This window comes from Schistocerca americana, chromosome X, assembly GCF_021461395.2.
Source record: "Schistocerca americana isolate TAMUIC-IGC-003095 chromosome X, iqSchAmer2.1, whole genome shotgun sequence".
NCBI classification, from domain to species: domain Eukaryota; kingdom Metazoa; phylum Arthropoda; class Insecta; order Orthoptera; family Acrididae; genus Schistocerca; species Schistocerca americana.
Genome location: NC_060130.1, coordinates 767,204,024 through 767,276,112, shown reverse-complemented (window position 1 = coordinate 767,276,112; position 72,089 = coordinate 767,204,024). Strand labels below are relative to the sequence as shown.

The window sequence follows — 72,089 nt, the reverse complement described above, 5'->3', positions numbered from 1 at the left end:
ATTCCAAATTCAGCATTGTATTCATTACAAGTTCAAACTGGAGCACAGAGTTCATGAACTGTTGAGCCTGTTTATAACTACAGACTATAGGATACAAGCAATAGGAATCAACTACAAATCCAAACTGCACTGTGGTGGACTCCAAACTCTGATATGTATGACAGCCTCAATACAATAATTAGGCTTTCTGTAGGAAGTAAACAATGATTTATAATTTACTTAGCACTGAGGTGCTAACAAAAAGGCACATACAGCAATAAATAATTTATATGAGATAGATCAATATAATGGAACCGATCACCTTTGCTACAAAGGAAACTTTCCATATCACTTGAGGTAAAATCTTCAGGCACAATTGATTCCTCCCCATACATTATTCTACTTAGATGGTGTGCCATTTTTATGGTGTTGTAATTGACAAATTGGTTACAGTCTTTTTCCACCTCTTCCAAAACTATGACTAAGGAGTGCTTTGATGGTTCCACTAGAAGAATACATCCCTTGAAAATTTGGTGTCCTGTTCCAAACTCCAGTGTAACATGTAGTTTTAATTTATAATGAGTGTTGTACACAATGAATACAATGGTATGGTGGCAGATTCCACAACTTCTGACCTGAATAATATACTCAGGGTGAAAAGATGGAGATTCGTTCAGCGACCACTAGCTCAGCTGCAGGAAAGGTAATGGGATTTGTGTGGCAATTGTGGTATTACCTACAGAAATTGAAGGAAGAAGGAAGGAAAACAGGTCATATATGAACCAAGAGTGCAAGACAATGATGCAGTTTGTCATTACTACCATTTAACCCACTGAAGAAGTCATCATGGAAGTAAATGAAAATTACATAACAAGTAACTGACTTTTACAGATAACATCATAAATCTGATGACACAGAGGCAACAGCTTTTTGATTCCGTTACTGTAGAAGAGGGAATCAATAACCCTATGGTTGTTATAGAATCAATGACTGCATACATTAAAGGAGATGTTGCAACTTTAAATGTGTTGAGAACTATATTAGGAATTAACTGACCAGCTAACATTAAATGTTCACTTCTGGTACAGAAAAAGTGTAGTATTAATGGCATAAATTCAAAAGGAATATTACACATTCTTTACCTAGCTGTGTGTAAAGTAAAGCTGTATGGGAATGTGAAAAACCTGCTGTTGCTCAGTAAACAAGTTAGAGTAGAGAGAGATTTAATCACAGACTTGGAATCTCAATGCAAAATCTTATTTACTGAACTGGTGAAAAACTATAAGAAGTTTTAGTCTTATGTGAAATGAAAGAAATGTCCAAAGACATCTGACTAGTCATTATATGATTTTAAAAGCAATGAAATGGAGGATGGCAAAGATATGGCAAAAATACTGTATCCTGTCTTCCAAACTGTTTCACTGAACATCATACTCAAGGTCTTCCTCTCAATCAGTGTACAACACAGGGATAAGGTATAGCAAAAATCGTAATCAACTACAACTGATAAATGGATGGAAGGTTACCGAAGATGATAAGATAACTGTTTGATTCTATATAGACAACACAAAATATTTTGTTCCGCTTTGAGTAGTTTGTCAGAGGACAAACACAGAATTCTACACAAATGGAAAAAATGCACAGATCAATTCCATTTCATGATGGACCATTTCACAGATTTGCAAAATGGTAGGAGGGCTTCATTAGGTTGTAGAATTATGAAACACATTTTATGCAAATTTATTATGAACTTTTTGCACACATAGCCACACCTAGGTGATGCTGAGTTCTTTGAATTCTAGAATGCATGCAATACAGTTCCACACTGTCACATTTTAAACAAAACACGAGCTTATGGAGTATTCGATTATCTTTGTGTGTGGATTCCTTAGAAAATACAATAGAGTAAATTGCTCTCAATAGGGATTCTAAAATGCGAAAGTAGCTTCAGTAACATCCCAGGGAAGTGTTAGAGGGCCATTACTGTTGATTAAACAAATTAAATTGATCTGGTGGTTACAGTTGGCAGTTCCATGGCTGTGTTTGTAAATGATTTTGTGTATGCTGTAAAACCACAAAGCCAGAAAACCGATGTGAGCTGCACGAAGAAATGCATGTGATCTACATTTGGTGCAGGCACAAACAGCTGACACTTGACATAAACACAAATTTAACATATTCTCCACAAATAGGTGGAAGAACCCATCATTACAGCAATGGCAATAAATCACTGGACTCAGTGACAGTCATGAATTATCTTGGAGTATACATCCAGAGCAGTTTAAGGTAGAACGACCACACAGAGCTACTTACAAGAAAGGCTGACAGACAAATCCATTGGTAGAATTGTGAGAATATGCATTTCATCCACAAAGGAGGTAGGCAGTAAAACTCTAATTTAACTAATTCCTGAGTATTGTTCATCAGTCTGGAACTCTTTAACAGACAGGAACATAGGATTAATAGAGGAGTTTGAAGAAGGCTGCAACTTCATCGGGAGTTTGTTTAGTTAGCATAAGTGTTGTACTGTTAAACTCCAGTAGCAGATGCTACAAGTACACAATGTGCATAGAGGGGAGACCTATTGTTAAAATTCTAAGAGTACACATTACAAGCAGAATATAACTAAATATTAATTCCTCCACATGCATCTCAGGAGATGTGCATGATAAAAAATTTATATAGAAGTTTTCTGACTGTCATTCTGCATGTGCATGTTTCACAAGTACAAGGAGGGTGGGTGGGGGCAATGATAGTAGTATGTGATGTACTCTCCACCACACATTGTATTGTGGTTTTCAGAGTATAAATCTAGATACATTCATGAAGGGTATCAAGAAGGGTATAGTTGTTATGGCTCACAGAAAGCATTAATTTTCTACTTAAAAGTAGACAGTATAGCCAAGAAAAGGACAATATGTAAAGCACGAAAACTTCTGTGAACAAATGAACTACTGAAACTTTCTGGAAGATTAAAGGTTTGTGACAGATCAGGACTCGAACTTTGTACCTTTGGAAAGGCCCCACATTCAAGTCTCAGTCTGGCACACAGTTTTAATCTGCCAGGAAGTTTCAAATCAGTACACACACTGGTGCAGAGTGAAAATTCATTCTAGAAATGAAGTACTCTTCTCTCAAAGATTAATATAAAATAAAGAAAAGAGTTTCTGAATAACATTAAGTTTATTGCAAAAACAGATGATAGAATCTAAATCCAACAGAATGGAATAGTGTACATAAATTTTCTATGGAGTATAATTTTACCTGCTACAGGAGAAGCCCACACATACCACCTTCAAAGAAGTGCAGACTGCCATAGGAATAATACGAGTTTCGTAGATGTGGATGAGGTCAAACATTGTGACATTTATACAAATGACAATGGTGGCCACCACTTTTATAACAGAAGCTGAGTAGAAGGACATAAATGTAATGAAATTCATAATTAAGTTCTGCAAGCACACATAAAACACCAGCAGTAAGAATAAATGAGGAAACCATTGGCAGTGGACATTAGAGTTAACAGAAAATTGCACAGAATTAACTATTACTGAGTATACCCAAAATTTTATTTTAAGTTTTATGACACAATCATACAAAACATGTTTCTTCTTTCCTAATTTCAGGAATGCTCCATCACTTGGGGAAGGTTTATATACTGTGCAGCACTGGCACTGGCACTCATCATGTTATCAACAGCAAATAAAATAAAACTGACATTCTTCAAATTTAAAAGAGTTTGCAAATAATGGGTACTTCAAAATTGGTATAGTGAAGTACTTACTGTGACTATATTCGTGGGTCTTGTGCACGAAAATAAAAAAAATATGGTTACTGATGACCAAAACTCACTGTATCACTGGAGACTTCAGAAACAGACTGTACCTCTCTCAAACAATGTTGAGTTAAACTGCTGGACTTGTACAAACTGAGTAACTGTGGATTTCTGTACAGCTACAAACATGACAAACAAATTGTGTAATACAGTAAAATTGTTGTTATTTTAACACCACAAATTCTTTTACAATAGGTAAATAAGAATTACCATAATAGAGTTTCAAAATAAAAAATGATGTATCACTAAGATAACTGGAGACAGAGTACTATCTCAGTCAGACAGTGACTGGCAAAGAAAAGAAATCTTCCATGATCTTAATCATCAGAACTTGTGTGAAGTACTCACAGATGAGAAGAGGAGGCTCTGAGACACATTTTCAGTGGCATAGTCCTTGTTGAATTACAACATTGTAAGCATGTTACAACAAAGTTGCAGTAACTATGAAATGGATCAACATAATAGTTTTTCATATGCAAGACACATATGTACGAAAGAAACATTGGTAAGGGCCATTTGTAACACTGTATAAGTCCAGCTGACTCTCGTTCATGAAAATTAATAGAAGGAAATTAGAAACATTGAGAGCTGAAGAGGAAAATAGCTGAAGACTATATGAAAGGTACAGTCTGTTCCAGATACTGTTCTTTTGCCTAAAAAATAAAATCATTCTGTAAGTAGATGCACTGCATTCACTAAGAAAAATAAGTAAAACTAAATGGGCAGCTATTGTAAACAATGTGATACCACACTGAGTGAGGTACTTTGTTTTGGATTATAGCAAACAAAAAATAATTTTGGAAATATTCACCTTATGCTTCATTGCAAAGGTCATGTCATGGCAATAAAGAGGTACAGTAGTAATGGCTGCTTATGGCAGGAATGGCAAGTGAAGTGATGAATGGGGCCACAACTATGAAGCACACCAAACACCACACAGCTGGGTATGTTGCTTTCAGAAAGTCAACACAAGAAGGGTAAAAATAAAAGAATTCCCAATAATTAAGAATATTCAAAAGTTGAAAAGGTTTGTCATCAAACACATAAGTATATTTATGGCCAGCATGATACAGAAAATGTATAGTTGTAGATGGTCAAGGTGAATTGCTTTGAAAATCATGCAATTTATAATCATGAGAACATTCTGAACTATTACCATTTTCTATGACGTTAAAACACAAACAGCATATGTTATTCTACATACAACAGTAAGCAGCAGTTAACACAATTTGTATCTGTTATTGAAATAAAATTAAAACAGTGAAATGCACAAGGTGTTGAGATGCAGCAGTAAAGACAACTCATTTGAAAGTAAAAGTTTACAAAATTTTTCAGTCACTCTTCTACAACAGTGAAATACGGAATATGTAGTGGGTTGTGAAGAGTGTCTTCCAGTATTAAAAAAAATACTGATATATTGAAGTTGTGAGTACAAAACAAATTCACAGTTTATCTATCACTTTAACACATTTTGAACAGTACTTTAAAATGTTACTACTTCCATGATGCTTGCTGTAAATTTAATATTTTCTCAGCTGTCTGTACTAAACAGTGCATTAAATTATGATCTTTGTATAAAAAATTTATTTTGATGTCACTGATACTTATTTACTGTATATTTTTTTCAAATTTATAAAATGTTCTAGTTGCTGGCTATGGAAAAAAAACCTATGCTGCCTGTGGAATCTAGGTGTATCTCGTCAAGTGGAACTTTGTAAGAGAATTGTGTGGTGGAATGGCAATGAAAAGGCACATCCAACTGGACCACGGCTCGTAAAACACTGTAGTGCCCAAAACCAAACTTTAGGCTGATGACAACTTTACAAGAATGAAAGTTAGAAAATAACTGTTTGTGAGATGTCTTTATATTTGTTAAAGCATGTAGTATAAACTGAACACAGTATAATGAGTTTCCTGCCAATTACATACAAAACAAAGAAAATTCAAAATCCAACATTTAAAAAAAAAATTACAGAAATAGTCAAATTTCTTGAAGCTTTTCTGACATTATTCCATTGAATAAAACTAGTTGATCACAAGCTATGTATATATCCTGAGTTCTTCATTCAATAAGGGCTAACAAGCAAACGATACTTTAGAAATTACATAATTTTGTATGTGGCTTTATCCCGTTCCTTCCCCCAATTCCAATTCTCACCATCCAGCATAAACATGTTGTGTCTTCTTACTTCCTTCTATGTATAAATTTTGCCTGAAGTTATGTCTATTAGTACTAACGGTGTGATATGTCATACTCAAACAAAACAAGTTCTAAGCATAAGAAAAATGGCAACTCACCCAAAACCATGACATTGTTCTATTCATGCATAGTCAGTTTGTTATGGAACATCAGGCAGAAACCAAAACTTTTTACACAGCAACAGACATGGCACATATCTTTTATACATGGACTCAACTGCTATGTGAGTAGTGTGTGGACTGTGTTTATGTAATCAATAACTTACCTTTGCCATTTACAATACAAGTTAACAGCTTGAAAATAGAGGTTCTCGTATGTTATGGCAGAACAAATATTTGAATTTCACTAAAAGTATCTAAAGGTGCACCTGTCAATACATGAGGGCAACAGAGAACCTAAGAACAAGTTTCCATCCACATGTCCAATTCATCCTAACTACCTTCCACCCCCCCCCCCCCCCCCCCCTACCAGCAAATCATTCAAAGAAGAGTATTCACACTGAAAGGAATGTCAGCTTGACAACAATGAAGGATGCCAGATACCACAAAGTCAAAATGCCTTGACATACGTGTTTTAAAGGGAAAAGTATCTAAAAATTGTAGTGACTGATGTACTGAAGCAAATGTAGGCTCACATATTGAAGAGTTCTGCGGTATACAATGGATAACATTCTAAAAGTGAGCAACAATTACATTTAGAAAATTAGCTTACTTTGCATGCTTCCATTCACTGATATCATATGGATTAATCCTAGGAGGCAATGTTACATACAAACACAGAGTATCCATTACACAGAAACATGCAGTAAGGATAGCATCTGGTGTCCACCATCGAACTACATGTAGGCAACTGTCTTAAAGATTAGGCATAGTAATAACAGCCTCACAATATAGTTACACTCTTACGTAGTTTGTTATGAAGAATCAGGTACACTTTGAAAATAATTGCCACATTCATAAATATAACACTGGGGACAAAAATAGCCTCCTCTATCCACAACTTAACCTACTCTTGCACAAAAAGAAGCGAAGTATGAAGTTATAAAAATACTGACCACCTTATGAACTAAAGGTGCAACAGACAATGGACGTTTAATAAACCAACTGAAATCATTTCTGTCTGACAACCATTCTTACTGATACATGATGTTCTGAGTAGATCATATCTGTATGTATGTGGATGGGATACACATATCAAATTTTTCTGTAGGTTAGGAAAAAAATCCAGTTATGTAAATGGCCAACCTGTAGCCACGTCTTCAAAAACAAAATGTATCTTATTCATAAACCTAATGACCTGTTCTACATCATAACAAGTAGTCACAAATATGATCCACAGAACATGCAAAACACTAAAAACCAAACTGTGAATAGGTATTCCTCATGACAGAGTGACTTCAGTCAGAGAGGACTTCAGTCCTCCCCATCCAATCTGGTGGATAAGCGCAGTAATATTTCACTAAAGTTCTTAACAGATTTTATGCTTTGACTTCTGGTGAAGCAAAAGGACACATTTATGACTATCTCATTCATATCCCATATTGCTCATCAGGCTTAATGAATGTAATACAACTTCTGCAAGCCACTGGGATGTATCATTATTCTGACGTACATTCAGTGTAACTACTTCTCTCTCACACAGTGTGATAATGATCTTACACATCTGCCTTTCTATAAGTAATGCTACTCGTTTCATGCATGAATTCAAGCGGGCACAGAAACTGACCAAATGTTAGAGTGGTTTTCTGCAGAACTATTAGCACGTAGCTCTGGTGTTGAACTATGACGCTTAACACTGAAAATATCAGAAACATTTTTTCTTATTACACGATGACCATTGTAGAATAGTCATAAATAAATAACACTTCTTAATAAAATTACTCAGGGTCGCAGTGACTTTGATTCAAATGAGATTACTTCTCATGGCAAAGACAGATTCCAGGAAAATGATTTTTTTTCATGCATACAAAATAATAAATTTTCTTGTCCAGTTTTCATGAGAATTCATACAACCTACCAAAGCAGGACGCTGGAGTTTTGCCCTGTTTGGTCTCTTGTAAAAGGTCATAAATAAAATGTCAATAATTATCAAGAACTGGATGAAACAAACCTTAAAATCAATACTAAAACATAAAAAAATAATATAGTCACATGTTACAAAGTTGTAAGCAAGAAATAAATCCCTCTTCTGGTGCAACATTAAAGAACAGGCATAACAAACTTTACACATACAACAAAGAAAAAAATGTACTACAAAAGTGAGATGATAATTTAATGTAAAATCTCTTCTTTGATTCCACAACCATATTTAGAATGGCTGGGAGCTAAATAAAATTATATATATCACAACAGAATATTTCAGTGATGTTATTTTATTAAATATTCACTATAAAATTATTTGGAAACTATTCACAGTTTGCTTAATTGTTTCACAAACACAGAATACTAACACAGCATTACAAGGAAGAACATATATGGATGGAAGTGAAATGGTAAAACATTTACCATGGGATGGCAGAAAACAGATATACTGAATTTTTAGAATTGCTATATACAAATAGAACACCATTTAATTTCCTGCATCATGCAGCCACACCAATGTCAGTCTTGTAGACAAATAATACCATATACTAAATATACTTTCACACTCTAAGTAATTCTTTTACTCAGAATCCAAAGCAAAAATCAGTAATTTCCCGTCTGTATATCAGTTATGAAAATCACAGAAGCTGTTAAACAATACAATTGCCTGATCACCTCCTTAACGTTATGTATCAATGTAAAATGTTGGCACAGTATTTGAGTTCAGTAAATTGAAAACAAACTACAAATGACTGTAAAATGTGTTCCACATCATAAATAAGGTTTCAACACATAAGCTTTTCACAGTGTAACAAATAAAGTGGGCTTAGTAATCATCCACATAATGATGTTACATAGTGGTAAAACACTGAATGTTTTGAAAGCATTCAGTACAAGCATTTGATTACAGTTTTTTATACTTTTTTCAGATCACATTTAGTATTTGTTACTTCAATAATACCACATCTAATTATCAACCTGGGATAATAATCTATTCGTAACCACCTATTTGCAACAAAAATACAAGAAACTCTCTCTCCTACCTCAATAAAAAGAAAAATATAAACAGAAGAGTGTCTGCAAATGTGCTGACAGCAGTAGAGTTTGTCACTGAAATCAAATTTCTAACATATTTCTTTAATATTCTTTCTTGTACTTCAATCTCTAGATCACAATATCAAGTGAACCCACACTTTCCATAAGCTGCTTTATACAATCTGCTATCCATTCTCTTTCACAGTAACTACATCCAGAGTTTTCCAACATGAATGTTCTAGCCATAAGTGTTTCATAGCCTTCCTGAGAGAAGAGTAATCTCTAATCTCTTCAATAATTCTGACTGGTCTTCTACCTACAATTTTTGTCAACAGTCACAGCATACTGTACATTAAACAGCTTATAAAATGGTGAGACTATTATCTCTCATTCCCAACTATTTATAAGCTGCTTATTGTTGATAAAATTAATGCACAAAAAATCAGTAATAGATGTGGGACAATAGCTGGTATCAGAAAAGTAATAGGAATGTAAATCTGTCTGTATGATTAGTGATAGGGTAGGGAATTTAAAAAATCTTGGGTTATTGATTGCATTTGTAGATAGGAATAATGCACAGTGAAAACTGGAAGGTGGTGTGTTTACAATCTACTTACTGCTGAACTCTTGTGATATATACGGGAAAGCAAGGAAAGAAAATATTTCAAAGGAGGAGGACAAGAAAGCTGATAATGTTTGTAATATGTTATTTATGTTTCAAGAGGCAATGGCATACGAAATAAGAAGTTAATATTATCATAAGCACAAGGAGCGAACAATGAGACTAGCGGCAATGGTGACATTGTCTCTCTCTCTCTCTCTCTCTCTCTCTCTCTCTCTCTCTCTCTCTCTCTCACACACACACACACACACACACACACACACCTTAATGGAGCAAGACCAACACTTTTGGGTTTTTTAATTTGACATTTGTTGTGTTACCAGTCCATAATAGTTGTCAATATGAATGAGGGAAGGGTTATGTGGGCCAGAATAACGATCATGCATCAGAGATGGTTAAATTACTTATGAAGAGAGCAGTACATGCTGTGAACTGCAATGGCACGACAAGTATTGTGATTCACAGATTAATGAGGATCCTCACTGTAAGTGACAAGAGAAATGAAGAATACATAGAAAAACAGGTGTATGACTACAGATAAGGCAGATGAATTTGAATTAAAATTTTTTTGCAATTACAGGCACATCTGAAAACATATGCTATGATCATAAGGTCCTATAAATTAACAAATGATCAGAAATGTACTAGTCAGAAAATATTTAGATATTAACAAAACTGACAGATAACAGAAGCATGGAGTAATTTTGTTGCTAAGCAGTTAACTCAGAAAATACACTAGTATGCAAGACGTAAGGACGAAGGTAACTTTTGCAGGATGCATCACTGCCAATTAACACAATTCGATGAAACTTGGACCTTATATAGAAACAAATACTACAGTATAGTACAGAAGGTAACTGAAAGAAATACACAATGAGACCAACAAATAGTTCAAATGGCTCTGAGCACTATGGGACTCAACTTCTGAGGTCATTAGTCCCCTAGAACTTAGAACTAGTTAAACCTAACTAACCTAAGGACACCACATACATCCATGCCCGAGGCAGGATTCGAACCTGCGACCGTAGCGGTCTCGTGGTTCCAGACTGCAGCGCCTAGAACCGCACGGCCACTTCGGCCGGCTGAGACCAACAGAAATGACACTTTTATTCAACGACAATAATTACACCATGGTCAATAATGTTCCTATGTGCATTACGTGTTCCCACCCCTCGCCAAATGAGGGTACATCCAGCAGAACATGACTGGTTTCGTGGTCCATCTGTTATCATATGGAGAACCATAATGTTGTGTGGGCATACTGACCTCCAAATCTAACATGGTACACACACTGGTCTATGTTATACACTGTTCTCTTCCACCATGTACATCTTTTAGGAATGTACTCAGCCCCGACTTCATTTTTACAGATGACAACGTGAGACTGCTTCGAACAGCAAATGTGGAGAATCTCTTGAAATGAGACAATATTTGGCAAATGGACTGGCCTGCCTATTCCCCATATTTACATTGGATCAAACATATGGTGTGGATTGGAGAGACATATTGCAGCATGTCCACATGCACCAATGGCCATCCAGCATTTGTCAACTGCTCTGGTGGAGGAATGGAATGTCCTACCACAAGACATCCTTACCAACATTGTGGTCAACATGGGAGCAAGTTGCAGAGCATGCATTGCCATCCTTTGTGATAACACATACTATTAAGAACAATGCCCTGCCTTTGGTAATGTCAAGGGCACCACCACGAATTGCCATGACTTTACTGTAATTAATCTCTTTAAATAAAAGTGGCATCTCTGTTGGTCTCATTCCTTATTTCCTCCAGTTGCCTTCTGAACTATACTGTAGCAGTTCTTTCTACATATGATCCAAGTTTCATCGACCTATGTTACTTGGCAGTGACATACTGTGTGAAAATTACTTTTGTCCATAAGTTCTGTGCATCAATTTATTATGAAGAAATAGAAATGTTATTGTACAGATAAAATGTTTTTTACAATAGGAGAAGTTTGTCATTATCAGACACTGGTCTGATATTAACAGATAATGTCTGATCTTGAAGTACTTGTATTCTATGAATATGTTACATGGAAAAATCCAGGTAGGGATGAAGAAATCTGCTTCCGAAGGCCACTGATAATTATAAGATGTGGTTTAGAAAAGTTTGGAAAGGACCTGCGAGAGGGAAAAAGTGACTCAGTAAATCTCACCACAAAAAGAAGAAGGGAAAAAAAAGACTACTCAGGCATTTCTAAGGGCCCATAATTAGTCTATCCACGTCTCTCAGTATTTCCTTGGTATATTATCTACTTTTCGCAAATACATTCACAACATCTGTGAACATAAGCCACTATACTCTCATTTTAATTACCAGAAAAAAACAGTTCTCACATCCTTCATTGTTGCTGATACTCATAAATCCAACAAGAGCAGATTGTTATAGGAGCATAGTCCCCACCCCTTTATAAAGCTGTTTAACATTCTTGACTACCCACTATATTTTCATGTCTTTGCTTTTATGCTTTGGCTCCACTTGAAGATATACAGCCTTTTACTTTCCTTTACAGTGTCAATAATTCATTTCTATTCCTACATATTGTACGAAACTATGTTTTCTTTCTTTAACTTAGCATCTGTTACATATTGTTAAGTTGAAATATGTTACCAAATACACTTTTAAAATATCATACTACAGAACAAAACACATACCAAGTGAAATATTCTGAAAGGACAATTGCAGTCAAAGGAAAAGAGTTACATAAGGCAATGATGAAATATGCTGATTAGTACTTTCAGCCTGGAATCAAGTATACAGACTGACAACATGACACATTGTGCATCATTGTACATATGACGATACTTGATCAAACACCTCATTTGACTTATTTATACAGTGTTTAGCTTTCATGTCTTTTATATATGAGAAGCAGTCTTTTTATAAGAGTAAGGAATTTAAATTTTTAATCTTAAATACCTACTGATATATTAATGATGCTGGTAATTTCTTCTTCTTTGGGCAGAAAGGTACAAGTTCAATTAGCACAGTTTACCAGGAGACACTTATATCATTCTATCTGAAGGTTATTTATATTTGTGTATGTTCACCCCAACGGAAAAATTTCCCGGTCAAAGTATTCAAAATATGCTTATATCTTTTCAGCCCAAATAGAGTTTTTACTGTTCCCTGTAAGTGAGTCATAACTATCTCATTTCTCTCTGTTTATGACATATACCCTTTTGCCTAAAGAAGAGAGAAAATTATGTTTTCCCTTACAAACAGAATTCAAGTGGTATAAAATATAAGACCACTGTCTCCATAAAAATATTAACCATCAACTTTGCTTTTCCAATAGGTCTATGTATCCTTTTCCTCAAGTACACCATGTCTTGATGAGATAGATTCAGTGATACAACTACTTTGTATGGCAAGAAATAATGGAGAAAATTATTTAAAATTTTGAATGTCAACTGTTCTTGGAAACAAAATACTGTAAGTGAGCTTCAGCACACTTACCAATGAAATTATAGTTTTAAACATGCATTCCATCATACTCCATTACATCCTTTGAGAACTACAAACAATAGGGTATCTACTATCTTAGCAGAGCATTGTACCACTGACATATACAAAAACTTGCAGGTTATGCATAATTCAATCCACAGAAAGAACAGGAAATTTAAATTTTAAATGTATTTTTAACTCTTTTACTTCTGTGTCACAGGTACGAAGTAATTTTATCACTAACTCTGCCTAATTGAGAGCTGCTATCCTGTAGTCAAAAAGCAGCTTAGCTCTGTATGGGGAAAAGAAAAAGATTACAACCTAGGATGTGACAACATGCACAGTTAAAATGTGAATGGCATTTGGCAATGTTGGCCAGAGGGCCTCTTAGGGGTTCAGCTGCAAACAAGCAGATATGTTTTCTGAATGTCATAATTCTATTACTCAGCTGTCCGGACAAGCTGTTTATTACACAGCCGGTTTCAATTTTAAATTGAACATATCTGATTACATAAAGATCTGACATACACACCTGACTTCTATCGATTTAATGGTCTCTCGTAAGAGATGAAAGGCTAATAGAATTTTGCAAGGTTCCTCAACCTTACAATAATGCTGACCCATTTCAAAAACATCCCAAAAAAACAGAAGGCACAGAGACCACCAAATCCAGAACCAGGAGAATTTCAAATAGACCATGTAGCAATATCCAAACTAAAGCAGAAGGAAATTGTGTATGAAAAGTCAATAAGGGAATGAATATTGAAACAGAACATTAGTTATCAAAAATAAAAATCCATATTATCCCTTGAGCAAATGCACAAATGAAAACCCAAAAGGTACAGAAGATAGATAGAAAAAAACCTTTAAAAAGATTCCTTTGTATTCAGACAACAATTAGAAGAAACTAAGAGTGAAAACTGAAGACACATTTCCAGGTTAATTACAGAAGTTGGCAGGAAAGTGGCCCCTCTAAGAAGAGCTCTGAAAACATTGCAGAATGCAGATTGTGATGAAGTTTTAGACAACAGCATACTGGCATGGCAAACATGGCAGAGGAAAATGAGGGCATGCTGAAAAGTGATGCCTCCAAAATTTTTTGTGTGAAAATTCTTAGAGCTTTTTAAATAAAATAATTGTTATTAACATCCGACATCTTCATTCCTACATATTTGCAGCTTTCCGCCACAAGAGGGCTCCGAATTGTAGCCTGTAACTTGGTGGTGTGTAATGTAACTATGTTGGTGCAGGAGAAAGAGTATGCTGTAATCGAGATTCCAGGAGTTCACTCACACATGGAGCACCATGACACTGCCAGACCACACACGAGTGCTGCAACATCTGCAACAATCCAACAACCTGTATGACTGTCATTGATCATCCTCAATATGGTCCCAACTTGGCCGTATCTGATGTTCATTTGTTTTCAAAACTTAAAGAACACCTTTGATGACTTCACTTTGATAGTGTCCAAGCAGTGCAAGCAGAGATGAAGTTGTGGCTCTGTCAGCAAAGTCAAACTTTCTACAGAGAGTATGTTGTGAAATAAAGATGTAGACATGAAGAATAAAGATGTAGAATGTTAATATTTTTTATTTAAGAAGCTTTAAGGATTTTCACATTAAAAAATTGGAGGGCATTACTTTTCAGCACCCACTCATAAGAGCCAGGAATATTGTCAAAACTTCAAAGAAAAACAGAAGTCAACAGCCAAAATACTATGAAATGTATTGAACATGAAGTAATTTGACTCTATTGAAGAATATTTTCAGTAGATCAACACAATAGACTCTTATAAAATATTTGTCCGCCCCGGTAGCTGAGTGGTCAGCGTGACAGACTGTCAATCCTAAGGGCCCGGGTTCGATTCCCGGCTGGGTCGGAGATTTTCTCCGCTCTGGGACTGGGTGTTGTGTTGTCCTCATCATCATCATTTCATCCCCATCGACGCGCAGGTCGCCGAAGTGGCGTCAAATCGAAAGACCTGCACCAGGCGAACGGTCTACCCGACGGGAGGCCCTAGCCACACGACATTTCCATTTTTATAAAATATTTAAGAAAGAGCTACACAAATATCAGTTTCCACATTTATGCTTTGGGACAGAAAATGGAGAAACAGCACTGAATAACATAGAGAACTGTGTAATGCTAACTGGCAACTCTGGAAAACTGCTCAACTGTGAAGAATGAAGGGAAAGACCAACCTTCCTCCCCCTGGTTTTGTAAAAACTCAGGAAATTGACAAAAAACTACAATGTCATAAATCATATGGAGAAGATGGCATACTGTCAGAAATGTAGAAAATAAAGCATATGGAGAAGATGGCATATTATCCAAAATGTGGAAAATAGAAGGTCCAAACTTTAAAAAACTTTTGCACAACATATTCAAAAAAACTTGGTGTACAGAAGAAATAATGGAAAAATGGAAATGTGCACTAATCCATCTCCTCCACAAAAAGGTGGCTTCTCCAAAGGAAGATTATGTCTGGAACAGACCTTTAACCTTAATTCAATAAAAAGGCACTACACAATACTAGGCTACACAAAACCAGGGCAAAACTACGTCATCACCTCTGTGGATTCTCATCAACTGATCAACCATATTATCTGCGTTACAAGAATTGCAAGTAGATAATAAACTACTTACATGGTGACAATTATTGAACTATATGAAATAAAATTGTCATAATTTCTGTACGGTTTGCATTAGCACATTCAAATTGCATGGTTGGCTGCAGGGCATGATGGGAATTAGTAAGTGCTGTATGGTTTGGTTTAGCGACGAAGCCCACTTTCATTTAGATGGGTTTGTCAATAAGCAAAACTTGCACATTTTGGCGACTGAGAATCCACATTTCGCGATTGAGAAGTCTCTTCACCCTCAACATGTGACTGTGTGATGTGCAATGTCCAGTCACAAAATAATGGGTGAGATATTCCTCAATGGCACAGTGACTACCGAACAGTATGTGAAGGTTTTGGAAGATGATTTCATCCCCATTATCCAAAGTGGCCCCGATTTTGACAAAATGTGGTTCTCATGCAAGACAGAGCTTGACCTCATTAAAGCAGGAGAGTGTTTGATGTCCTGGAGGAGCACCTTGGGAACAACATTCTGGCTCTGGGGTATCCTGAGGCCACTGGCATGGGCCTTGGTTGACCGCCATATTCCCCAGATCTGGACACATGCGACTCCTTCTTGTGGGGCTATATTAAAGAAAAGGTGTATGCAATAACCCCAAAACCATTGCTGACCTGAAAACAGCCACTGAGGAGGTCATCGACAGCATTGATGTTCCGACACTTCAGCATGTTAGGCTGAATATCACTATTCATCTGCGCCACATCATCGCCAATGAGGGCATGCATATCGAACATGTCATAAACTAAATCTAAATATCTGTAGTGATGCTTACATGTTGAATAAAGTGAGTGCACGCTGTAGTTTGTAACTAATTTAAATTTTTTATATAGTTCAATAATTGTAACTCTGTAATTTGATTAAAGAATATCTCAAAAACACTAAATCAAAAGTTAAATTTCAAGGTAATATTTCTGAATCAGATAGATACTCCTATTTACTCTTTTAATTTTTGGAAAAAAATCATTAAGAGAATGGGAACTGCATCACAAAAGGCTGGAATAAATCAACAAAAAAATAGGAATGAAACAGAAAGGAATGAAAATCAACTGCCCGTTCTTTGTCGATGATCTTGCAGCATTTGCCGCAGATTAGCTATCAGCCAAATGAACTTCCTCAAAAGAATATCAGCAAAAGTAGGCCTACACATTCTAACATCCAAAACAGAATATGTGACAAATATCATAGGTGACCCTAAATCATTCAAAACAGATTTTGGAAAATTAACAAAGTTCAAAAATATCTAAGAGAAATCATTCAAACCAAAGGGTTGGCCAAAGGAGCACACAACACCAAGTCTGAGAAGATGGAGATGGCATATCACACCTTAAATAAAAATTCAATCTCCATTAATTTTAACAATTAGGTATTATGGAATGGTTATAAAACCACAAGCACTCTATGGAAAAGGAACTCAACCAAAAAATTTCCAAACTCTTAGATACAGCCAAGGGAAGGCCGGCCAGTTTCTCTGTACATGTGAAAATAATGGAGGACAATAGATTAACTAGTAAAAAATACAGTACTTCAATAACAAAATCAATGGATCAAAGATTCTCAAAAAGACTCAGAACAGATGAACATAACTGAAGACAGCATTCAAAAAACTGAGAAAAAAATAAAAAAAAACTTCAAGGGTTTTTCAAGAAAAAGAGAGGAAAAGGGATTAATCTTCACTCACAAACAAAAGCAGCAGCAGAGCAAGAGAATGAAAAGAGTATTCAGACTATAGGAAGAAGAACCTCATTCAAAAGAACAATTATTCTGAGTAATAATTTTACGTGTTCTATAGTTGGCCGGATTCAACACAAGAACAAGGTGTACATGATGTAAACTTCATGAAGAGCTAAGAGACAATCAGTGTTAGCTCATCATGCAGGTTACAATGCATTGGACATCACTCAGCATTAATCAATTTGTTATTGCTACTCAAATATGTGATTAATTCTTTGGACATTTTGACTCATACTAAGAGTATCATTAAACTTATAGAGTTCAGTTAAATACATCAGATCTCTATGTAACCTGATGAGTGTTGATTTCAGTCTTAAACTTTGTGTAATAAAGATTATTCTGACTGAACAGCTGAAGGACTCCATTCAAAAAAATATTTAAAAACTGTTCACCATCACCAGATATGCTTTCTTTATTCACACCCACTAAGCTCCTTGTCATTGTTAAGTGGATGTTGTCTCTTACAACCGGACAGTATCCATTTATAACATTAAAGGTAAACTTTTGGAGTGTAAGTCATTGAAATATTTACGGGTAGTACTATGAACATATGAAAATAGGAAAGTAGGGAAGAGAAATGGAAGAGTTAGATTCATTGAGAGGGCCCCGCTTAAGCAGTGTCTCTGTAAAGAATGCTACATATGTGACACTAATGTGACTTATTCTACAGTTCTGCTCTAGTACTTGATGTGCTTATCAAATAAGATCTCACAGCAGGTATCAAGTGAATTCAGAGGCACAATGCTAGGATAACAGGCTACCATATTCCACATTAAAGTGTAACAACAATACTTGGGAAATTTACATGAAAGTCTAGAGAAAACACAATGCTGAACTGGCAAAACCCTTTTGTGTATGTTAGAGAGAATTTTGTATTTCAGGCAAGCAATATACCGTATTTACTCGAATCTAAGCCGCACCTGAAAAATGAGACTCTAAATCAAGGAAAAAAAATTTCCCGAATCTAAGCCGCACCTGAAATTTGAGACTCTAATTTCAAGGTGAGAGAAAAGTTTTAGGCTGCTCCTCCAAATCAAAACAAAGTTGGTCCATTATAATACGAGACATAATGTAGGTCGAATGAATGACGATACAGCTACAGTAGTTTGGTTCGAGTCGTAAGCTTAGCAGTTAAGCTTTACCAGATAGCCATTGCTATGCGTCAGGTGCTCCATCCGTATTTATACGGGTACCCTTCCTTTTTTCAAGTGCTCCGTCTGGTTTGAATTGATTGCTTATTTTTCTTTGATCTGATAAGTGCCGTTCACTTTGTTATAGGTGTTTACGTCACTGTAAGCTGAAAATAAATTACTGTATTGTGCCATGCATTGTTTGTCGCTCTCTGATAAAGAGTGTTTACGCCGGCCTGTCGCCGCTCGCCGCATGGCTTGTTTTTGTGCGCGCTACCGCTGCTTACAATAAATAAATAAATAAAATAAAAAAGAGTAATCGTTTCAACAGCAAAACAATGGCAAGAGAGTGCTATTTGTTGTCACTTACACTGCTGCTTTCTTTGATAATGATCAACAAGAACCAAATAATAGACTGCGTATGATAGAAGATGTTCTGAACGAGAGTTTGGCGAAAATTTTTCTCCGTTTGAAAATCTTTGCAGACACCTCTTTTAGTACGTTACATTCTGCACCGAAATTAGAGTCATCTTAGATTTAAAAATCTAGTCAATTGCCGTGCTTCATTTCTGACTGTGTCACTATTAGGCATAAGAATAATACGAATATAAACATGACATGATATGTGTATTCTTCCCCGTTTGCTGTTGTCTCACTCTAGTTTTGTAGTTTATTAAGACGACAGGATTTAAATGAGATAGCTGCAAACACGAAAGAATACATGACAAAATGTTTTTATTCATATTATTCTTATGGTGAAGAGAATACTGCATGTGATTCGCAATTCATAAAAGTTCCTATTAGCAACCATCTCTTCTCACAGGTAGGAAAAAATTCAGAACGTAGAGTTTCCCATATTGACAAAAATCGCAAACAGTCTTGCCAGTCGGATATTCGTAGTACATTGAAATGCTGCTACACTCGAAGATGAACAGTACGGAATTTGTATTCAGGAATCATTCTGTATTTCCTTCGTTGGATAATGTATGAAAATGCAGTGGTCGAAACTCGGGGCGGAGAAAAAAGCTCGTCTCCCACCCCCCCCCCCCTTTTTTTTGTTTTATTTACTGACGCAGAGGTTTTGGCGCCAGTATTTATCTTTGTGCCGCCAAAGCATGCCTGTGTAGCGCTACATATATTCGACGGCAGAAGTTAGTTCTGGCGGCACCTACCAACATTTTTCAGAACTTCTGCTTACTTTGCACTCGATTCTAAGCCGCAGGCGGTTTTTTGGATTACAAAAACCGGAAAAAAAGTGCGGCTTGGATTCGAGTAAATACGGTAACAACTTTGGTGCCTCCTTTACATATCTCATACACAGAACATTAGAATAAGATGAGAGAGATTGGAGTGTGTACAGAGGCTTACACAGTCATCTTTTCCTCACTCCATATGTGACTGGAATAAAACAGTGTGCACTAATATTGCAAAAAAGTACTCTCCACAATGTACCTTACAGTGACTTGAAGCATAACTGTTCAGTTGATCCTGGTAAGTGCATTTAGAATGTGATGTTGTGCTTGTGCTGGTGGCTCTTTTTGGGAGCTGGAGGTGGGGGTGGGTGCGGGGGGGGGGGGGGGGGCAGAGCATCCAAGGCTGACAGGTAGGTCATCAGCAACAGTGTCACTTGATCTAATTCTGCAACACACTGCAAAGATGTCTGGGATATAACCCATAGTATCAGTGCATAATCCAGTGATCAGGAAGTTAACATACCACCTTTCCTCTTGCTGTCGGCCAAATACTGCTGTTGTTTTTGTTGTTGGAGATCCAGACACAACATTACGTGAGGCAAGAATGCTGTAATTAGCATACTTGATCTATTCAGTTCAACAAATCCGTACATGCGATTTTAGATGAGAAGGTGCAAGATATGTGTTGAAACAGTTTCAGATGACAAATGTTCAAAAACTACAATAAACATGGATATAATGCCCATCTACAATTAGGGCTCACCAATTATATCAGACCTAAAAAAGTGTGGCTTAACAGAAAAATATATTAAATCTGATATTCTTCCCTCTTCCCCTAACATTGAAGAAAAAGCTTCAGCAACACATTACCTTAGAAAAGCCTTTAAAAAGCCCTAGCAAGAACTTTTGTGTAAGTCTGGAATTGTGTATACATTTTGTGCTAGTGTGTTAGTGGAAATTTCACCACAACAGTGTATTCATCACTTTTTTATTGTAAGCAACTGATTCTTGTGAACTAAAAATATTAATAAGTAATGCAGCCTTTGTTTAAGAGACATGTTTAAATGAAAATACTTTTGGGATACTGAAAAGTGATGACAAAATACAATAAAGCACAGCTGCTCACTACTTTACTATATTTCAAGCACTCCATATGACACTCTGTTATAGGTTGAACTGTACTGGGTAACATTAGTAAATTATCCAAATAAGTACTGCATTGAGGAAACTAAAATTCATATTATCATGCAGCATGATAACAACAAAGAAGTAATTTTGACGTACCACCATGAGCTGCAGTTAAAATAAACCTTTATTCACTACCAATTCCCACTGAAACAGTCATTCTGAGGCAACAAAAATTGATAGTGAACAGGGTTTATTTCATTAGCAGCACTTGGTGGTACATAAATATGACTTTCTCTAAACACATATGAGTACTGGGCACCAGCTGTACAAAATATAATGCAACCTGACATTAAACTTCTATGAGAGGTCCAACAATTTTAAACTATGTAAATGCCTTGCAGTTTACTCTGTACATTTAACTTTGTTAACATGACAAATAATACAAATTCACTAACTAGAAATAGTGAAAGATTAAGATACGGAAACAGTAGGGATTAACATTGTATCAGTGATGGTGTCATTAGAAATGGAGCACAAGCTCAAATAAGACAAGAGAGAGGAAGAAAATTGGCCATGTTCATCTCAAATGAATCATTCTGGCATTAATTTTAACTGGTAATAATAATAAAAAAAACTCTAGAGATCCTTAATCCACATGGTTGGACAGAAATTTGAACTCAACTCCTCCCACATGCAATTCCAGTGCCCTAACAGCTGTGCCATTTTCACTCCATTACAGACTAAGGAGGAAATTGAAAACACATTGTGGATAATGAAGCAATGAATGATGCAAAGGACTATTACCATGGTTTGGTGGCTGCAATGGAGAGTGTGCTGAAATAAATCTCAGTGTTGAAGTGGTTCTTGTAAATACCACACAACATTCCTGCTTAGAGCAATTATGATTTGAGGAGTGTCTGTTGTAAAGCATTAACAAAAACAATGAAGGATCTATATCAACATTTTATTTTAAATATAGAATTAATGTCTACAGTACTTCCCTATGAGATAGTCACTTCCTGTGAGATAGTATTTTGATGGAGTCAAACTGAACAAGAGGACAGTGAGGAGGTTACTTTACATAACACAAGGAAATGATAGCAATCTACTGTAAATGAGAAACAGTAATGATGATATGGACCTCATGAACCAAGGTCTTTGCCATAGTCCAAGAGGTTGCCATATCAGTCCCATAACAGCTCACATTTTGGTTATCTACTATGGATTTGTATGATTTTAAACATTTCTAAAAAGATAACAACACTTTTCCATTCACATAGAGGGTAGGACTATTACTTGTGGAAATGCAGCACATTGTTCTCTCAGAATGGAAAAATAATTTAGCAAAGTCCTAAACTGTAATTATATAACACTATAGCTGGAGTCACAAATGGTGGCGGTCGAGTTTAGGCTTGTTCTGCACACCTATGTCACGCATAATCCAACAGCCAATGAGCATTCAGTACTTTTCTGAGTGCTCTGTTCTGAATGACGTAGCTAATGCGAGCATTACACCTGATCATAGGCAGTTACTTGGTGAATTTATATTTCATTTGTTGTGAGTTGTCACTGCTGATGGTGGTGGTGGTAAGTGACAAATTATGCATAAGCAAGCAAGAGACAGAATTTGCAGGACATATGCTTCTTTCAAGCAGAAAGCACACACAAGTATGTACCGCAGCTGTCGCTTGGAATCGTCAACAATGCTATACTTGTCTGTGCCTCAACATGCGTGAACTGCCATCGTTCGTGAATCAGACTTTAAGAATGGAAGAATGATATATACATTTAATGTCCCTTTTTCTTTTACCTTTCAATGAAAAGATCATGTAATGCAACACCATGCAGAGGGTGGGCAGGAGAAGGTAGAGCAAACATTAACTGTGGTACAGTATGGGTTTCTCACAAATCTTGTTCACCAGAGGAGTTTCTCACTACACAAACCCAAGGCCCAACAAAAGAGAAACAAGAGTGCTTGGCTTAAAAGGAAGCAATTTGTCGTGGTGCACTAGTGTGTGACTTTTTGACTTGGAACAATGTTGTTACACTGCAAGTAGTTTCACAAAAGTTTATCAACTGAGTGGCATTGGAAGGAGCAGTGAATTACAGATGTATTCTTTCTCTCTGATGGAAAAAGTTTAGCATGTGCTCTCACATAGGAGAAACATGTATGATGTCAGACATTTTTGCACTTAAAAATATGTTCAATTATTGGTGACTGTCATTAAAATATGACCCATTTGAACGTATATACTTCTGCATTTGTTGCTTCCACAGTTAAAAATGTATCAAACATCTTTTTCCATGAAGTTAAACAGAAATATCAAGTTTTGTATGTCTAGACAAGCACAAGAACATACCTGTGGCAAGCAGACAATCCACCATCACTGAGATCAGCTATTAAGAAAATAGTTCAAGGTCAAAATACAGTCATCCATTTAAAAAAAAGTGCCATGACAAATAAGAGGAGACTTTAAAAAGTAAGTCATACCCGTCATCCCATGTTAAGACCATTGCGCAACAAGATTTGCGAATTGTCAGAAGAGATTACATTCTGGGTTTCCTGTAGAGACAGTTCTCCTGTCGTGCAGGTAACTGGGGAATCAATGGGTGGGAGCGAAATAGCACAGCAACTGGAAACTTACTCCAAAGCTGAAGTATTTGGGACAATATGATTCTTATGGGCAAAGTGCCTAAACTGCACACAAATTCACAATGAAAATCTGCCAGTATATGGACCAAATGCAATGTCACATCCAGCTGCTGTGAAATGGTGAGAAACGTTAGACCAAGTCTGCACAATGTTGGTCATGCAAATTGGGAGTGAAGGCCACTGACATTGACCACAGACAATGTCCATGGAACCAAGGAAGATTCGTAGCAATTTCTTTTTAAAGAAATCCTGAATGTGCTAATGTGTTACAATCGAAGAAATGCTCATCAGGAATAATATATTCTCTGCTTATACTTTCTTCATCATAAGAATAAGCTTGATGTAAACAAACACAGTTCTCGAATGGTTCCATAACCAAGGAACGGATTTCTATAGTCTAGGAAGTGAACAACTGGCAGAACATTAGAATCATTGTTTACAGGGACATGGTAATTATGTTTAAAATAGTGTCATGTAACTCTGTCACTTTGAAGTGTACGGTGGCAATCAATAAAATTTACCTGGCCCACCATAATACTTACAACTCACTTTTTGAAGTGCCCTCATAGTTCCTTAGTGATGTATGCAGTCTTGTTTTCATATTGTCATACCTGGTATATCAGCTTTCCAATATGTTTCACGAATTGCAAATTGTTGGTGGTGGGCTAGAGAGCACAGCATTTGCAGAGTTTGATGGACCATAAGTACCACTGGTGGTTCAGTTCACTGGCTACATAGTTAAATTATTTGAAGAAAGAGAAGGGAGAGTCACAAAATACATGGTAATTCCATTACTCTTTTTAAAGAAATCCTGAATGTGCTAATGTGTTACAATCGAAGAAATGCTCATCAGGAATAATATATTCTCTGCTTATACTTTCTTCATCATAAAAATAAGCTTGATGTAAACAAACACAAACATGATGATTGGTCAGAAGCCATTGATCACATAAAATAGTGTTGTTATGCTCTTGGAAGTAGGTTCTATTTATGTATCAAATATCTCATTACTAAGTTATGGTAAATGATTATTTAAGATAGTCTAATACATAAACAGCCATCATTGTTTGTTTTTTTTTAATCACACTTTAGCTATATAATTTTTATTCCAAAAATTGTGTACAATCACTGTTGCAGTGTTAATACACAGTGTGAAAATGACTGGCCCTGCTTTGTTTTGTAGTGAAAGTCACACATGGAACGCCATTAGAAAGCGGTGAGAAACACATTGTTTATAATATTTTTCACAAGTTTACTGAAAAAATTGGCTCTGAAGTTTTCCGAGAGTATTTACTATAGCTTAAGCATTTCATTAATGGCATGCACAACTGAGTCAGTAGCAACGCAGAATGATAAACTAGTGTAGTACATGGGTTGATGGTTCAAATCTTGCTTTCGTCTTCCTTTTTTTTTCTTGTTCAATTTCAACTACGTACGTCTTTTACATCTAAAATTCATCAAATTTGTGCTAATTAACACATATCTAATCATAATTTTTTTACAAAAAATGCATTTCTTCCTGTTTCTAATTATGTATTGAATGCAAGATCCCAGTTTTCATTAAAATATAAATTCTTAAGTATCGATATTTTATAAAAGATTGTTAATAAAGGTTGCTTAAAAAGAAACCATAACAAATTAAAGTTTTGGGACAAAAATGACAAACAGTCTTCATTTGGAGTATGTCTATCATTTATATCACAGATGTGTTGCCACATGAGCCAGACTGATAAGTATTGTAGAAACATGAAAAACAATCATTTTCACAGCATCGAGCCTGCCATACAAACACTGCATTTTTACAGTTTGCTATATGAACCCAACAGAACTGATGGGCAGCCAAATTAGGGGATCTGTCACGAGAAATAACATGACATTCAAGCTGCCAGACATACTGGAGCTAATGCATGAAACTTTGTCACACATCACTGCTGAACACTGGTGAGATACAGAACAGCATGGCCAGTGCTGTCCAAGTTAAGTGCACTTGTAAAGCTATTATCCCATACTATTAATCAGTAAATGTGCATGCAATGCACAGCATGAAATGTATCTTCATTATCGTGCTTGACTGTACTCAAGACAGCTTGGCTCCTGCTCCATGTGAAACGAAATCCAATTAGATTCCAGCAAACATGGAAGAATATGTGATGTGATGTTTACATCAGGTTTTTTCTTATGATTAATCCAGTATAAGTGTACACTATGCAAACCTCCTTACTTTATGTGGCACTACTTTCACTTCCTCCTTTCCTGAATGGTGTGTTGGAAATGATTTTATCTGTATATACAAAGTGAACAAATCTTCAAATGTGTCAACACAGTTGCTCACATATCTTCTATGGCCAATATCAACAGTAGGATACATGGAGCTTCCACCTAGACCACTGAATTACTGCCATAATTACTAATGGCAATTGTGTCTGACTATACACAGAACACAAAGCAAATTTCTTCTGTGATGAATTTTCATGGGCATATCAATGATGCCCAGAACTCGTTCTGATCACTGCAGTATTATTGTTTCTTGTCATGGCTCAGTTTACGCCACACAACCCTTTCCACTGTTTTAACCAAATCACATTTAATTACACAGGGTATGCAAAACCTGTGGCTTCATGTTAGTCCCACTGAAGCAAAGCTTTTTCTTCAGGATATTATAGTAGCACTGATGGTATGTATAACATTTTGCTTTTTAGATGAGTCCATGGTCACATTATGTGAAGAAAACAGCCAGTATGTGAGGAGAGCTACGGATGAGAAGTTTTTCTTGTAATGTGGCTCAAACCACAAAAAATCTAATTTCTGCTAGGGTGTTGGGCATCATTTCTGTTAATGGTACAGGTAGTCTCTATATTGGTGAATGTTCAATGGCTCAACAGCAGTGTAAAAGGTACTGAAACAAAATCTTTGCCCTCAACTGGCATGGTTTCCTGATGGCAACCTTATCTTCATGTATGATAGATCACCTTGTTATAAAGCCAAGAAAATCACATGATTATTTGCTAAAAATAGTGCAAAAAATGTGTCATGGTTTGGGAACAGTTAGACCTGAACAAAATAGAGAATCTGTGGGTGGCTGTAAAGCAAAAATAGAAGAAAACCGCTATTATAATGAGGCTTAACTCATAGATAAGTTTACAGATAGATGGCACTCTGATGTAAACACCAGCCCAATTCTAACAGAAAGCATGCCAAGGAGAACTGAACTGTTAATAAACGTGAAAGTCATACACACAAAACACAGGGATGAAGCATTTAACTGTTAAATAAATATCTAACATGGAAATATTCTTTTTTACATAACTTCTGCTAGAGTATAATAATTTTGACACCTATGTATTTGTTGAAAGAGAGAATTTCTACATGGCTACACGGTACACCAGCTAAAAAGCTAAACTCACAACCACTTTGTAGTCAACCAAAGCCAAGTCCTCTATGCATTTACTAGTTATTCATTATAAATGACAGGACAGTCTATCAAACAAGGAACTGGCCAATCCCTTCCCCTTTTATTGCCAGATATAAGCAACAAGGGCAATGTTCTACTGTCACACATAGTAGGTCATGCTACAAAGTGCTCTCTCTCTCTCGGTGTTTGTATTCTGCAGAAAGGGGTGAGGGAGGCATAATATCAGATTCAGTTCAAGTTAAAAAACACGTGTGTTGTGAATGGTCCTATAGGAATTTAACCTGTTAACATTTTGACTAATGCTGTTACTGATGTAGTATGTTGATAGCTAGTTGAGGACATGTTAAACCCAGCCCACTGTAGCAGTGATTTGTCACACTTTATTTATCTGAAATGATAATTAAATCAAGACCCTAAGCTGTCGACAGGCGTTGATAAACATCAACGGGGACAGTTGAAAATGTGTGCCTCAACCGGGACTCGATCTCGGGATCTCCTGCTTACATGGCAGACACTCTATCCATCTGAGTCACCGAGGGCACAGAGGATAGTGTGACTGCTGGGATTTATCCCTTGCACGCTCCCCTTGAGATCCACATTCCCAACTTAATGGTCTACACACTACATTCATAGTGCCCCTGCCCATTACACTTATTACTCACGGCAGACAATCTTACCGAGTCCCGTATGAGTTTAATTATCATTTCACTCTAAGAGAGCTGCATGGTCACTGATGGTATCTGTTCTTTCAGACATGTCCAAAAGAACAGATACCATCTTCATATAGTTAAGGCTAACAGGCCATTGACCTTCTTCTTCTGTGCTGGATGAACACGCATTGGCCGAACTCTTACGGGACTCGGTAAGATTGTCTGCCGCGAGTAATGAGTGTAATGGGCAGGGGGCACTACGAAAGTAGTGTGTGGACATTAAGTTGGGAATGTGGGTCTCACGGGGAGCGTGCAAGGGATAAATCCCTGCAGTCGCACTATCCTCTGTGCCCTCGGTGGCTCAGATGGATAGAGCGTTTGCCATGTAAGCAGGAGATCCCGGGTTTGAGTCCTGGTCGGGACACACATTTTCAACTGTCCCTGTTGATGTATATCAACGCCTGTCGACAGCTTAGGGTCTTGATTTAATTATCATTTCATTCTAAGAGAGCTGCATGGTCACTGATGGTATCTATTCTTTCAGACATGTTCGAAAGAACAGATACCATCTTCATATCTTTATTTATCTTGTTGACCAATGACAGTGAGCATTTGTATCACATTTCTGGAAGCAAATGTGCCTTGCACCACTCTCAGGCAATATGCTGGAACCAATAAATTCATGGAGTACTAACAGGGTCAAAAGCTGTGTGACACAATGTGGTGCACTATTTTTTATCAGAAGATATTTTAATGGGGAACCATTCATGGAGTTTTCCACACAGTATATCACGTTATGTGGTTTTGCAAAGGACCAGGTTGGCTGAGGCACAAGCGTCAAAGTTTGTTAGTAGCACTTCATTGTGAACAGGGGAAGCACAAATTAAATGTTCTGTCATCTCAAAGGGATCATGAACCATGAGTAACTCCTGAAGGCTGCCTAATAATGATGACAATACATACTAAACAGATCAAGCTACACTCCCCAATCACCCCGAAAAGAAAGAGATCTCTAGCAGCAATCCTAGTGCTCTACTGAGAAAATCACAGTTCAGAAAATGCTAGTGGACATATATGTAACCTTCATAATTACACATTATAGACTGTGACTGTCTCAATACTGTTATTTACAATAGGGTTACATGTAAGGGCACTCTCCCTTTCACTGTTTCTCATCATGGGGCCTGGAACAACCAGGAAATGCCACTGGCCCTCCAACCTCACATTTGTATAGGTCGTCTATGCCAGCTTGTGAATTATTTGAAGCTGAATTTGGGTTTGACCCATTTCTGTTATTAACATTGTTAACGTTCACAGCATTTACATTAGAAACAGAATTTACATTAACACTACTAACATTCACATTTGAAGTATTTGGAGGTACCTGACTGTTCTGCACATTTCCAGTTGGATTATTTGAAGCACTAACAGACGTTCTTCCATACTTTTCATGTATACCACGGTGGCGCTTCAGAGCGAATCTGTCAGAAAAGCCAACCTCACAAATATCGCATCGGTGTGGTTTCTCACCAGTGTGGACCTTGGCATGATTTTTTAGGTGGGTAGCTTGATTGAATGCAGAGCCGCAGACTTCACATCGGTAAGGTTTCTCACCGGTGTGAATACGTCTGTGATTCCATAGTGTCGAATGACGGGCAAATGTCTTGTCGCACACTTCACACTGGTACGGACGTTCACCCGAATGTATCCTCTCATGGTTCTTCAAGTGTGGGGACTGTGAGAATTGCATCCCGCAAACGGCACACTTGAAAGGTTTTTCTCCCGTGTGCACACGAGCATGGTTTTTCAGGTATGCCGCTTTCGCAAATGCGAGACCACAGATTTCACACTTAAAAGGTTTATCGCCACTATGCAATCTTTTGTGGCTCCACAAACTAGAATATCTTGAAAATGTTCCATCACAAACATTACAGTGGAAGGGTTTGTCAACAGCTGTTGCATTACGAGGCCCACCAATGAAAATGATGCCAGATCCATTACATTTATGACATTTTGTAACACTGGCCACACCTCTACGTTTCACTGGATGATGCCCAGGTTTAATCTCACCCAGATTTGTATTATTTGCAGCATTGTTGGTACCACCACTCTCACTCCCCGAACCACTGCTATTGCTGTACACAGGAGTGGAGCCAGAACCTGAACTGCTGCCTGACATCATTTCTTGACATGATTCACATTTCACAAACTTTCCATTCTTCTTACCTTTCACCAAATTACCACCGTTATGTTCACAAGCTAATTCAACACCACAAGACTCACAGCACTTACTTCCTATGTGCTGCTGATTCTGATTAGCTTTCCCATGAACTCCATTCTTGTGGCTCTTAAGTTCCCCTGCTAAACTAAAACTCACACCACACATATCACAAGTAAACTGGCGTTCACTTTCTGCAGCATTTTGAGCTCCAGTTGCCAGCATATTAGTTGTGTTATGTATCCTTTTATGATGATTTAAGAGAGAGAGATGAGCAAACACTAAACCACAAACATCACACTTAAATGTTGCAGTTGATGCAGCAGCTGCCAAAGACATCTGATTAACTAATGCATAATTGTATCCAAATGGTTGAGCTACATCAAATCTATAGCAGCCTTTGTCATCACCACTTATTCCTCCAACAGGTACAGCTGAATTGCTCTGTTGGTGGACTTTCTGAAGCATGTTCACGTTGTAGCAGAAAGGGAAATCCGCTGATGCACTGCTAGATGTTTTCTCAGGATCCTTATTTTTATCAGATGAAGCACTATACATCTGTGAACTGGCGCCCTGCTGCTGCATACCTGCTGGGTCAAACATGGTAGATGAATCTGCTTTACAGTTACCTCCGTTACTGCCGTTTTCTAGACAAATACCACCATACCTGGCAGCTGGATGTTCTGTCTGTGTGAACCTATAAAGAAAAAGGAAAAAAAAAAAAAGCAAAAGAGAAAAAGAAGAAATTACATGCTTACATACACCACATTTCATTGCACTAATGCAAGCATTCACAGGTGTTCAGGTACAGAGAGAGAGAGAGACAATATCATATGTAAAAAACAATTTTCTCTGGCAATTTATTGCACTATATTTTAGAAATAAAACTTGTAACTTACAAACATATTCTAAATGATCTTCATTTATTCCTGAGGTGTAAATTATATAATTATTAGGATAGACTGCTATTTGCTACATAGATCTGTCACAGAACACCAGATAGGCACATTTAATATGACAGGTATCTGTGTGTGAGTTGTGCACTGTGAGTTGTTCCTATATATGATGGACTTTCTCTGATAGCTAGAATCTGGGTAATAGTCTACTATTACATGTGCCTGCCTGTTGTTCAATGCCTCCTCTAGCAATCTAGCCTAATATTCATATTGATATTTCATCTATATTTTCCACGTTTTAAGATATACTATAGAAGATATAAATTAGTATTATGTCACATAAAATATATTCAGATATCTAATAATAGTTACTAATTATTCACGTCATAATCTTCTAAGTAATATTTTGACGTATCTCCGTATCTCCTACATCTGTGTGTGTGTGTGTGTGTGTGTGTGTGCGTGAGAGAGAGAGAGAGAGAGAGAGAGAGAGAGAGAGAGAGAGAGAGAGAGAGAGAGAGAGCATCCTAAGGCTGTTGTAAGATATATTGGAGGGGACAATCAAATACTGGCTTGTCAACTATGAGAACCAGCAAAGTCTGGGATAACTGATAACATTCTCACAATCTAAACATTCCAGTTTTCATTTACTGCAGCAGGGAAATTACTATAATTTTCAAAATCTCTGATGCTGTGGAGTTCATGGTTATGAAACTAGATGTTGCATAATAAAAATAAGAACTATTCGAGTATATTTTTGTAGAAGCTGAGTAGTGATGACCACATGAGGTAGACGGCTATCATCCTACTTCAATGAAAGTTTTTGTGAAGAGTACAAACTCAATGTGATATCAAAGAAACGTCTTCATCCATAAAGTACTCTGTTTGCTGCTGATAATCTATGTAAGGCAGACAAGAGAAATTAAGGTGCAACAAAATTAAAAACAAAATGTTGAAAATTATTAAGACAATGAAGCATGTTTCTTGACAGACATACATTTCCACCCCAATCCCTCTGGGGCTGCTGGCCAGTACTCAGTAATTTAATCATTGTCACAGCAGAGATTTCATTTAGGGTAGCAATTCCCAGCTGCCACAGTTTGGTTTGATTTCAGAATTTTAGAACAGAAAGGACTGGTTATTGGACGTTTTCCTTCCCTGTAGATAAAATGGATAAGAATGAAGAAAAATCAACTGATGAATTCAGACAAAATATTTATGGATAAATTTTGCATTGTTTCTCCAAAACTAAAACAATATAGTTGTAAATCAATGGAAGTTTACAATACAAGTTACTTTTATATGGATAATCAAAAAATGGGTGAGCCATCTGCTGCGTAGGACACCACAGGAGTAGTCCTGACAACACACAAATCTTTAAAACCTGTCTCATATTCATGTAATTCTTATCTGAAATGAAAGTTAAACAATTAACCAACAGGTGACTGTTATATCTGGATTTAAAACGCATGTCCTTAAAGTGTGATATATTGTAACTCGTATCTAATAAGCAACACAAACTGATGGTCTTCTTCACGAGGTAATCACGCACCAAAAACAGCATACTTTTTCTCATTAATGGATTTGTTACTAATCACAAAAAAAGTTCCAGTAGGTATTTCTCTTACACAATGACAACACAAGAAACATTTTCAAGCAGAGAATTCCTCCTTGTCTCCTGCACAACTAGCAGGGTTCACAGGAGAGCTTCTGTAAAGTTTGGAAGGTAGGAGACGAGGTACTTGCAGAATTAAAGCTGTGAGGACGGGGTGTGAGTCGTGCCTGGGTGGCTCAGATGGTAGAGCACTTGCCTGCAAAAGGCAAAGGTCTCGAGTTCGAGTCTCGGTCCGGCACACAGTTTTAATCTTCCAGGAAGTTTCATATCAGTGCACACTCCACTGCAGAGTGATAATCTCATTCTGGAAACATCCCCAAGGCTGTGGCTAAGCCATGTCTCTGCAATATCCTTTCTTTCAGGAGTGCTAGTTCTGCAGGGTTCGCAGGAGAACTTCTGTAAAGTTTGGAAGGTAGGAGACAAGGTACTGGCAGAAGTAAAGCTGTGAGGACGGGGCGTGAGCCGTGCTTGGGTAGCTCAGATGGTAGAGCACTTGCCCACGAAAGGCAAAGGTCCCGAGCTCGAGTCTCGGTCCAGCACACAGTTTAATCTGCCAGGAAGTTGCAAGTGAGGACTTGGCTGTTCCAACTATACAAGGAAGTCAAAGAGTTGGAAAACAGTGTGACAATAGTTGTAACATGATAGATAACTACTGCAGCTGCAGTGAGGAGGATTCTCCTGATGCAGAAGAAACAAATGAGTGAGGCTCCTGAGGCCACAACACAAGGGCATCTTTCTGAGAGGCCTGGAGAGACGTATGCCACACCTTAGTCGACCTTTTATCGCTCTTGTTTTGGGTCATAGTAGCCTGCATCCCAATTCCCAGAGCCTCAAATATAGCGTCAAAGTTGTAATTGTAAGTCTGGGCCTGGTACTCCGACATCAAGGTGATTTCCTGTAGTGGTGTCTTTAGCAAGACAGTCAGCAAGTTCGTTTCCTGGAATGCTTATGTGGCTCGCTGTCCAGATGAAGGTCACTGTCTTTCCAGAGCTGTAGAGGTCAAACCCATAGGTCCTAGATGTTGGGGACCAAAAAATTTTTGGGATAGCACAGGAATATGCCTTTTATGCAACTCATGGAGTCAATGAAGCTCAGAAAGTTTGTCGTGGCAAGGGATCTGATGTACTGCAAAGCCTGAGACATGGCAACCAACTCTGCAATGTATACACTGCAGGCACTTGGCAGAGAGTGTTTCTTGTGTCACCTTGCACATGTGAAAACATAACAAACCCCGTCACTGACTTTCAATCTGTCTGTGTAGATGCATAATCATGGAGGATGAAACGAATCAGGTGTCAGAGAAGAGTAGGATCAGCATCCTTCTTGGGGCCACAAAAGAAGTCCATCCATATCACAGGACAGGGTACAGAACACAGAGGGGGGAGGGGGTGTTCGAGAGGGAGCCCTAGGAACACAAATCACAAACTAAAGGAGGCTGTTGGAGGTTCTTCAGAAGAGTATCGAGTCAGATCCCAACTGGTCTACCCAGTTTTGAGCAGTGTGTAAACAGTCTGAACTGTTGGTTGTGGAACAGAGTTGAAGGCATCTGACAGATGGTGGCTTGGAATTAGCCAGAAGCTGCCGTCGTCTAACCCCCCCCCCCCCCCCCCCCGCCCCCTCAGCAGTGGGACACCAGCTTCTGCCAGGTGGCTGTCAACAGGGCTCATACATAAGGCCCCCTGTTGCCAACCACACACTAGTGTGGTGAACCAGATCCAGAAAGCTCAGTACAGATGGTGCTGCCAACCCATAGGCAACACACTTCATCCAAGTGATATAAAATCAGTGCTTTGTAGAATCACAGAAGAACTATGTGGTCCATGCACCATGAGGAGTTAATAAGAAAATGAAGAGCATTTAGCTTCTTCAAGCAAGCTGCCTTGAGTCGGCAGACATGTGGCAGCCAAGTTAGCTTGTTGTCAAATAAAATACCTAAGAATTGAAACGTTCCAATAACTTCAAGTAACTGTTCATGAAGATAAATTTATGGGTGCAGGTGCACAGTCTGGCATCAGCAAAAATGCAAAACTCTTGATTTTGCAGGAGAAAATTGGTAGCCATGATTCAAAGCCCAGTCATGTACTCTCCAAACATATTCCCTGTAGTACTCCCTGTAGTCAGCACTCAGTGGTGCACAGTTGTGTGCAGAGGCATAGTACAGGCAAAGATCATCCACATACAGAGACGGAGAGACTGTGGGGCCCACTGCATTAACAATGCCATTGATGGCGATAGTGAACAGTTTTACACTCAGAACTGATCCCTGAGGTACTCCAGCTTCCTGTACACATCGGTTACTGAGAACTGAACCTATATTGACCCAAAAAAGTTGGAGAGATAGAAAATTCTGGATAAAAATGGGTAAACTTCCCCAAAAACCTCACTCATGCAGTGTAGACAAAATGTGATGTTGCCAGGTATATCATATGCCTTCTGTAGGTCAAAGAACACAGCAATGAGACATTGGTAATATGCAAAAGCATTGAGCACTGCAGATTTCAGATGAACCAGGTGATCTCTGTTGGACTGGAAAGCCTGAAAGTCACTTTGGAATCATGACATATGGCCCCTGGCTTCAAGGCACCAACAAAGACGGTGCCTGACCATTTGATTGAATAGCTTACACAGACCATTCATCAGAGAGACTGGCCAGTATTTTGTTAAAATATGTGGATCGTTTCCCAGTTTCAGGACAGGAATAATAATACCTTCCCGCAATTGAGAGAAAAATTCTCCTTCCCACATAATACGATTAAAAAGCCCGAGAATATGTTTCATGCTGTCAGCATGAAGATGTCTGAGCATTTGGTTGTGGATTTTGTTGGGTACAAGGGCTGTATCTTGACAATCTGCCAAAGTCCTGCCAAGCTACCATTCACTAAAAGGAGCATTTTATGATAGAGAACCATGTGCATGGAAGGCTACTGGGCAGTGCTCACAAAGGTGTTTCTGGGTCAGGAAATGAAGATGGTAATTACTACAAGCAGACACCTCAGCAAAGTGAGCCACAAAACAGTCGGCATGTATCACGGGATCAGTGCAGACGTTACCATTGACAACGATGCCAGGAACCGTCGTAGGTGATGGATGGCTGCAAATGCAGCAGAGTTTAGTCCATACTTGGGATGATAGGGTATGGGATCGCACGGATGATACATATTGCTCCCAACACTCCTGCTTCGTTTTCTTTATCAAAAACTGCACTTTCACCTAGAGTCTCTTGAATGCTATTAAATTATCCATTGAAGGATGGAACTTATGCCGTTGACACACCTTCTGGCATTCCCTGATAGCTGTGACCACATTTTCAGACCACCATAGCACTGGCTGTTGGTGGGATGAGCCATAGGCATAGGGAATTGCTGCTGCAGCATGAATAATAATATCTTGTACTACTTTGTCAATATCCGTTGCATAACTGTCTGCAAAAGTAGCTGTAGACGAGAAAGTCTGCCAGTCAGCTTTCCAAAGTGACCAATGTGGAAAGGGAGAAAACAACAGAAAAATGGTTGCTGTCACAAAGATCACCATAGATGCACTACTGAATCAGGGGTAAGATACTTGGGTTGCAAACAGTATTCGTGTATTCAGGTTTCACTAAGGAACTTTTCATTATGACCAGACACAAGCCATCACGCGATCAGCTTTTACTTAGCCAAGAGCAGATGGGAAAGACCTGCCAATCTGATGACCCTTAACAAAGCTGAACAGAAGTACAATATGGTAGAACATGAAGTCTTAGCAATAGTTTAGGCTGTGAAATATTTCTGTTCAGCAGAAAGTTTAAGATTATCATGGAGCACAAACTACTAGTGTTGTTACGCAGCACCTCTTATCCGTCTTCCTGGATGATGAAGTTCCACTTAAAACTGGAAGAGAATGATAATCAAATACTTTACAAGGAAGGCAAACAAAATTGTGTGGCTGATGCATTGTCACATATTAGAAGTACAGGGCTATTACAAATGATTGAAGCGATTTCATAAATTCACTGTAGCTCCATTCATTGACATATGGTCACGACACACTACAGATACGTAGAAAAACTCATAAAGTTTTGTTCGGCTGAAGCCGCACTTCAGGTTTCTGCGGCCAGAACGCTCGAGAGCGCAGTGAGACAAAATGGCGACAGGAGCCGAGAAAGCATATGTCGTGCTTGAAATGCACTCACATTAGCCAGTCATAACAGTGCAACGACACTTCAGGACGAAGTTCAACAAAGATCCACCAACTGCTAACTCAATTCGGCGATGGTATGCGCAGTTTAAAGCTTCTGGATGCCTCTGCAAGGGGAAATCAACGGGTCGGCCTGCAGTGAGCGAAGAAACGGTTGGACGCGTGCGGGCAAGTTCCACGCGTAGCCCGCGGAAGTCGACAAATAAAGCAAGCAGGGAGCTAAACGTACCACAGGCGACGGTTTGGAAAATCTTACGGAAAAGGCTAAAGCAGAAGCCTTACCGTTTACAATTGCTACAAGCCCTGACACCCAATGAGAAAGTCAAACGCTTTGAATTTTCGGCGCGGTTGCAACAGCTCATGGAAGAGGATGCGTTCAGTGCGAAACTTGTTTTCAGTGATGAAGCAACATTTTTTCTTAATGGTGAAGTGAACAGACACAATGTGCGAATCTGGACGGTAGAGAATCCTCACGCATTCGTGCAGCAAATTCGCAATTCACCAAAAGTTAACGTGTTTTCTGCAATCTCGCGGTTTAAAGTTTGCGGCCCCTTTTTCTTCTGCGAAAAAAACGTTACAGGACACGTGTATCTGGACATGCTAGAAAACTGGCTCATGCCACAACTGGAAACCGACAGCGCCGACTTCATCTTTCAACAGGATGGTGCTCCACCGCACTTCCATCATGATGTTCGGCATTTCTTAAACAGGAGATTGGAAAACCGATGGATCGGTCGTGGTGGAGATCACGATCAGCAATTCATGTCATGGCCTCCACGCTCTCCTGACTTAACCCCATGCGATTCCTTTCTGTGGGGTTATGTGAAAGATTCAGTGTTTAGACCTCCTCTACCAAGAAATGTGCCAGAACTGTGAGCTCGCATCAACGATGCTTTCGAACTCATTGATGGGGACATGCTGCGCCGAGTGTGGGAGGAACTTGATTATCAGCTTGATGTCTGCCGAATCACTAAAGGGGCACATATCGAACATTTGTGAATGCCTAAAAAAACTTTTTGAGTTTTTGTATGTGTGTGCAAAGCATTGTGAAAATATCTCAAATAATAAAGTTATTGTAGAGCTGTGAAATCGCTTCAATCATTTGTAATAACCCTGTATATGCAATGCAGGTACAGAGCCCAAACACAGTTGACTGAGCCAGCTGAGGATGTGAGTGTTTGTGATAATAAGCCAGTCGCAGCCGGGAATCTTGGAGACATGCACAGAGAGAGCTGGCAAAGCGATAAAAACAATCGCTGAGACAACAGAGCAGACAGCTGAGGGTGAAAACGTTGACACACCATTGCTAAGCACGGAGAGCACAATGAATCCAGCACACAAACTGGCTATTAACTCAGATGAACATATCCTCTATAGGTGGACATCGGGGGGTGGGGAGAACTTATGAATAGATGAAACAATATTGTACTTGGCCTGGGATGAAGGTTGATATAGAGGAATTTATTAAGACTTGTGAGAGATGTCAGATAAACATTATAACACAGACAAAGACGAAGCAGCCATTGGAATTGACCCCAACACCAGAATTTGTATTTGAAAGATGCAGTACTGACATCGTAGAACTGTTACCGCAAACAAATGCAGGTAACTGACTCATTCTGACATTTCAAGATACACTAACTTAATTTGTTTTAGCCAAGCCAATTGACTGATAAGACGCTGACATGGCTGTGCGAAAACTATTTGAGAATGTAATTGTAAGGTTTGGGATACCAACGTCACTACTAAGTGACAGCTGGCTCAGTCAACTATGTTTGGGCTCTGTACCTGCATTGCATATACTTCTAATACGTGACAATGCATCAGCCACACGATTTTATAAGTGGTACCATGCATGAGGCAGACATGTAAGCCATTAAAGATATAAAATGCCCAGACACAAGCTATCACCCACAAACCAATGGTGCACTGGAACACACCCACTGTATGCTAACAAAGGTGTTACAATACTATATTAGTCGCAGTCAGTCAGATTGGGACCATTTGGTACAGTACACCTCGTTTGCATATAGCACGACACTTTGTAGTACAATAGGGAACACCCCATTTGAATTATTTTTCGGTAGGAAATTTAACCTATAACTTTGGCTCCAGAAGCAACTGGCAAATGTGATTTGTAATTACTATGAATATGCAACTGAAATGTGGCAAAAGATGCAAATGCTGCTCAGGCTGCTCCAGTAGTGACATCAGCACAAGGAAAAGTATAAGTTAAATTGTGACAAGACCCAGAGTCCAAAAGTGTTCCAGAAGCATGACTGCATGTTACTTTATGATGAAAGTGTACGAAGGGGATGCAGCAACAAATTAGATAGTACACGGTGAGGGCCATATACTGCTGTGGATGTGAAAGAGCCAAATGTGATTATTAGATTACGGGAAAGAAATGTATAAAAGTGCATGCAAATCAATTAAAACAGTTTTTCTGGAGTGAGGGTACGACCAGTAGGCTGAGAGTTTCTTTCTATTACAGATGCCAGGGGGATGGGCACTCAGGGTAACAGCACTTATGGGAAGTGTGTTGGTGACCTGCCCCGCGGAAAGAGGAATGCAGTCACAAGATTTAAGGATACAACAGTTCCAGTTGGTTCCGGGAATATATTATGATAACCACGGTATGGTCAGTCTGTACAGTAAACTTGGAGAATAGTTAGCTATTTTGACCTAAAGGAACTACACGAGAAGTTTGAGGAAATACAGTGAGTGGCCAGCCAAGTCTAACGCGCTGCCTTATGCAGTTGTATCTAGTTAAGGTAAGCAAAGGCAAGTGCAAAAGCGTACAGCAGACGATCACACAGCATGTAGGAAAAATTACACAAGCGAAAGAGTTAATTGGACGGTTATCTAGGTACGAGAATACAAGGATAAAATGAGGAATACTAAATTTTATTGGTGAGACTAGCAAGATATTGTCAGGTACACTAGATGAAGATGGTGAATCCTTGTTTAGAGCAAGAAGAAGAACAGAGAGAACTGTTGCGACTGTCAAAAGGACAAGTGACTAAAGTGACAGCATGACTAACAGGGATAAATCAAACAATAAACACAGTGACTAAGAATGAGTACACTATTAACAATGGGATTAGAAAACTGAGAGTGCATGTAGAAGAATACGAAAACAGTACAAGTAAGAAGGTACAACACACCATGATCTTAATAACATTAAGAGCAACTAGAGCAACTTACAGCCATGTTTAATGAACTAGAATGGCAATATGACTTGTTGATTTCTACCATAGTGAATGCACAAAAGGGCCTATTGAAGCCACACTCGATAAATTCTGTACAAGTTAAGCACCTTGAGCTTACTGAGGAGGATTTGAAAGAAAAGAGATTTCCTATTGAACTCACTTAAGGCCAATGGTATCAGTTGCTGCAGATAATGGATTTAGACATATTTTTAGCAGGTACTATGTTGCATTGTGTGTTGAATGTACCCTTAGTTTAATAGCAATGTATATACTCTATATACGGTTTGGCCCTTACCAGCTGAATTTGATAAGATGAAGTGATTATTCACTTATATTCCTGACCTTAGACAAAGTGAAGTGACAGTATGTGGAGCTGTCCATTGCTATGCAAAATGGTCACCCTAAGATGTCAGATATGTAGGCAGCATTTCGTGCTGATGTCCATGTACAATCATGAACAGTATGAAGCTGGCACGCTTCAGCCCGTAAGAGAAATTCCAAAAGATTGCAATCTTAAGTACATAGTATCTGGATGCAGATACAAGACAACGAATGGTTGTATGTTGCCTCAAAGCAAAAAGGTTTGACTATACTGTGTAACGATCTATCTCCTACTCACCTCACTGTGCGAAGCATGGGCAATGCAAGCTTTCTAAGTAAATGTCAGGGCTATGCTACACAGATAATGTTGTAGTATAAACATATGATACGCAACAAAACCAGTAAAATAGACATAATATCTAAGTTAAATATAGACATGGATTGTTGTCTAGCACAGGAATAAAAACACGAAGTATCCCAGATTCCTATAATTTTACTATTAGAGCATGTAGTTAAGCATTTGGACCACCTTAAGGTTGCTGGACATGAAACGGAAGATCTACAATTTGAAATCGACTAATAACAATGCACAACATTCAGAGGTTGGTTGAGGAGCAAGTACTCCATGTGGTAGTACACTGGTACAATATTACTCTGTTTTTTAATTATAACTTCTTATTTGTGTATCTACTGTAAGTGCTGTCAGAGGTGTGGTCGACAATTTTGTAAATTTGGAGGAAGATGTTGTAATAAGGTGTGTGTAGCTAATACAGTAGTTCATCAGTTGAAAACAAAAGTCTGAAAATGAGTCCATGATCATATTGCGGCACTTTATTTTAAAGGCCCGTCTTAATCACATGCACTTTTACACTTCACTATTACCGGTTTCGGCTACTGCCACCTTCAGATCTGTTACACATAAAAACAGGGTGTAACAAACTAAGATCAATTTGCTGACACCAAATCTACGTAGACCTGGTGCTACATAAGGAAAATAAAATGTGTTTACACAATTAACAGCCATGTATACCAGCCACACATACCATAAAATATTCTGATGTAGGTATTAATGTCAAATTATACATGTAGGTACATAGTAAGTGCTGGTGATGATCAGGATGCATCTGCTATTTGTGCAGATAACTGAGGTCAGCATAGGGCACTATAGTTAGGGTACATGAGTATCCAGTATATCAAATGTAATGGTTAAAATGCAGTATGCACTGTCATTAATGAAAGTAATACAGTAGTGACCAGTAACACTGTTAAAAACATAGTAAGGTATACACATTCTCCCCAAGCAGAATGCTACATTGAAGAGGAAGAGTTAGTTGAGTACAATGCTAGAGCAATCCAGCATACTACTCATTTTGACTGAGTGTTGTGGAAGCAATAAAGCTAGATGCCCCAACCTCCCAGAAAAGTAGAAGCAGAAATGCCAATGGTAGAGCCACCCAAGTTACAGGCTGACAAATGGTACAGTAGGAGGTATCTCTACTGAGTCTAGTAAACTGAACATTGTATCATGTAAACATTTAAACTATATCCAACGATATTGCGTTCCAATGTGTTCATTGTAAAAAATGTGTTTCTCTATTATGATGCCAATGATTCCAGTGATATGAATTTTGTATTACGTGAAAATGTAATCTATATCCACGAATTATGTGTAGTGATGTAGTATATGATGAACACTCATGAAGAAAAATAGTAATTCTGTGAGAAAAGGTATCCAATAAGTCACATACTACTAAAAGCTATGATTCTATACTGTACATGTGAACAATATACAAAAGTTTTACAGTGTGAAAACTATTTTATCATGAATCTGTACTAACAAGCCTGTAATACCTAATTGTGTGTTTGGAAATAAAGCGATTGTACAATCCACTGGCATGCACGGTTAGGCCATGAAAATTTTATAACCTCAGAGGTCCAAGCTTACAAAATTTTCCCTGGGGGAAGGGACACGTCGCAAACGTAAGAAATATTCCAACGAATCCATTAGTTCAGTTTAAGAAGAAGTTCTTGACCAAGGGGTGGCTGCGCAATTGCGCTGACTCTGGAAGGGGACAAGCTAATATTTGAACTCGATAACCAGTCTCAGATGCATAACAGCGGCATGTGACTCGCCTCTTTGTTGCAAGGCCCAAAAGATGTACAGTAGGAAAATTTCAAGTGTACCAAATAGGAAGGGCATTATGGGTTAACTGCTTGATCAATCATGCACAGGGCATACAGCAGAATCATTTAACCTTCTAGTAGTAGTGCTGAGTGCAAATGAAGGCATATAAATAGGACTTTCCTGTACTACTGAGAAGAGCGGAATGAGCTATGAGCAGATGACGCTGTCTTCACAGCATTCATCAGTCTGAACATACGGAATGTTGACTTAGGAGATCATAGTTGGGGACTTGTATATAGAGAAATGTGCCACGGATATAAAATGCCTGACAAACAGCAATGTAAAATTTGAAAACAAACTTTTAAAGTTGTTCCTTGACACCTTCTCTATTCTGTATAATAATTTCAATTATTGCGATGTGTAAGCGGGTGGTGGTTAGTCATTACTAACTCACATCTGTATATTTTAAAAAAACTTAATTAATTTGGAATATAAATGTAAAATTACTTGTTGCACATCATTGCGGTTTGTCTTGCAAATGATCCCCAGAACATGAATATGACTGACTGACTGACTAACAAACTACCACTCCTCCACCAGTATGGTTCCATTCCTCCACTAGTGTAGTTAATAACTGCTGGATGGTCACTTGTGCGTGCATGTGGACGTACTGCAATATGTCTCCCCAATGCATCCACACATGTGCAATGGGATTTAAGTTTGGAGAGTGGGCAAGGCAGTCCATTCACCAAATATCCTCTTATTTCAAGAGTACCTCCACCAGTGCTGTTTCATGCAGTTTCACACATAAAACTGAAGTCAGAGACAAATGCACTTATGAAGAGACAAACGTTGGGAAGAAGCACAGTGTCACAATAATACTAACTGATGTTCAAAGATTTGGAGGTCAGTACACCCATACAAAATTATGTCTCCCCACATCATAACAACTGGACCACCAAAACAAGCATGTTTGAGGAGGAGGAGGAGGAGGAGATTAGAGCTTAACATTCCATCAACAACAAGGTCATTAGAGATGGAGCACAAACTCAGATTAGGGAAGGGTGGAGAAAGAAATCCACCATGTTCTTTTCGAAGGAACCATCCCAACAATTGCCTTAAGCAATTTAGGGGAAACCACGGAAAACCTAAATCAGGAGGGCCAGACACGTGTTTGAACCATCGTCCTCCTGGATCATGTTCAACAATGTTCTTGCATGCATTGTGTGTTCCGACCCCTTGCCATAAGAGGCTGCACCCAGTACTGTCGAACATGATTGGTGGTCCAGGTGTTATGGTATGGGGAGGTATAATGTTGCATGGACGTACTGACCTTCAAATCTTTGAACACGTTATACTCACTGATTAATGTTGATTGATTATTCTGCTCCCAACTACCATATTGTTGTTTTAACAACCAAACTTACAACCACAACAGACACGCGGGATCTGAATCTGACAGCTTGTCAATGTTAATGTGACTCTATACTTCTTCCCTGTGTGTGTCTTTTCAGGAATGTATTCTGCCCAGACTTCATTTTTATGGATGACGATGTGTGACCACATCAAACAGCACTGGTGGAGGAACTATTGGAACGAGAGGATATTCTGTGAATGGATTGAATTGTCTGTTCCCTCAACTTAAATTCCATCAAACTCATATGAGATGCATTTGGGAGATGTACTGCAGCACATCCACATGCACCATTGACCATCCAGCAGTTGTCAGCTGTGCTGGTGGAGAAATGGAATACCCTACCACAAGAACTCCTTACCAACCTTGTGGCCAGCATGGGAGCACATTGCAGAGCAGGCATTGCTGTTCATGGTGATCACACACTCTATTGAGAGCATGTCCTGGCTTTTGTAATGTCCAAGAGACCACCAAGAATCATGGAGACTTCAGTGTAATTACTGTCTCTGAATGAAAGTGTCATTTCTGTTCATCTCATCGCATATTTCTTTCAGTTAACTTCTATACTACACTGCAGCAGTTCTTTCTATGTATGGTCCAAGTTTCATAAAGCTACATTAATTGGCAGTGACACATCACGCAAAAGTTACTTTTGTTCTAAGGTCTTGCACACGAGTGTATGTTGAGCACCTAGCTTCTGCCCTGATACTTCTTTCCCAATTGATCACATAAGTTATAATTTTGTCCTGAGAGAGCCGTGTTCTCTTCATGTACGGCACTTTTTTGGCCTGTTCGATTCCATTCTTTGAACCCATATCTCTAAATACTTCGCTCACTACCTTGGAATATAATTTCATTAATTTCTTGTGCATTATGATTTAGCAGGTCATTACCATTTTCCTCTGAGGATCCCTGGCAACTAGAAAAAAAAATCTACGGAGAAATGTTTATGGCTATAATTCTGTTCCCCTATACTCAAATTGGAAAGTACACTGTATGTGCCTGGTTGTAAAACTCTAGAAGATCAATTTATCTTGGAGAATCAGTCGAAAAGTTAATACTGATGTCTGGACACCAAATTAAGTGTGTCTTTCTTAAAGTTTGAGCTTAGCACAGTGTCAGATATGAAAAGGAAAAATGTGTAGTGAAATCTGAGAGCTCTTCAGGACTATACTCAAAAAGCTTCTTTTCTTTTTAAATTCAAGCTCTTGTGCAAGTTCTCAAATATCTGTTCAGTACAATGTTTTAATATGTTAATACTTTAGAATATTATATTATATTAGGTATAATTGGCCGCTCACCCCACTCGTAAATAGCATCTTGTATATACATAAGATATTCTAAAGTTGGCATGGCATCTTGTGACCCCAAGTACTGTCACACATCTATTAGAGATTGAAGAATGTTGATATGAAATGCTCCTGCTGGAAGGTTCAGGTTCTAACATCCAATTTAAATCAAGGTGACTTGAGATACAGCACAAGCTCAGACTGGACACGGAAGGTGAAGAAATTGGAACTAAAATGAAATGTCTTGAGTTTTGTTGAATATTTTCTGTGATGTACACTGTTAATACATTGGAACTGTGTGCCAGATCGGGACTCAGACCTACACACTTGCCTTGCTCTCCTAATGCCTTCCCAATAATGCCACCCATGCTTGTCTCAATGATAGACTCAAAGCTTCAGTCTGCCACCAACCTTCCCTCAAATTGCAATACTGTGGTACTAGTATTGCTATGGAAAGGATTATAACCTTGAAGTTGTTACCAAACCAAAACATCCTAAGCAGCCCCCAGTGAAGCATGATGCTACTGATATACTGAGAGAGGAGAAGGTTAAAAAGGGGAAGCAGAAAGTATGCCTCAATGAAAAACATTATAATGACAAAGTGGCACACAGACAGTACCATAAAGTAACAACATTTGAGACTATTACAAAGTAGAACAAATTTAGTGCCTAGCTATGACTGGAATCAATGGTACAGTATTCTACACAGAAAGCTACTCTGAACATAACAGTTACCCATTACAACGACATACAGTAAACAGCATCCACCAAGTAAAATTATTTCATGCTTTAGGGTGTCCCCAGTGGGTGAAATGGTAGAAGGTTACCTGTTTGTGTGTTCAGTCTGTGTGAACATGGAACATTTGCCAACAACTGATGATGGTATTTTCAGCAAACTTCTTTGCTGATTATCATCTGCTCCAATGAAATTCTGGCTACCATGCTGTGGAACTTGACCAAGCTGGTCATCACGTGTCTTTACAACAGCTGTATGCTGTGGAGGAGGTGGCGGTGGTGGCGGTGGCTGCTGCTGCTGTTGTTGTTGCTGCTGCTGTTGTTGTTGCTGCTGCTGCTGTTGCTGTTCCCTTGCTGTTGTACCTGCAGCTGTACTGTTGGACGAGAGCCAAGCATTTGACTCTAGGGCCATTGATGTTCGCACAGATGCCTGCCGGTAATCAAACCTTTAACAGGAAAAGAAACACTTCCAAGATAAAGAGTCAGCTACAACAAATATAAATCAGATTCATGTATATGGAGATGGTTCTCGAATGAAGCAACGTCTATTCATAAGACAAAACTACAATAAAAGGTAAATATTTAAAAAAAGATTAAGAGAAATATAAATGTTCAGTTTTCAACAGATACTACATAACAACTTCATCTGCTCTCTATTAGAATCATTGATTTTTCACAAACAACAAATTGTATTTTTCAGACAGTTATGTTTAGGACCTATAGCCTTTCTTGTGTTACATTTCCATTGTATATTAGCATCAAACACTCCATTTAACATGCACCTTACATATACAATTTTTCACACTACTTATTCCTAACAACTGGTATGCAACAATTTGCTTTTGCAGACCTTATATCTGAGTATGACAAAATGTCTTAACCTTCAGTCTTGTGAACTGCAGAGAACTGTTCGGTATTGGGGTAATTTGATGATGATTATTTTTTTTTTTAATCTGTCTCAGTTGCAATGATATAAAATTCAGCTGTAGTGGTTACCGGTTTCAGGCTGACACATCAACCGTATTTCTATGGACTATATATAGGACAGACGCAGCGTTGCATCTCACAGCGCCGCAGTGAACACATTAGGTATGTACGCTTGCGTCAGACCAACAAATCTGCAGTGGCGGAACATAGTATTGACGAGAAGCACATCTTCGATTTCGAGGACACAAAGAAAATGTGCAGTACAAATGGTTTTTGGGACTCAGTAATCAAAGAGTCCATAGAAATACGGTTACACGACAACCTAATCAACTGCAACAGTGGCTACCATCTCAGCACAGCCTGGGACCCTGCAATCAGGAAAATCAGAGAAGAATGTTCCGTTCCACCGAGGGCCGTGGATGGAGCAGACAGAGATGGACGCCGGAACTTGAACCCCACGCATGCGCCCCCCCCCCCCTTCCCCCCCCCCTCCCCACCACTACCACCGGCCGATCCAGGCGCATCGGGCGTTTCCACGGGCGCCGTGATTGGCCGGCTGCGGGTAGCGGAGAGCGGTCCAGCAGAGATATAAGCCTGTGACCGATGATATCCCGACACTTCACCTGAAGACGATGGAGACGCATTCCATCAAAATGTTGCTACGAGACGACGATGCTACTCAGCTAACAACCTGTGAAGACTTCATATATAACTTCAGTGCTATGGTAACAGATGGAGTAGCAACAGCTGCAATTCTGACTCCTTAACCGAGGTCACTAATGCATGCCTTTGTGGAGATGCTTGACTTGTTGGTAGCTGGTGGTGGAAGAAATTTTCACACCCAAAATCTGGCTGACAATCAGAGGAGGGGTGGTGGTGTAAAGCTCCTGATCACTATACTTGGCACCAATGTTCTGCATAAAATTCCAAACCTCTCCATAATGTCTCATGACATGAATGCATGTTATGCTGCTGATGGTGAGCTGTCTGTCAGATGTGGATTTTAAGTCTGGAGGTCTCCTTAATGTTATCTGAGAGGTGTAGGCTATAGCAAGAACTGGGTTTCACCCTCTGCCTTCTCTCATCTTCATACAGTGCAAACATGACACCACACTATCACACACCCAATATGGTAATCTACACACTTAAGACACAACTCTCACACAATGTGTGGAAAATGGAATTGAGGCTGTAGGAAGAAAATGCTTTGTGATTAGATAGCTAACCCCACCCCTAAGGAACTTCCAGCCAACAATGCCATATGACTCCTTTTTAACAGCTGTAACAAAAGCAACCACTTTAACAGTATCAATAGCTTATCCAAAAACTTATATTGCAATGTTCACTGTTTCCCCATTCCCCACCACTGGCCCAATGGTTCCTTGATCTATTCCCTAAATTATGAGAGGGGCTGCAAAGACTGAAATAACTAATCCACACAGTTACAGCACCACCACATGGCAGCTCGTAAGAGAGATACTGTTCCTGACATGATTATTTCCTACATTGTTGTGGCACACAAGTCTTTTAATTGTTGCAAAAGCTTCTTTTGACCTTTAAGAACTAATAAAGAAGCTGGTCCAATACTATGATCAGCAAGTGTATGGGATGTCCATGTATTTTTGCATCTTTAATTAAAAGAAAAAACCAGGCTAATCAAATTTAGAAATGGCTGCTAAGATGATATGTATAAGTAGGCCCTTGTTTTGTCTTCTCCAGCTCATGGAAAGCCCCATAAAAGATCATCTGATACAATATGAAGCTACCTGAAGCCCTCAAATTGGACACTTTATTGATCAAGGAAATACTCAAAAGTACTCAGTCTGTACCACATCAGATAGATAGTTAGTTAGTTCATTATCTACACGTTCCATAGATTATCTGATGCAGGTGAAAGGGAATAAAAAGTTTAAAAAATGATACCACCAGGAATAGCTAGATGATAAATGTAAGGATTTAGAAGCACATTTCACTAGGGGAAAGACAAATACTGCCAACAGGAAAATTAAAGAGGCCTTTGGGGAAAAGAGAAGCAGCTTTATGAATATCAAGAGCTCAGATGGAAAACCAGCCCTAAGCAAAGAAGGGGAAACTGAAAGGTGGAAGGAGTATAAAGAGGGTCTACACAAGAGAGATAAACTTGCAGGCAATATTATAGGAAGGGAAGTGGATGTAGATGAAGATGAGATGGGAGATATGAAACTGCGAGAAGAATCTGATAGAGCTCTGAAATATCTAAGTTGAAACGAGGTATTAGGAGTAGACGATATTCTGTCAGAACTTCTGGTAGCCTTGGGAGAGCCAGCCATGACAAAACTCTTCCCTCTGATGTGCAAGATGTGTGGGACAAGTAAAATACCCTCACACTTCAAGAAGAATGTAATAATTTCAATTCCAAAGAAAGCAGTGGCCGACAGGTGTGAAAATCAGTTTAACTAGTTATGGCTGCAAAATACTAACACAAATTCTTTACCGAAGACTGGAAAAACAGGTAGAAGCTGAACTCGGGGAAGGTCAGTTTGGATTCCGGAGAAATGTAGGAACTCGCGAGCCAATACTGACACTATGACTTATCTTAAAAGATACATTAAGGAAAGCAAACCTACATTTACAGCATTTGTAGACTTAGAGCAAGCTTTTGATAATGTTGTCCGGAATATTCCCATTAAGATTTTGAAGGTAGTAGGGATAAAATACAGGGAGTGAAAGGTTATTTACAACTTGAACAGAAACCAGACAGTAGTTATAAGAACTGAGGGGCATGGCAGGGAAGCAGTGGTTGAGAAGGGAGTGAGACAGGGTTGTGGAACATCCCTGATGTTATTCAACTGTACATTGAACACGCAGTAAAGGGGGGGCAGGGGGGGGGGGAGAGAAAATTTGGAGTACGAATTAAAGTTCAGGGAAAAGAAATAAAAACTTTGAGGTTTGCAGATGACACTGAAATTCTGTCAGAGACAGCAACGGACTTGGAAGAGCAGTTGAAGGGCATGGACATTGTCTTAAAAGGAGGATATAAGATGAACAACAACAAAAGCAAAACAAGGATAATGGAATGCAGCCGAATTAAATTGGGTGATGCCAAGGGAATCAGAGTAGGAAACGGGGCATTTCAAGTGACAGATGAGCTTTGCTATTTGAGCATCGAAATAACTGATGATGACCAAAGTAGAGGGGATATAAACGCAGACTGGCAATGGCAAGAAAAGCATTTCTGAAAAAGATATTTTGTTAATGGCAAATATAGATTGAAATGTTAGGTTGTCTTTTCTGAAAGTATTTGCCTGGAGTGTAGCCAAGAATGGAAGGGAAACATGGACAATAAACAATTTAGATAAAACGAGAAGAGAAGCTTTTGAAATGTAGTGTTACAGAAGAATGGTGAAGATTAGATGGGTTTATCACGTAACTAATGAGGAAGTACTGGTTGGTTGGTTTGTTTGGGGTGTAAAGAGACCAAACTACAGGGTCATCAATCCCTAGGAAGTACTGAATAGAACTCGGGAGACAAAAGCAGATTCAGAAGGGTGTAGGTTGCAGGAGTTATTTGGAGGTGAAAAGGTTTGCAGAGGATAGAGTAACATTCAGAGCTGAATCAAGCCAGTCTTCAGAATGAAGACCACGACAACAACAGATTCTTTTATCAAAATGATGCTGAATGAGTGAGTTTACAGGATATGTATACATGATTACTGTTAGCATTAATGAAGATATTGTCATTTTATTCCTACTTATGCAGCTATACTTAAAAACAAGATTTTTTAAATACTGTATACCAGTTATTAAATAGAAATTTGTCAATGGAATAGAAAAAGTTGTCCAGGAGATATGATTTTAAATTAGATTTAAAACTTGCTTTGCTACCTGTCAGATATTTTATGATATTGGGCACATGATTAAACATTTTTGTTGCTGCATTTTTGAACTCCTTTCCGAGGTACTGAAAGCTTTAACAGTGGGTAATAAAGGTCATTTTTCCCTCTAGTTTTGTAGGTATGTACATCACTGTTCTTCTCAAATTGTGATGGATTAGTATGATGAATTTCATTTGTGAAAATGTGAACTGTGATGGCACAGTTAAATGCCTGGCTCCTTGAAGAGATACCTATATGACGTCCATAGCCGAACACCAGTTATTATCCTTACTGCTTGCTTTTGTGATATCAATATTTTCTTTGTAAGTTATGAGTTAACCCAGAAAATTATTATGTAAGACATTGTTGAGTGGAAAAATGAAAAATATGTCAGGAGGTTGATACATTTGTTTCCAAGACCAGCAATTGTACGAAGAGCAAAAGTAGCAGAACTTAATTGTTTCAGGAGCTTGGTAATATGCTTCTTCCAGTTCAAGTTTTCATCAATATCTACAACCAAAAATTTGGAGTATTCTAAACTATTTACAGACTCCTGCACATGTGCTACATCCATTGTTGGTATGACTCTACTTGTTTTACAGAACTGAATGTAGTGTTTTTCTTTTTTCAAAATTTAGGGAGAGTCCATTTTCAGGGATCCACTTAATAATTCTATGGAACACATCATTTACTAACTCTTCCGTTGTTTTCTCTCTAATGGGATTGATTGTAACATTAGTGTCATCTGCAAAAAAGTATGAATTTCGCTCAGTGAAAGTTAAATGGAAGGTCATTCAGATATATAAGGAATAGCAGTGGACCCAAAATTGAACTCTGTGGAACTCCCTTCGTGATTTTACCCCTGTCACTAAAATTTTCTACCTTTACGATATTGTCTGAAATATTCAGCACAACCTTTTACATTCTGTTTGTCAAGTATGATTCAAATCAGCATGTGTTAAGTCATCAATTCCAGAAAATTTGAATTTTTGTAAGAGAGTATCAAGGTGTACACAATCAAAAGCCTTGGAGAGATGATAAAAATATCAATTGGCAATATATTACTATTTAATGCTTGTACTATTTGGTGAGTAAATGTATAAATAGCATTCTCAGTTGAGCAACCTTTGTGGAATCCAAACTGTGATTTGGTATGTAAACTGTTTTCATTTAAGTGTGGCACTACTCTTGAATACATTACTTTTTCATATACTTGGGAAGAAGATGTCAGTATGGAAATTGGATGATAATTACTTAAGTCCAAGCAACAGCAGAGAGAAGACTGTACAGGGTATGCCATTAACCTAGGCGGCTGCAAAACTCGTGCTGCACCAAGTGAGAATATCTAGAGGTAAGGAGGCTGTGGATCAATATCACCACAGCCAGTTGAAAGGTTCTTTTTAATTGGATGCTGAAGCAGCAGCAATACTTGGTCCCACAAGTTACTGGAAGCTAAATTCTGCCCTGCTGCTGAAAACCATAATAATATTGATTATGTATAGGTTGTCACCAGGCATCAGGTTAGTGGCCACCACACACAAGTCTGTTGTGTCAGCTTCAGATGAAATTGCAAATACCTTTGGCTTGAATTTATTTAATAAATTTATATTTCCTGTGGGCAATTCGGTGTGCGTCACGTCTAGCCTTATATCATGTATAAACGCAGAAACTTATACAAGGCATTTTCTTGCTTATTTCAGAAGGACATTGTGCATGTGCAATATTTCACAAAACTGCATTCCATCCCACTCTTCAGTTTCCTAGGGCATGTCCTACACCATAACCCTCCGGAATGAGCTCACAAAGAACTCAATTGCCTGATGGAAATAGGAGTTCCATGACACATTCTATCCAGTATTTGAGCTCCCCCTCCCCCCCCTCCACCCCACCCCACCCCAGACAAGTCCTGGCAAATGAGTGGCTATTTCAAGATAACATATCTCTTGCCTAATACAAAAGTGTTGATTTCCAAACTGGAAGATGGTCCCTTTGAGTAATGGGTGCATATTTTCAGCTGCCCCTTGAAAAAGGATGCAAAGAAGGTCATTAATATGCTACCAGGTGCCTCTCAGTGTTGCAAGTGAACTCATTATTACTCAGCTTTCTCTAGAACAGCTTGTATTTGGTGCACCTCAGTTCGAAAATTACCTTCATGAGATAGTTATCACAAACAGTTGATCTGACCACCCGTGCAACACACGGCTGGTATTTTACTACAACAGCTGATAGGTCTGCATTGTGTCAGTTCTTTCATCCAGAAATCTAGCACCTGCAACATATTCCCTGAAAGAATGGAATGCAACCAACAAATTCCCATGAATCTAAAGCAATGGCTGTAATAAGTGCTAATGTTTCGTGTATTTCACATTAGGCCATCCACTCATTTTTGCAATAATGTTGTTGAGGCCTGATGCTATAGTATAACACGCGACTGGAACAGAACATCCGTTCACATACATTTTGAACATCCTGTCAAAATCTCACAAAAATATTTACAAATAGAAAAAGTAGATTCACCGTAATGTATGGTATCTGTAAGTTACTTGATTACCTATAAATGTTCCTGTTTAAAATGTTTGTGGACTGCAATGCTATTCTGGTGAGTTTTGGACTTAGGCACAGTATTGCTGAATACAAGGAATAACAAGACTTGCTCCACAGACATTCTTCATGTCTTGTCTAGGCTTCCCATGGGCCCAAAGTAAACTCTGATAGCTTGATGCAAATCTGTTTTCAGGTAGAAAATCCACCTCCCATGACCCTCACATTAAATACACAATGTAACATGGATGCACCAACAGAGCACTACACTCTAAAACCTGTAGCGTACATACAACTGTGGTTGGCCTTAAAGACTCTGCTCCAGGCACACAAATGTCAAGAATTTCGGTTCCCTCTGCAATCTCCTGATAATCAGTTAAGGTGTTTTTTAGCATCCCCTTTTACATATACATCTACGTTCTATGAGTCACTATGAAATGTATGGCAGAGGGCACTTTTTACTGTACTGAATATTAATGTTTCTTCCTGTTTGATTCACAGGTGTAGCATGGTAAGAATGACTAGATGTACACCTCCCTGGGAGCTGTTATCACCTAATTTTATTTCCAAAATTGATACAGTATAAATACACAGAAGACTGAAAAATATTTATAGATTTTGCTTGCAAATCCTGGTCTTGAAATTTACTAAGGAGGTCCTTGCAAGAAGTACGGCACCTTTCTTTGGAGGTCTGCCTGTTCTCAACATTTCTGTTACACTCTCTCACCAATGAAGCAAGCCTGTGACCATTTGCATTGCTCTGATTTATAAACCCTCTGGTAACCAGGTATTGTTATCTGGTGTGGGTCCCATACTAAGCCTTGTGGAAAGTCTAGAAACACCAAATTAACTTCATTTCCACTGCCCACACATGAAAAGTATGACAAGAGTTTGCACATGATCTAAAGAGCCAGTCAGATTCAACCCTATGGCTCAATTCTGGGTAGTCACAGCCTAGGTTGTCACAGAATTGCCAAAGTCTCTGGTTTATGTCTTCTAATTGGCTCAAAACCGGAGGTTCTCGGCAATTTTTAGGAACAATGCGACAGGCTGTGAGCTCCATCAAAGCATCACAAGCAACACTGATTGTTTTAATCTTCTCAGTCAGTTGTTGGAAGATACTACATATGACCTCAGTATCCAAGTGAAAAGCATTGTTTGTTCTGATGTGAACAAGAATCTACAACCGGCTGTAACCTGTGTTCAAGACTGCTGTTAGAATGAACACTTTGAGATGCTGAATAGATCTCCAATGTAGATTGAGTGAATACGGTGCTCGTTCCCAGCCCTTATTGCCATATACCGTAATTTATTTGAATTACCAACTGTTTATGGCCCTTCCCTCTCACCTTCGGCATGTCAAAGGATGAAGATGGCTTTGCAACAAAAGAAGTGTGTCAGCAAAGGCGGAAGGAAGATTAGAAGTTAGCAAAGGAAATCACACTGATATCTCTACAATTCTCTGATTCAAGATCTTGGGAGAGTTTCCTATGAGGGACACTGAAGGTGGATGTTTTCTACCAAATAACTTGCTTAGAGATATGTCTACTCATGAGCAAGTAACAAGAATATCAAACAGATCATCAGCCAGTACAGCATTCACATCTTATCTCAACTAGTACTGCACCAGTTCATGTCTTGGACTGTGTGTACACAGACAACACTGACTCCTTTCTGAATCACATGCTGACCACTGAGTGCTGCATTATACATAAGTCATTTATGTCAGTTTCTCTCAAATTCGTTTGTCATATATTTCTGCCTCTGGATTGCTCACATGTATCTCCTTCTGTACATTGATCTCTATCTTCTAATGTCATAGCAGCCTAAGCCATACACATGACAATAGCATTTATGGAGAAACTCGGTTTACAACATTCATGACCACCTCGAGTACCTTATGTACAGCACTCTGAGTCCTTCCATGGCAGTTAGTGCAGGGCAGCATACTGCCTCCTATTAGACATGCAGCAGCTGCTCCCCTGCCCTTGTTTTGGTTTTTTTTCTTGTTTTGAATATTCATTCCTGCTGCAGAATCTAGAGTCCTGTGCCCAGTGGGAGATGTGGCTGCCAGCCTAGGTGGACAACTGGCACCACACTCATACTCTAAGGCCCAGTGCCGGCAGTGGTGCAGAGCTCTACAGGGGTGCAGTAGCATTCACCCACAAAAACAAGATATGGCTTTGATGTTTTTGTATCAGTGATGTGATGTCCACAATAGTAGGAAAATAAGCAATACCACTTAGTGTCCACATTAAATACTGGCCCACTACCTTCTCTTTTTTTTTTTGGGGGGGGGGGGGGGGGATGATAAACACTAAGGAACCAGTATCACAACCACCATCCACAGATGAAGGAGAGAAGGAAGACTAGGGTTTAAGGTCTAATCCATGAGAACATCATTACAGTTGGAGCAGAAGCTCGAATTCAGGAAGCATGGAGAAGGAAATCAGTAATCTATTTTTCAACAGAATCATCCTGATATTTTCTTAAATTATCTGGGGAAATCACGAAAAAGCTAACTCTGGATGGCCGGATGAGGACCATGCTAGGTCTGAAGGTGAACTACCACCACCACCAGGTGCCTGACAGGACCAAAGCCAACTGCTGACCACCCCACAGATCACAATAGCACCACTGTCCATTCTAACCACAGCCAGCATCACTGCAGTCAGAAGGTGAGTTTGTGAGCTCTGGTAGCTGTGTCCTCTACAAAACATGAGCAGCGAGTACTGCAGAGATGACCACAAATGATTCTAAACACAAACAGCAGTACTTCTTCATAGGAAAGTATTAAAGAGGATGCAGTTCTATCTCAGCCAGCCATATTGTGAAACCATGAGGCAACAGTCATGGATAGTTCACCGTTGAAGCCACCATTTTCATGTGGTGAATTTGTTATTCACTGTACCATTCCTGAGGTAACTGTCTCCGTATTTTACATTATGATTCCATGAAAAGCTCATCTGTTTATCCCTAGTTGTATCCAGAATGTTTACTGCTTGTTTTTCAGTATTTGGTATGTAACATGGATGAGAAACATGTTTTTAGCAATTGTTCCGCTGTATTTGTTATCTTCATTAAACTTGTATCCCTGACAAGGGTTACCAGGTTTTCTAATTGAAAATAAGGGAGAGTCCATACCTTCAGCTTCCAGTCTTTAGCTTAACCAACTTAATAATTTTGTTCCATGTGGCTACAACCTAATACCATGCACATTTGAGTCTATGCCTGTAAAACTGATGCTGATGTGCTGCACAGTGGGTTCATTACTGTTTTAGAACAATGCTATGCTGCCAATGTATAGTTCGATCTACAGCTCAGAATATTTCGATAAGCGAAGTTGAATAATTAAAAATTTTAAGAAATACTTCATTTCAACCACACTATATCAGACTGAAATATGGGAGAAATGTTCTTAAACATGTGAGACTAAAGAAAGAGTCAAAATAGGTGAAAACGTGAGAAATACAGGAGACCTGACAACTCTACCCTAACCAATGGCTAAGGTTAGACTGTCTTGAATTTTTGGAAAATGAAATAAGACATTGTTGTATTTTACTAAATAGTGAGAGTTTGTTTCATGAATTTATGACATGCACACAGCTCTACTGATGAAAAGGAACAGCTTTGCAACTACATGAGAAACATACATTTCAACACCACAGAGAGCTGCTGATAAAATAATTCTTTATTTGCTACTGGTTTTGATCATCTGATCATCTACAGGTACATAAAAATTTCCAATAACTGAAGATGATCAGATGATTAAAACTGGTAGTAAATAAAGAATCAGTTTATCAGAAGCACTTAGTGGTTTTGAAATATAACTTTTTGCAAATACTTACGAGATGTGGGGCATCACCTGCACAAAATATACTACAACACAAATTGCTTTATGTGATATTTGTGCTTTACACCCTACAGGTCATTTGTTGTATTTCAGGGTACCCCCACTCTCCACCATATTGAGATTGCAGTGGTGCATCACAAATCATGCTAGCACCAACACCACGGAGCCAAGTTAACACTTTAAGATGGCTCCTAGTTTAGATTAAGGATAACCACATCCAAATTTAGCTCTTCCACATACAGGTCTAATGTTTTAACCACTACACTGCCTTATAGAGCCTGAAACTGGTGAGGTCTCTAGGGTACGAAACCATTTCCAACTTTTGTTAGATCCCCACAGCCATCAATATACCCCATTGGTATTTTTTTTCCCCAGTTTCACAGTACTTTTTGCCCATGAAATATGTTGTAAACAACTAAATAGTGAAAATGAAAACTGTTTTAAAAGGAATTTTTTCTGAAAATGCATTTTCAGTGTTATTGTTTTCTCGATACTCTGTTGAATATCCCTATATTTGATCCAGATGCTAAACAATTGAGAAAGTCTTTCAAATATGCGTTAGTAGATGGTGAATGGTCTTTGTGCCTAGCTGTACTTCCCTCTGAAGTTCCAAAATTTAAATATGAAAAAAGGTTTTTGTTGGTTACAGTTTTATTAGTTAAAAGCCTAATGCTATATTTCTTTCTGTGCTTATATTATCACAAATAAAACACAGTGTTTCGGTATTAATGGCACTTGCAAAAAAATTAAAAAAAAAATTGCCTGCTATCTTGTTGAAAACTGACATTTTTGAGACTGTGCCTGTGTGTAAAAAACAAGTTGATTCTCGCAGCGAAGAAAACAGCAACCAGCCACTGTTAATAACACAACTTATCTACACAAATAGCACTGTTACCGGTTTCAAAGCAACAGGTTCATTTTCAGATGGATGTTCATGTTTTGGTTGTCTTTTATATTAGTTGTTGGAAAAAATGTTAACAACAACAAATACAATATGAACAGCTGCCTGAAGATGAACCTGTCATTTCAAAACCAGTAACGGCACTGTTCGTGTAAATAAATAGAATTATTACCAGTGACTGGTTGGTGTTTTCTTCTATGCAAGAAAAAACTTGTAAAAACTTTCTTACTGGCACCTAGAAACAGTCAGTACACTAGTAGTAAAATAAAGTATGTATAAAAAAGTATGTATTCTAATTTGTCTCATTATTTTTTGCAGTGATGTGGTTAGCTGCATAAGTCTGTGGTATCACAATACCTTCTCAGTTCCCTGGATACATATCAGTTATATACCAAGATAGATACATTGTTTTTTCATTAAAGATAGAGACGTTGTTTTTTCATTCTCCTGACAAATGTGTGATTTGGCACTTAGAAGCTTTTCACATTCCACTCCTCAATTACAGTTTGGAAAGATTACTTTTATCCATTATAATAATACCAGAAAATAACTATAATGCAGAAAGTTGTTGATAATTTTGTAACCATTAATCATTTACGTAATGTGAAATGACAGATGAGAAAGCCTAATTTGAAAAGAAGCTGAATTACGTTGTGTAAAAGGATTATATACTTACTTCTACAAACTAAATGTTTGTGTGTTTATGGCAGTCAATGGTGAGGTTAATTTAGAAATTATTTTATACTTTTACATTAACACATCTGCAAGATGTTTTGCAAAGGAAAGTATTTCAATACTATTTATATTAAATAGCTCATAAAGTGACTATCTTCACATAATTATGATATCATCTACAAATGATCTGTGGAACCTGTAACTAATCTAGAAAAGCTCTTACCACTATTACTCCCCTAGAAGAGAAAACATACAACATTTCTCTTAAGTGATCAACAATAACTATGGTTAGAACACCACATTGCTTCATAAAGAATGACACTGGTAAAAGTGGTGAGACCAACAGGATACAGTTTGCTTTTCTCCCTCAACATAACTTTATTTACTGTATTAACAACATGGGTTTGCCTCGATATCACATTATTCAATTATGTTTATGTGTTATTTACAATCAAAGCAACATATCAATATTTTAACACTGGAGTTGTAAGTTTTTAAAAGTTTGGTCAACTTAAATTTTCACGGACTCCTCCAAACCATTATTTGAATCACCAAATTTTGTATTTTTCCTTATTAATTTCGTTTTTGCTCCGATGGCAGCTAGCAAAGAATACCCCCATACACCTACATGAACATCTGCATTCTACAAAGCACTGTGCAGTCTATGGCAGCGAGTTGAAAGTGGACCACAATAATTTTGTCAACTTTCTCATTTCTGACTTGATTTGCAGACTGGGAAGATCCACTGTTGATACTCCTTTGTATATGGCTGAATTTGCCAATTTTAACCTTGTGGCCAACACTAGATGTATACTGGGGGAAGTAACACTCTTCTTGACTAATATTGGAACATAGGCTCTTGGAACTTTCAGAGTAAAGCTCTCCACAATGAACATCTCCTTTATTGTAGCATCTCTAACTAGAATTTGCCAAACACTTCTGCAACACCCTCTCACCGATAAACAAAGACAAGATCATCTCCTCTCTCTCTGTTCATTTAATACAGTTTCATTAGAGTCACAAACTGGCAAATAATACTCAATAACTGGTCAGAGAGGAGTTTTTATAAGTGATCTATTTCATGGTTGAATTACAATATGCAAAAAGGATCAAAACGAGACAAAATGCCATTCAACAGAACAATTGTAAGTGCGTATAATTCACTTTACTTGTTATCAACTGCATACACATTAACACCATATAGGTGGCACTAGCTACTCAAATATTCTTATGCAATATGGGGGCAGACAACATACTAGTGACAAATCTAATACTGTTACAAAACAAGTGTAGCCTTCTGAAAATGGGTATGATAACACGAAGCCCTTTCTGGCAGTACGCTAAAGCTTTATAAATGTGTTTGCTGTTGGTCGTGTTCTCCATCAACAATCCGTAATTGAATACAGCCACAGAGTTCAACAAGATCCAACATGGATAAAATAACTTTTATGGTGTTTTGAAACTGTGGCAGGCAGGATCTTGCTTTCAAATTTATTGAACACTATTTATGTAGCTGAACTTGTTTGTATTTTCTTTGTCAAGCATTCATTTGCCAACAAGGATTCTGCTTCCTTGAAATCTGCCATAAACACTATTCTTTTGCAGTCACAAGTGTCTTAATGAACAATGATCACTCCACCCACTCACTATCTTCCAGATTATGAAATTATTTAGCATATGGCAAAGAATATTTATGAGTTTTTGCTGTAGATCATCTACATTCTTCTACACAGACTTCAGCATTTGCTGATCAGTTAGTTTGTAACCTTCCCTTGCCATAATTGTTAAGCAGAAATATCTTCTATTTTCACTAACTTTCCATTCAAAACCAGCGATCATTGATGTTATAATAGTCTTTTAGTTCTTGACCCTTGTCCCTACATTCACTAAATTGATTGTTTTAGCAAGTTTCTTGCTACCAAATCTGATAAGTTAGCATCACAAATAGTGAATATAATATTCTTGAAACAAGTTTACCGCAATGATGCATGAATCTTTGTCTCTGCAACCCATTTTAAATGTACGCCTTCCAGTCTTAGAAGTCAGGTAAAACTGTCTTCAACCCAAAGGCTTCTTTGAACACTGGATACCTTACTAGACATGACCAAGTTAGAAGTGGTATGCAGTTGAGTGAGATTTTCACTCTGTAGTGGAGTGCACGCTGATATGAAACTTCCTGGCTGATTAAAACTGTATGCCAGACAGAGACTCGAACTCGGGACCTTTGCTTTTCGCAGGCAAGTACTCTACCATCTGAGCTATCCAAGCACGGCTCACGACCCGTCCTCACAGCCTCAATTCTGCCAGTACCGTGTCTCCTACCTTCCAAACTTCACAGAAGCTCTTCTGTGAACCTTGCAGAACTAGCACTCGTGGAAGAAAGGATATTGCGGAGACATGGCTTAGCCACAGCCTGGAGGATGTTTCCAGAAAGAGAATTTCACTCTGCAGCGGAGTGTGCGCTGATATGTAACATCCAGGCTGATTAAAACTCTGTGCTGGATCGAGACTCAAACTTGGAACCTTCACCTTTCGCGGGCAAATGCTCTACCATCTGAGCTACCCAAGCACGACTCATGACCTGTTCTTACAGCCTCAATTCTGCCAGTACCTCATCTCCTACCTTCCAAACTTCACAGAAGCTCTTCTGTGAACCTTGCAGAGGTAGGAGACAAGGTACAGGCAGAATTTAGGCTGTGAGGACGGGTCGCAAGTCGTGCTTGGGTAGCTCAGATGGTAGAGCACTTGCCCGCGAAAGGCAGAGGTCCTCAGTTCGAGTCTTGGTTCGGCACACAGTCTTAATCTGCTACGAAGTTTCATATCAGTGCACACTCTGCTGCAGACTGAAAATCTCATTCTGGAAACATCCCCGAGGCTTTGGCTAATCCTTGTCTCTGCAATATCCTTTCTTCCACGAGTGCTAGTTCTGCAAGGTTTGCAGAAGAGCTTCTGTGAAGTTTGGAAGGTAGGAGATGAGGTACTGGCAGAATTGAGGCTGTGAGGACAGGTCGTGAGTTGTGCTTGGATAGCTCAGATGGTAGAGCACTTGCCCATGAAAGGCAAAGGTCCTGAGTTCGAGTCTCGGTCCGGCACACAGTTTTAATATGCCAGGAAGATTCATTGGTATGCCCTTCCCTTTCTCCTGACTAAGAAGCCCAGTTACAGGGGAACCTACAGTTTAATGTGGATTCCAAATCACAGTGTAACTTGACATTTTTCACATATACACACAGCTGACAAACTGAAATCTCTTGTTATTACAATAACATGACCAAGCCATTACAAGCAATATTTCCCAGCTTTATCTGCAGCGTTGAAACTTATGCGGTTGGTCAATGCGATGTCTGGTTAACACACGGTCTAGTTACATTAATGTGACCACCACCTACGTTTTACGTCAATGTGCAATAACTATGCACAGATGGCAAGTGGCAGCATTAGCAGTGGAGGGTATATAAAGTGTGTTGGAGAGGGGCCTGGGGAGGTGAGAGGGGCAGCAAACAGTGCGCATATCATTGTAATGTGAAAACGGAACATTTCATCAGATGTCCAAAAGGGCTTTATCATTGACGTTTGTGCAATGTGTGGAAGCTTTTCTGAAATGGCTAAGTTTGTAAACTTTTTGCATGCCACCGTGGTTAAAGTATACCGTGCATGGCGAAATGGTGCTATCAGAAACTGATGCTGAGACAACTGTGGTGCGCCACAGATAACAGATGACAGGTGAATGACTGCTGTGGTGATGTGTACGGGTGAATAGACATGCAACAGTTAACCAGCTGACCACCCAGAAGAACCAGACGACTACCAAGAGTGTCCGCTCAATGACCATTGCTGCGTATGGGCCTCTGCAGCAGACACGTGGTCTATGCACCCATGCTGACTGCCGTTCATTGGCGACAAAGGCTGGAAATTGGATGTCGATATCACAACTGGATGTCCACTGAGTGGTGGCTGGTGGCCTTTTCAGATGAATCATGTTTTGTGCTCAATCGGACAGATGGTCATTGGATTGTACGGCATGAAACATCTGAAAGCAAACATCCCGCAACAACTGTCAGAAGGGTCCGCTGGAGGGAGGAGAATTATGGTCTGGGGAATATTTCTGTGGCATTTCATGGGTGATCTTGTTATTCTGGAAGGCACAATGGATCAACACAAGTATGCACCTATCCTTGGGAACCATGCAATTTGTTTTTCCTCAGCATGATGGCATCTACCAGCAGGACAATGCAATGTGCCACACAGTTTGCAGTGTATGTGTGTGGTTCAAGGAGCGCCAGGATGAGTTTACAAAACTCCCTGGATTTAAACCCAATCGAGAATCTGTGGGACAACCTCAATCAGGCTTGTCACACCATGGATCTTCAACTGAGAAACCACTGGAGTCGGCATGCCTCCACATCCCTGCTGGTACTTTCCAGGACTTAATCAACTCTCTTCCACCATATCTTCACATCTTGCAGTGATCTACAGTGCAAAAGGTGGTTATTGAGGCATTTGACAGATGGATTGGACAGTCTATTTTTGGACCACTTATGATACTTATCTTCATCCAGATTATTTGGCGTTCCCAGTATGGATTTATCCCCTTACACATAAGTGAGACTTTTTCCATTGATAAATGCAGCACCACAATTGGAGACCAATCTGCTTTCCCAACATAAATTCTATTCAAAATTTAAGAATTTACTGTCATTTATTTTTGTGTCAAGCTACCTTTTTATTCTAAGCTTTATAAGCACACTAGTACCATCAAAAAATGAGAGTAATTCTATGATCTTACCCTGAATGTTTTTGCAGTTAGCAAATATAGGGTTAACATTTACTTCTTTTGATCCGCAAGGGTGTGTATTGCTCCATAACAAACACAGGTGACACATTTAGAGCTCTGTGATGTACAAACTGTTTGTCGAGCCTTCAAAGGGGGTTTCTCTGACCTAAAAAATATTCATGTGCATGCCACACTTACTCTGTTGCTTTTAATAACTGCTTCTTGTATGAAGTGAATGACTTAATGCCTAATCTGTACAAGCTAATATGACTCTATCTAACAGTGAATGTCAAGAAACATGCATTTGTTACAGAATTTGTTGTGCCTCTGGTTTAAGCTTCCCACTGAGATACGAACTGGGGGACTGCAGTCGGTGTGTGGAATGGTACAATAAATTGCAAACTGTGCCTCCACCCCATGAGTGTAAGAAGCCTTCTCTACTACTACTTCCAATTGCTGAAAGGAACTGACAGTATCCTCTGAAGCCAGGCAATAGGTCTCACTGCTGCCAATATGAGCCATAACTTGTGGCTGGCTGTATCCTCTGGGTTCAATACTGCAACCAGAGACTCCTTCATATTCAGAACATGATCTGTCAGGAACATACTGTATGAGAGCTGAACTTTTCCTGATCTGACTGTTATTTCCCAGATGGGATGCATTACCTGCCTCACAACTGAGCTCCCAATAGTGAGAAATTCCTTGCTCGACGCAAGTCCAAGCCTTGCAGAAAGACTGGACCTAGTTCCAAAGAGGTGAGGTGACTCCTGCTGTTTTAGGTACCTTATCAGCAACAACCACTGTCTCATAGCCGTTTTTAAGGTGTATGGGCACAACTAAGTGACAGGTGCCCAAATTAACCTTTAGCCCAGAGACATACAATTTCTGCACAGTCCACCAATCATTCACAGATAATAGCAATCCATCCCTTTTAAAATCAGTATTGTGTCACAAGAAGGCCCAGTTTTGAACCATTCTCTGCAACCTATTCTGCTAAGGGCAGCCAGTAAGATTTAGTCTTGTTTCAAGTGCACTGCCATGAGTGACAATGGACGTAAATAACTGCTCTCCTCCAGACTGTAGCCTTTAGTGCTCATACATTTTCATTCACTGCTGTCTGCAGCAACAATTTGAAAGGAGTATCAACATGTCACCATACATAAACAAACCTCATCCTCTCCATAACTCCCTATTGCACACACTTTCTCCCCCTACACTTAGAAACACTATATGACAGTGGTTCCCGACCTTTCTGAATTATTACCCGTGAGTGAGATCAGATATTAGCTAGTACCCCCCACCCCCAGATACTGGCTGTCTGGCATTCACTGGTGAAGGCTTAAAAGGTCAGACTACAGATCTACTTTGAGAAAACAGAACACATTTCAAATCACAAAGATGCACCAAAAAAGATCAGGACAAAATATGATAACATCAAGGGAGTTTACAAATTCAAGTACCTTGGGGACTTGATAATGGGCAAATGGGGTACAGAAGGAAACTGAAGAACAAAGAAATCAAAAGACCGAGTAGAGCATTCTTGAGGAATGGAAACATCTAAATCATGCCTATTACATAATGGAAAAGTGAGACATTACAACACTGTCATCATGCCAGAAACTGAAACACACCAGAAACATCCATCCTGGAGTGGAAAAGTGCACTAGGAAATATCAAGGAACCTGAGAGTGGAGTCAGCAGAAAAATCCTGGGGCCCAATAAGTTGGAAGGAGATACAGATAGAGAAGAAAGCAAGAACCCAAACAGATATCTAAGATAATACGTGACATGAAGAAATGATGACTGAAATTTTATGGGCATATCAAGAGAATTAAACAGATATTTGAGTATACAGAAAGCATCAAAAACATGAAGTGGATTACTGAAGTCAGGAGAGATCTGAAGGATGGTGCAATAACAGAATCAGATATACATGACAGACAAACATTCAAGCACAAAGTACTCAAGTGGAAGAAATTCGAGTCAGGAACAACCTGGCTGGATTAAAGAAAGAAAATGCATAGAGAGAAGATGAAAGAACTGTGGCACATAAGAAGAACTGTGGCACTTAAGAAAATATCACCTTAAGTGGACGCTTCACATGGTCCTCTTCTGGTCTACACATTAATAATAATAATAATAATAATAATAATGTGCAAACACAATGGTAGTGTGGTAGCAATTACATAGTTACCATAGTGTTGTGCTGTCAATCAGCTTTTTTATTGTTGCGAAGTGAATAATGAAATAATTTCTGGTCTATTGTGGGAATTACTTACAACTCGGAGAAGACATTTTCATGAGATATGTAAGCATATGTGATACATATGACACAATCATTTTACTGTCATAGGTATATGGTAGAAAGTATGTGTGTAGTGGGTGGATTATGTAAGGAATATGTTCATACATTTGTTTCACAAGCTGTAACCTCCATCACTGTATCTCATGTATTAGTACTAGTATTTGACATTAAAGATGTAATTATTGGTAACTTTCACAATTAGTATTACAATCTTATGAAATACTGATCCATTACAAATAATTTAGTTTTGCGGCCAAAATACAATTGAACCCATTTGTTTTATCCCTCAGGTAATTCCATTTTACCCCTTAGGGGTAATTACCCCAGGTTAGGAACCACTGCTCTTTGAGGTGATGTGCACTATAGGACTGTAAGATGTCACTATAGTGTCAAAGTGCTCCCAGGCGGCATGTGAGGAAGCACAGACATCACTGATGCAGCCGAGAACAGCAGCTTGAAACTTACTGCCCCTAAGCAACTTTCACAACAAAATACAACTCACTACTTGTATTAAAAAGACCAAGAGCCATCCAATCTGACCCAAGGATGTACAGAACTGAAAGACAGTTTGACACTTACTGCTAACAGGCACTAAAAAGCTATTGTGCTTAAAGAGTACTGAGCTTCCGTGCACTACTTTTATGTATGACCATATAGCTCTTACAAGCGCGCACACACACACACACACACACACACACAAAGAGAAAAAGGGGAGGGGGGGGGGGGGAAGATAAGCTATGGAAAACGAGCAACAATCTAAAATATCTTTGCTGCACTTACCCTATGAAATAATAGCACGTAATCATGGTGTATAGAACACACAGACAGCAATTAGGGATTCAAAATCACTAATGTACACAGAAGGGGAGAAAGAATATTTCCATAGGACAAGAAAGAGGAAGGAAATTAACAGTATTGTTTTCAAAGTAACCATTCAATTTAATTAATTTAGGGAAATAATGGAAAACGTAAACCTAGATGGCTGGACAGTGCTCATTTTAGAAGCACATGATGATGTAACTAATGTAAATACTCTGTAGGAACAAAGTTCTGTGGTTGCTAATCGTACGCAGCTAGTTACTGTCTATGGTGAATGGTTTTACATTACTTGTAACTCTTCAATGGTCCTTTTGATGCTGTAATCATGCTACATTGCCACCAGCACTGGCATTAGCATGAAGCTACTACACTACAACACACTGAAGTGACAAAAGTCATGGGATAGCAATATGCACATATACAGATGGTGGTAGAATCATGTACACTAGATATAAAAGGGTTGTGCATTGGCAGAGCTATAATTTGTACTCAGATGATTCATGTGAGAAAGTTTCCAATGTGATTCTGGCTGCATGATAAGAATCACCAGCCTCTGAACACAGAATAGTGGTTGGATATAGACGCATGAGACATTCCATTTTGGAAATCATTAGAGAATTTTTTATTCCGAGGTCCATAGTTACAGGTATTATCTCTCACCACGGACAACGCAGTGGCTGATAGCGTTTACTTAATGATGCTTCTGTACAGTTGTCAGTGTTAATAGACAAGCAACACTGCCTGAAATAACCACAGAAAGCAATGTGGGATGTACAACAAATGTATCCATTACAACAGCGAAGTGAAATATGACGTTAATGGGCTATGGGAGCAGACGTGTGATGCCAGTGCCTTTGCTAACAGTATAAAATCACCTGCAGCACCTCTCCTGGGCTTGTGAGCGTATTGGTAGCCCTGGACGACTGGAAAACAGTGGCCTGCACATATGAGTCTGGATTTCAGTTGGTAAGAGCTGACGGCAAGTTTCACATGTGGGGCAGACCCTGCGAAGCCATGGACGCAATTCATTAACACAGCACTGTGCAAACCTGTGGTGGCTCCATAATGGTGTGGTGTGTGTTTACATGGATTGGACTGGGTCCTCTGGTCCAACTGAACTGATAATTGACTGGAAATGGTTATGTTCAGCTACTTTGAGACCTTTTGCGACCTTTCATGGGCTTCATGTTCCCAAACAATGATGCCATGTCACTGGGCCATAATTGTTTGTGATTGGATTGAGGACATTCTGAACAATTCAAGTGAATGATTTAGCCACACACATTATCTAACATGAATCCACAGAATATTTATGGGACATAACAAGAGACATCAGTTCATCCACATAATCCAGCACTGGCAACACTTTCGCTATAGCAGCAGCAAAGCTCAATATTTCTGCAGAGGAGTTTCAACAACTTGTCGAGTCCATGCCACATGAAATAGCTGCACTACGCTGGGCAAAAACATCTGACACAATAATACGAGGTATTGCGAGTGTATGTAACTTGAAAAAAAAATATATAAAATACACACATTTCGTATTTCATATGGGTTTTGGGAGCAAAGTACTTTGAAGCATTCAAGTAATGGCAAAAAGACACACAAGAATTAACCAAGCTGTCTTTGGTTGTTTTTTGATTCTGTAAAGGGCCTTTAACACAATACAACATAGATAGTAGTTTGCAGTTACAAGCCTAATTCAGATGTGAGAATAATATGCAGATTGTTGCTATCCTTTACTGGCAACAAATACCAACTGTTAAGGCAGAGCATTAGTCGAGCAGTTCTGGCTGTAATGAATGACATTCTGGATATGTCAAGCAACATTTCAAAGTCGTCAATACTCTCTTTTATTATTTCACACACATATTCCAAAGAAATAAACAGAGGAACAGTGGAAGATCTCAATAAGACTGTAATAATCTCAGGTATGCTGATGACAACATTCTGATGCTGATAATGAATATGGATTACAAATGCCTGTGAAAAGTGTGGAATGGCACTGAACACTTCTAAAACTAAATTTATCATTTAAAAGCACTGCTATATGTAAACAAGTGTGTATCAATGGAACATCATCACTGTGTACGGAAAAAACTTGGCTACTTACAATGCACTCTATCTGAAAGGTTGAATACAATATCACTGCCTGGCAGGAACATAAACCTACATCCATATCTAAGTATATGAATCCTCAAATACTTTATTTTTAATTTCATATAGCAGTGAGTAAGCCTGAAAAGCTCATGATCAATTATAAGCTACATCCTATAAATGGTATGTTGTAGATAAAGACAACATCAAGAATACAAAGGCCACACCACACTACACCATGTAGGGGAAAAAATAATGAAAATAATAAAAATAACAATAATCAAAACTCTTCCCACAATAAAATATAAAAGTGTGGTACCAGATGTTAATGTAGGAGACATCACAGAAGAAACATACCACTATGTTTCCTTACAGACTTGGGTTACAGTGGCCTTCAAATGTCTAGTGCAGATTGAGAGGGGGAGAGGAGGAGGCAAGTAACAAACTGACTGCATTGAAAATGTCTAAATTTATGATATTTCAAATGGTCAAAACAAAATTTGAAGCAGGTAGAGTATGATACAGTTTTTCTCTCTCACAAAAGTTTGTAAGAGGAATATATAGCTTTATGATTCAGAATGAATACAGTTAACACAGTAAGACCTGGTGGCAACTGATGTCAAATACGATGGCAGATGAAAGGAATACAGTGATCAGGTCAGAGTGAACAAGGATCAAAAGGAGATAAAATGAGGTGCGAATATATGAAGAAAAGCAGTGATCAGCAGACACATGAATTAGAAGCACTGGTAAAAATGGGGAAGCACTGGTAGAAATAGAGAACATCAGAGGAAAGAATGAAAAGGGATGAGACCAGAGGATGAGAAGGAGGCAATTAATGTGATTGCAAAATATGATGTTGAGTGAGGAGGTACTACTTTTAAGACATTTGATTTATATTTGAGAGGAATGGGTTCAAATCCAATATAACAATCCTAATATATATATATGTTTGTTTTTGTGATTTCCCAAAATTATCTCAGGTAAATGGCAGGTTGATTCTCCAACAAGACTATATCAGATTTCTTTCCTCATACTTATCCAATACAGCATGTTCTCAAGTATGGTTTATACAGGGAAAATGCTATTGCTTTACACCCAGAAGATGTTAAACTGAGTAACCTCATACATCAACCATAGAAATCTCAAAGAATGTGATGAGAGCTGAACGTTAAGGTGTGTATTCACGAGCAAGTAACTTCTGCAAATGCTTAGACTAGCATAAAAACTTGTGACTGTTTAACTTCCGCAAGTTGCTTTGAGAAGTTAATTTCAGAAACTTGCTGCAAGTACTTAAAGAAATGTTTCCACTATAGAGCTCGGTTGTGAGACAGGCTAGTAAAAATTTGCAGCTTATCACCAATAGTACGAACGATACTAAGAAGTCAGTAGATACTAAGGGTCAGTAGATTTAACACAACAGCACTAAAAACTTATTCTATGTCATGCTTTGTACTACATAAAATGGTGGAAGAGGGGGGGGGGGGGATGAGAGGGGGAAAGAGCAGAGCAAATGTCCACCTTACATTTCATAAAAATGATAGTGATGACAGAATGTGTAGGGTACTAAAATCATGTCTTCCTTTCAGGAAAACGTTTTCCATAGTTTCTCTAACCCACATAGGCAAAATTACCTGATCATTCTTTAAGTAAGTTCACACCCTGTTCTTATCTGAGAGAGATAAAAATCCAAATATAATAACCACCCTATAGTCAGTCAGAATGGCAAATTTTGAAAGATAAAAATAAAATAAAACACAGAAATAAAAAAAACCACAAGAATCTGATGGAGCAAAGATTTTATTGGGATGCCTTTCATTCATTTTAAATTCTTAATTTTATAATTAAATGAAATCACAGAGGTTAATCATTTGCAGTGCTCAAACCAAACTGCTGGTATCTGGAGGGGAAAAAAAAAGAAAAAAAAAGTGTGGAAACATGAGGACTGATTTAAACAATAATCTCTCACTTAAAATATTTTTGAAAACTGGTACAAATTTTTACTATATTTCAATTATAATAAGTTCAGAACATAAAATGCATTCAAATTTCCTAGTTAATATTTTATCTACATGCATGTCACGCCATCCAAGAGAAATAGGATGTTTGCTAAACAGAGCTCTAAATTACCCACGTACACATGTGTGCATACCTTTCATTTATTTTATTACGAAAATTAATGTCAAAGCCTTAAAAAATCTCATCTTTTAGGAAACATCTGTCTTTAAGGTTTGGGAAAAAAATCACAACATAACAAGTCGATTTCTTTCTGTGATTTATGTCCGTGTATTTCCCCTTTTGTTCAGCTCCCTTAAATTCATTAATGTCGTGCGACTGCGAATTATGGTTATATCCTTTAAATACATATGCAGAGGTGATAAAACAAAGACATATCTGTTGCATTAATTTAAAGAATAACAGCGTTCGATATTCCTCCAAACAGATACAAGGAAACAACAACAATACAAGAAAGGGATATAGTATGCTAAAAAATGGGGTAAACTTGACAGGTCACAACTCATGCAGTACCCCGCACCATGCTACTACTTTTGAGAAAACGTATAACACAACCCACTAATACTTTGCTGGGCTGTTTTCTTTTAACAATGCGGCAGATTATTTCATCAGAAGAATGTTCATTGTTGCTATTTCAAGAATACAACTCAGACAGCGTCCTTGTCAAATTAAAAACAAATAAACAGAAATGTATAACTGGCAGTATGGTGCCGAAAGATTTCGTGAGCCGTCATAAAATTCGAATCCTCGCTCTTCATACTATATGAAAATGACGATGTTATGTAAAAGAACTATGCACTTACATGTGGCAATGTAAAACTCCAGTAAGTCACCGAACAACTTTAGTATGCCGCATCTTTCCGACGATTAGCGTCTGCACTTAAATGAGTTGTAAGCTGCACTCTCTCACTCAACATACGGGAATACTCATTAAAGCAATAAGGGTTGGCTATACCATGCATAGCTTTTAGTGTTTATTTATAATTCAGCACTTGTTAAACAACGTTATGGCGTTTATTCCCTTGTGTATTTGTGATTCACGAGTATATTTTATTCATAGGCTGAAACATCCGCGTAGTAAACATCACTTAAAGTGACTCCGTTATTTAGATTGTTTACATGAGAAAACTTTACTAACATTGTATGTATATAAACGTTCAGCGTTTCATGAAAACAATCAACCTACAACCGCCATTAGGAAGCACTATACAATATACACACTGGATATCGATAACCCATGCATTTCTGCTGAAAGCGTCGATATATTCCAACAAGGCACCTAAGTCGAAAGAGGCACGATGTCGATGTGACTCATTTGAAGACGGCCGCAAGATGGTCCTGTCATTGTAGAGTCAACTGATTTAAATGGGGCTCCCAAAACCGGATTTCGTAAACCAATTTCCCAATACCGATCCTGGGTGGTCATGTTAACACTTCAAAATCGATTCTGGAAATCCGCTTGTAGTTGCCGGTTTTCCAGTTCCGCAAACGATTTTCGCTCCTATGTAAACGCAACCGGCTTTGAAATGTGCTTGGGCTGTCAGGTTTCGTCTTGTTTTTAAA

The 72,089-nt window shown here is 38.5% G+C and overlaps 1 protein-coding gene across 1 annotated transcript; it reads right to left on the bottom strand.

Moving 5' to 3' along the window:
- Nucleotides 1-28,236: 28,236 nt before the first annotated feature.
- Nucleotides 28,237-71,713, bottom strand: LOC124555768 (zinc finger protein 2-like). Its single transcript, XM_047129814.1, has 3 exons — nucleotides 71,330-71,713; nucleotides 45,857-46,210; nucleotides 28,237-30,678 (listed from the first exon to the last, which is right to left on the bottom strand). Coding segments are annotated over exons 1-3 (2,109 nt in total). The 5' UTR covers nucleotides 71,332-71,713; the 3' UTR covers nucleotides 28,237-28,925.
- Between the last annotated feature and the right edge of the window lie 376 nt (nucleotides 71,714-72,089).

What these genes read in the sequence shown, in the direction of transcription:
- LOC124555768 (XM_047129814.1), bottom strand. An exon ending in CAGACTGAACACACAAACAG is followed by an intron (nt 30,679 to 45,856) that starts GTAACCTTCTAC and finishes TTTTCTTTATAG; the next exon opens with GTTCACACAGACAGAACATC.